This window comes from Pimephales promelas, chromosome 21 (assembly GCF_988280905.1).
Source record: "Pimephales promelas chromosome 21, fPimPro1.hap1.1, whole genome shotgun sequence".
Classification (NCBI taxonomy): domain Eukaryota; kingdom Metazoa; phylum Chordata; class Actinopteri; order Cypriniformes; family Leuciscidae; genus Pimephales; species Pimephales promelas.
Genome location: NC_142789.1, coordinates 4,965,885 through 5,037,973, shown reverse-complemented (window position 1 = coordinate 5,037,973; position 72,089 = coordinate 4,965,885). Strand labels below are relative to the sequence as shown.

Below are 72,089 nucleotides of genomic sequence, written 5' to 3'. Positions count from 1 at the left end.
CCTCAGTATATCTTGTCTTCAAGGACAAATATTTAAACATTCTTAAATAAATATACATATACTTGAAAAGCAAAATTACATAGGAAATTAAGTCTTGTTTTCTGAAAAAAAAAAAAATCATCCAAATGAAGTGTGTAATGTCCCAAATGCAGTTTATTGAAATGCTGAAAAAATTCAGAGTAAACAAAATCAAACAATGACTTGCCTTGCCTTAACTTAACTTGACTTGACTTGAGTATAACTGTGACAAAATCAAATAATGACTTGCCTTACCTTGCCTTGCCTTGTTTTGACTTGACTTGACCTTGCCTTGACTGTGGCCTTGCCTTGACCTTGACTATGGCCTTGCCTTGCCTTGCCCATGACTGTGACTGTGACTATGACCGTGCCTTGCCTTGTCTTGACTTGACATGACCTTGCCTTGACTGCGGCCTTTCCTTTCCTTTACCTTGACTTGACTATGGCCTTGCCTTGACTTGACCTTGCCTTGCCCATGACTGTGACTGTGTCTATGACCTTGACTTGATTTAATTTGATTTGATTTGACTTGACTTGACCTTGCCTTGACTGTGGCCATGCCTTGTCTTGTCTTGACTTGACAATGGTCTTGCTTTGCCTTGAATTGAATATGGCCCTGCCTTGTCTTGACTTGACTATGGCCTTGCCTTGGATTGTCTTGACTTGACTTGACTATGGTCTTGCTTTGCTTTGACTTAACTTGACTTGACTATGACCTTGCCTTGCCTTGCCTTGCCTTTGGCCTTGCTTTGCCTTGCCTTGACCATGGCCATGACTTGACTTGACTTGACCTTGGCCTTGTCTTGACTTGGCTATGGCCTTGTTTTGCCTTGACTTGACTTAACTATGACCTTGACTTGCCTTGACTTAACTATGGCCTTGACTTGACGTGACTTGACCTTGCCTTGCCTTGTCTGTGCCCTTGCCTTAACTGTGGCCTTGCCTTGTATTGTATTGTCTTAACTTAGATTGCTGAAGTGAGTTGAGATAGCATCCCAATTCACTTCGGCAATGGCTCATAGTGATGACTGGCTCACTAAGTCATGTCTCCATCTAAACACACACAAAAAAAACAGTCTGTATGACATTCACCAAACAAAATATGAAGGTGTCACATTCTAATGTATTCTTCAGAGGACAGGAGCTTGACCATTGCGTCTTCAAGTATGTCTGTCTCATATATAAAGTGTTAAACAATCTTGCCCTGCCTCCGCTACATGTCTTCTTTCAAAAACTTGCAAGTGGAGGTAGTCACCGGGCTTCTGCAAAAGGGGACTGTATGATACCATTTAGACATACCAACTTTGGTCAAAATACATTATCAATAATAGGTGGTAAACTTTGGAATAACTTGCCCCTTTCGATCCGAGAGTGTTCCACTTTCGACACCTTCAAAACTCACTTGAAAAAGTGTCTTTTAGAGAACCAGCGATGCACTCATATTTAACTGTCATTTAACTTTTATCAGTCATAAACTTTTATTGTTAAATTAAATGTAGTATAGTGGTGATTGTATAATGCTTGTTTTATGTCTTGTTTTTCTTCTTATTTATGCGTTGTCTGTAATATCAATGCATATTTTTACCTATGTGTATTGTTGATATGTTGAATGAATGCTGTATGACTGTTTGAAACTTTATTTTATTTGTTTGTTTTTGTTACCGGCCTGGGGACTGCAGATGAAAAGTAGTATTTGTTTACTAATTCTGCCATATTTACATGGTGTAGTATCCTACAACAATGTTCATTAATATGCATGGTCCCTATCAAATAAACTACTAAATAAAAAACTCGACTATGGCGTGACCTTGCCTTGCCTTGACTGTGGCCTTGCCTTGACTTGACTAGAACGGTGACTGTAACTATGACCTTGCTTTTCCATGTCTTTACTTGACTATGGCCTTGCTTTGCCTTGCCTTGACCATGGCCCTGACTTGACTTGACCTTGGCCTTGAGTTGACTTGACTATCGCCTTGCCTTGACTTGACTTGACCATGCCTTGCCTTGACTGTGACCTTAATTTGACTTGACTGTGACCTTGCCTTCCCTTGCCTTGTCTTGACCTGACAATGGCCTTGCTTTGCCTTGTCTTGACTTGAAGTGACTTGGCTATGGCCTTGTTTTGCCTTGACTTGAATTGACTTGACTATGGCCTTGCCTTGGTTTGTCTTGACTTGACTATGGCCTTGCTTTGCTTTGACTTGACTTGCCTTGACTATGGCCTTGCTTTGCCTTGTCTTGACTATGGACTTGCTTTGACTTGACTTGACTATGGCCTTGCCTTGCCTTGACCATTACCTTGCTTTGCCTTTGGCCTTGCTTTGCCTTGCCTTGACCATGGGCCTGACTTGACTTGACTTGACTTGACCTTGACCTTGTCTTGACTTGGCTATGGCCTTGCTTTGCCTTGACTTGACATGACTTGACCTTGCCTTGACTGTGGCCTTGCCTTAACTGTGGCCTTTCCTTGACTTGGCAATGCCTCTGACTATAACCTTGCCTTGCCTTGTCTTGACTTGACCATGGCCTTGCCTTGACTTGACAATGCCTGTGACTGTGACCTTGCCTTGTCTTGACTTGAATTGACTTAACTATGGCCTTGCCTTGTATTGTATTGTCTTAACTCGACTATGGCGTGACCTTGCCTTGCCTTGACTCTGGCCTTGTTTTGACCTGACTATGATGGTGACTGGGTGACTGTGACCATGACCTTACTTTTCCTTGTCTTTACTTGACAATGACCTTTCTTTGCCTTGACTTGACTTAACTTAACTATGGCCTTGCCTTGCCTTGACTGGGACTATGACCTTACCTTGCTTTGCCTTAACCCTCTGGGGACCAAAAACGCAGCCCTGTGTTTTGACGTGTTTTTTTAGCACATAGCTGCAACATAGCTACAACTTGACTTGCCTTGACTATGGCCTTGCTTTGCCTTGACTATGACCTTGCCTTGCCTTGCCTTTGGCCTTGCCTTGACCATGGCCCTGACTTGATTTGACTTGACCTTGACTTGACTTTGCTATGGCCTTGCTTTGCCTTGACTTAACTTAACTATGGCCTTGCCTTGCCTTGCCTTCACTTGACTGTGACTATGACCTTACCTTGCCTTGTCTTGACTATTGCCTTGCTTTGCCTTAACCCTCTGGGAACCAAAAACGCACCCCCGCATTTTGATAGTTTTTTTTTTCTCACATAGCTGCAACATGGACTTCAAATACTCCGTCATTAATGGTCATATAAATAAAATAAATACATGATTATAAACTATAGAGGGTCTTCTTTTTGTGTACACTCTTATTAACATCAAAACCTTGTGTTTTTGTAAAATAAATAAAATAAACAGGGTGTGCTTTCAACTCACCCTGTCTCCACAAAAATCTTTCTGAAATGCGTCTGAAAAATGAACTTGTAGCTCAGTAAATACTTGTCACAGAGACACTAAAGATTTCTCTTTATAAAGCTGAAATTCTCTTTTTAAACAAAGTAATTTATATAAAAAAGCAAATATTCTCAGTTGATGTAATCTGTATGAAAATAGAGAGATGTCAGTCTTTTTCCTTTCACCTAATCATAGCATATGACGTGTTAATGTAACCCCGCCCACTGAGAGCACGCGCAATTCAAACGCCAATGTTGAGGCATGCCATGAAAACGCCCACATCAGCTGGATAAAACATCCAGTTTATCACAAATCTAACCTTTACCTCGTCTTGCTGTGCTGTGCATGTGAGGAATAATACTGTCATAATAATCCTGGAAAAGTTACCTCAGTTACCAGTTTCATTTTGAGGAGCGCACGGATTCAGCTGATGTAGGTCATTTATTTCTTAATTTGTTCTAATCGCTTTATTGAATAGTGTCTGTAAACTGCACAAAGACTGTTTAAATATTAAATGTGCGTTCATTCACTCTCGCTCCTACATTAGTAAGATTATATAGACTACTGAAACTTGTTCTATACTGATCTGTAAAACCAAAAAGAGCTGTTTAAATATGAATCGGGTGTGTGAACGAACTGACGCACAGTTACATAGCCTACTGTTACAGACAACATAGATTATAAAGCTTTTACTATAAAATAGACATCAAATGAGCTTTAGTTAGACAGTTTCTGCTCATATGTTAAATATATAGTTTTTTGTAAATAAAATAGTGTTTTGTAAAAAATAAACTAATCATCTCTTATTCAATGCAAGCTAATGCAATGCACATATCAAAATAATGAATCCTTAACTTTAAAATATGTATGATAAACCTACTTTAAAAATAATAGTTCATGGAAAAATAATTTTCTTTTCAAGATGTTTCCAACTCTAACTTTGAACCAATTCTACACAACGGCCCATATTAACATATTTGACCAGGATTTGTTTCCAGGTTGTTTCCAGGTATAAATGTGTTTTTCACTTTCATATATATATACAAATATGTATGTATTTGTCCTTTAAACTTTTTCTTGTCTGACTCACCTGAATGAAAGGCTCATTATTATGCGTGTCTTTGTCTCTCTCAGGAGGCCTGTTCATGTCCATTCGCATATTGCCTTGGCAAACAAAACATGTTTTTTCACAATATAAACCAATTCACAGTTTTATGTGAATGATTAGGCAGGATGATTTTCAGATTTTCAGATCACCTGTGTGCAGAGGTGGAAAGTAACAAAGTACATTTAAAAACGTATTTTTTAAGAAGGTGTTTGTGTCTTAATTAAATGTACACTGGATGCATATTGTATAATAACTCTTTTTTATATTAATGTATTTACTGTTGTTGTACTGTAATTGTAGCGCTTTGGGTACAAGAAAAGCGCAATATAAATAAAATGTATTATTTTTTTTTCATTATTATCAACTTTGTTACATTTACTTGAGTATTTTTTTAGGAAAATTTCAACTTTTACGTTCAAATGTGGGTACTTTAACTTAAGTACATTTCTAAAGAAAAAAACGGTCCCACTTTACATTAAGTGGCTTTAAGTACTATGTACTTACATTGAAATTAATAATTTGATACATCTATCTTTCACTTGAGTACAGTTTTTAGATATAAAATTTTAAGCCCCATTTTTTTTAATTAATTTTTCAGTAAACAAGACTTAACATCTAAAGTCATTTTGCTTCTCCAGTAAATGTATCTTGACATAAGAAAGCTTAGATATTTGTACTGGACAAGACAACAATAACGAGGAAGAAAAATAGTGTAGACATCAAGGCAGCTCAGTAGGTTTTGAAACTGGGCTTTATTCTATACAGTCAGTGAAACGATTTGTATTGTGAAGAGCACTGTAGAAAAACATTGTAGACTTCAATTCCTGAAGGCTTAGTCTTTGAACTGTCCTGTCGAGTACACCTCACCCCACACACACACACCCAGTGCTCCCAGCCACAGTCTGTCTCCTACATTATCTGCCCTCCCCCAGTCCTGTTTGTTACACAAGGCTGAACGACCAAGATGATTCATGAGAAGCAGACTTTTTTGATTAAATCATCTGCCAAGATGCATTTGAACAAAACCATTGTCTTCGCTTCAAGTGTATTCAGCTGGCCTCCTATGTTCACATTGTTTGGGTTCTATTCTTTTGAAGAGTTGCGATTTCAGATCAAGACCAGGCATGTGTTGATGCAGAAATGCAATCTTTTTTGCATTTTAAGTCTATAATATTGTCACCAGATTGACAACAGATAGAGAAAGCAAAATGACATTACACATTGTCTTGTTAACTGAAAAAAGTGAGTTTATGCTTAAAGCAAAGAATCTGAAATTCCTAAATAAGCTTAAATCAGAATTAATATTTTTCTGACCCCACAGGCATATATTTGTTCTGGCTTTTAGTGTAAACTCACTACATTTTGACACATTTATCAGAAAACAAGACTTAATATCTTAAGTCATGTTGACTCTCCAATAAATGTATCTTGATTTAAGAATGGTTAGCTATTTGTATTAAAAACAGTGAGGAGAAAAAAAAAAACACATATGCCTACACTGGTAGTACAATTGGGATATGACCGACAGATGTTTAATGGACTTTCTATTAAACCATAGTCTTCAAATGTTTATGAATAAGCCACTGAATGTCAAATTGGGGTTCGTTAATACAAAAGCCAGCTCACACCTTCAAATAATCCAAAGTTAATCAAACAGCCCTCTTGCCAAACTTAATAACATGCCACAGGCTTTTCTGAGATGCTTTCAGAGCGCTTTTAACTGCGATGGGGTTGCGTTTGTTACATTATCCTCTTAGTCTAGTGGGATGGAATCTGCAAGAGATTAATAACATTTCACACTTGAGTAGGAGAGGGTGTCAGCCGAGGAAAGAGGCACTTAAAGATTAAAACACACACACAACATATACCATGAGGATTTGGGTAAACAAATACAGGCTACTTTAATACTAGACTTGCCTTAAGGGATGAAACGAGGGGACCAGTCAGCCATCTTTGAACAAACTTTCACTTTATAACAAACACTGCATATTATAATAATTTAAGCTTTTTTGTCTAAGGAGAGTTAGATGCCAAGTCATTGAGTATCATTATATAATACAGTAACAAACTAAGTGACAATGTAAAATAGTGTTGGGTTCGAGTCCGAGTCGAGTTCAAGTCCTTAACAATCGATTCCGATTCCAAAGAGGGCCGAGTCGGACTTGAGTCTGAGTCCTTAACATCCGGCCGAATCCACAAAGATTTAAATGATTTGAAATTGACCTTTCACAAAGACCCGCCCCTCTTAGTTACTGTTGCTACATCCGACAAGCCATTCCGCTCTCACTCCACATGTTCTCGCACAGTGAAAAATATATTGAGGAGCAAAGAGAAAAAGGTGTTTGCAAGGTAATGCCGGAGACAATTTATATAGTAATGCTCAAGAATGCAACACGATGCATTAAGAGCTAGGGGTATACACTTTTGAGCAAGATGATGGTGATGTTTAAATTTGTATTATTTTGTTTTACACGCTAATATCTTTTGTTAGCCTCAGAAAGGCAGGACTAAATTAATTAATAATTTTTGAACAATTTACACCAATTTACATCCAGTTCCATCCTTAACGGATGCTTCCTTCCTGAACATCACTAAATATTTGCAGGGTTTGTGATGATTATGTATGAGTCCCTCACTTGTCGTGCTGATTCTGAACATAAATTTTGAGCGAATTCTCTGCATGTTGACTCTAAAATGCGTCTGATTTGCCACTGATCCCGATCTCACGGGAATTCGTACGAATTTTACGAGGTGGCTAATTCGTACGACCTCACTCGTACGAATTAGTACGATTTTGCTAAATCGTACATATTTTACGAATTAGCCAATTCGTATGAATTCGTACGAATGACCTACCCCTGACATAACCGTCCCGTGAGTTTAGACAAAACGTACGAATTCGTACAAGTGAGGTCGTATGAATTAGTACGAATTAGCCACTTTTGAATCACTCGTACGAATTGGTCATGAGATAGCGTAGACATGTCTGTGATTGGCTACAATGCTCAACGAGGACAAAACACAAGCAGGTTCATTTCGTTTTTGAGTAATGTGTCCTCCAGTGCCCGGACTCGACTGGACTTTTAAAATGTCCGAGTCACTGTCACGTGTCACAACACAATGATGACTGTATGCGTTTTTGTGAATCTACATTTGTGAATGGAACATATTAGAGAATGGTAATACATATGAAACGACTTTCATCCCTGGAGTCATAAGGCAGCTGCTCATATCATCTACACTGTTAACACGACCAGAGTAAACCAAACATTTTTTCATTCTACAGCTTTTCGAAAATTCAGATTAGCAGTCAACAAACATGTGCTTTCTTATCGTAATTGTGGTTTGTATTATGCAATAGTGATTAATAATTTCACATTGTTTAAAATGCAATATTACTTCAACCCCATCACAGTATGTTTGGAATTTATAATTTGAACAAAGAGCCAAAAAACTTTATAAACACAACGACGGTGCACTCATATTACATGAATGATGTCGGAATCAGTCCAGCCTTCCAAATAAAAGAGCCAATCGCTAATTAATAAAATCATCGCATCACTGGCAGGTCTAGCGTGACAAATGTGCTTTTTTAACGAGCATTTATGGGACAGTTCATGTCAGATTTTATTGCTGGTTATATATTATTACTGTATGTCATGTAATTCGGTGTACCTTATGCATTTTATTTAAAATGCCCTTTTCCCATTCATAAACTGCTACAAACAAACTCAACACAATAAATGCTAATCATCACTGTGATCTAAGCGATTTGAAGTGATCTGACCTCACTCGTACGAATTAATACGATTTTGCTAAATCGTACATATTTTACGAATTGGCCAATTCGTATGAATTCGTACGAATGACCTACCCCTTACCCCGCCCCTAAACCGAACCATCACGTGGGTTTAGACAAATCGTACGAATTAGTACGAGTGAGGTCGTGCGAATTAGTACGAATTAGCCACTTTTTAATCATGCGTCGAATTCGTACGAATTGGTCGTGAGATAGTGTTGGTAAGAACATGTGCTTCTGACTTCTGGATAAACTGCAGCCGTTGGATTGATTTAGCAGGAAAAACCAACAAAGAGTGCATTACAATCATCAATCCTGGATGTTACGAATGCATGAATAAGCCTTTCAGCATCCTCCAGAGGTAATGCCTAATTCTAGCAATGTTTCTGAGATGATGGGATGCAGATATTGTGATTCTAATTTCAGATGGGCGTCACAAATCACACCAAGGTTACAGGCTTGAGTAGACGGAAATATAACATAATCATCCATAATCAAATTAAAATTGCTCCCTTTGTGAATAGCTGCTGCAACGATTCAGTTTTAATCAATTACTTTTTTTATTTCCGACACACACTGCGAGAGGTTTGTAGAGGTTACAGTAATATGAGATTTGCAGCTATTTGAGTATCATAACCATAAAACTGATAGCCCAAGCTATATTTCCATTATTTTGTGCCCCAAATTAAGCATATAAACGCGAAACAATATAGGACCCAAGACAGATCCCTGAGGAACACCATGGCAGACCTGTCCAATTTCAGATGACAAAAAACCAGGGGCAATCAGTAAGGTAAGATTTAAACCATTTTACCAGTGAAGTCAATTCAATTCTATATATATATATATATATATATATATATATATATATAGAGAGAGAGAGAGAGAGAGAGAGAGAGAGAGAGAGAGAGAGAGAGAGAGAGAGAGTTTTTATATACATTGTATTTTAAAAAAATATATATAATAACACTCCCTTCCTATTATATATTGTCAGAAAAAAATGAAAGCATTATTTATATATATAATACTTATTTAAACACACTCGGTATCCAGTTAATTACCTCAGTAGCAAATCATGAGGTTGTGGACACTTGCCGCACTATATCTGCAGGACAAATGACTGTGATTTGAGCATGAGTGGAGGAAGAACATATCTTCAACATTCAAAGAAAATCACAATCCACATCAGAGAATGAACTTGCTCATTCCGTCCATTTTATTAGAGATGTTATGCAGCAAATCCCGCTAATCATTAGTGCATAATTCCCTGTTTTTTGTCTGAAGGCACGTGTCTGGTGCGTGTTTCTCCCCGCGGCCCTTATCTCTGATGACAGCACGGCCCACAGAGACACAGAGGACGGTATTATCATAAGGGCCAGCCCTGATGTGTCTATCCGACGGGAAATGTGACACTGTAGACGGAGGTCCACATTCATTTTTTTGAGATTGGATGTGCAGCAGAACTCGTCATAGGTCAAGAGTAAATCAAAAAGAATTACACAGCTGCCAAAGCCCATTACTTCAGCAGAGCGGAGGTAAATATACTCCACATTAAGCGCACAAACACACACAAATACACTAAAAAAATGCGATAAGGACTGACATTTATCATTTGTGTGTGTGTTTTTCAACAGATCTGAATGTCTCTTGTTGAGGATTAAAGGTACTGTCACCGTGTTTGACCTGTGCACTGTTATTATTAGCATGATCAGATCCCAAGAGCAGGTACAAAGAGGATTCGCATTGGCCAACACAAGAAGCCTTCGTTCCCCACAACAAAAGACTCGAAATTGGATTCTTTTGTTCTTTGTTTTCAAGTGTCTGTCCATCCACAACCACTGATAAACTGTTCATTACCTCAAGGTGAATCAATTTGAACAGAAGAAAAATCAATATGCCCCCCCATACAATCTAAGAAAAATCATTAAATGGGCTATTCATGGATAAAGGCCTAAATCAATGACGTGGTGCAATATCCATATCTTCATTCAATAATAAATCTTGCCATCAGGTCATGCATTATTTATGAGCATGAACATAAGTGAAAAAGTGATGATGAAAAATGATGTTATAGATGTATACATCTATGAGAATCATCATCAGAGGCTTAAAGTATATCATTATATGGAAATATCACAGGGTGTTTACTACACGAAGGAGTGACTAACATTAAAATCTCTGTAAACATTTTCACTGTTCCAACATTAACCATGAAAATACTTTTGAAGAATTTCAGAATCTCAGTTAATGTTCATTTTAAAATGTAGTGTTATTAAAATCAAAAGTTGAATTATTTCAATGAACTTTTTCTATTTACCAATGTTAACAAAATATTGTAACGAAATATTGTGTTGGGTAATTAGACCTTCTCTAAGGAACCGCATTATATAATATGATAAAATTGCATAAATTATTCTTGAAATGACCAAAGTATGTTGGGAAAAGGTAACATTAAAAACAAACATTTTAACATAACATTTTGATGTTCAATCCACTATTGTTTAATATAGAATTGTTCTATAGTCCATACAGTATTTTTAATGCAATTACACCAGAAGTAACTGTAATTAAATGGCTAAATGATCCCTTACTTTACTTCTTGAAGGGAAAAATAATTAAATTACAGTATTTAATAACTTATTAATGCATTACACCCAACACTGGTTAACACATCATCTAATGTTAACTAATAGGACCTTACCGTGAACTTTAAAGCCAAAGTTAGAGATAATAAAGCACTCATCACACTTTAGTTTGGGAAACATATTATCTATGAATTTTGTCTCAAAAAAGTCCTAATTTACTGCTTATTAATAGTTAATTAATATATGTAACAATATATTGGGTCACAATACATCGCAATATAAAAAATGCAACAATATGTCTTGTGGATAGTGACAATATGTATTGTTCACCCCCCCAAAAAATAAATAAATAAATAAATAAATAAAGTTTACAGAGTTTTAATAATGCTGAATATAATGTATACTAATGCAGTAGAGGATATTTGTGGGTCGTGATAATGCCATATATCTGATACCAGTAAAAAGTATTATTTTATTATAATACTTTTAAATTATTATTTAAATATTATTTTAAATATTACTTTACATTACTCTAAATATATCTAGTCAGTGAAAGAGTGAAAGCATCTTTTTTGTTATCCTTTTAATCATGTCTTGGAGTATTGCATATCATATCGTGAGTTCAGTATCGTCACACCTATATTAAAGGGACCGTTCACTTTGAAATTAATTTTTGGTATGTTTTAGCTTACCTCAATGCATCCAAGATGTACGTAGGTGTCTTTGTTTCCGCAGTATTTTCAATTTTGATATTTTTAGGTTCCGTTCTTGTCTGTCAGTCATATACTGCAGGTCTATGGTCACCACCTCAAAGAGCATGCACAGAGAAGTCCAAATTAAACATTATTTAATGACTCATAAATGCAAGTACACATTGATGGCCTAAGACACGAAACGAGTGGTTTGTGTGAGAAAACGAACAGTATTTATGTCGTTTTTAGGTAAATACGATATAAATATGTTCGTTTTCTCACACAAAGTGAACTATCCCTTTAAAGGCAGTTGTGTTCATAGTTATGTTTATATGGTCATGCAGAATAAGGCATTAATATATGCTTGAATAAACAGCCCAATCTCATGAAAGTGAGTATCTATACAACCAATGTTTTTTTCTCGCGGCATTTATACACCAAAAATTGTTTTTGCGTCTATATGATATGCAGTTTTCTCGTGCATATGATACGCACTTTATAGAGTATAACGCGCACACACTCTCTGTTATACCCCATTTGGGTATAATATGCCACAGTTCACTTTATTTTGCTCTCCTCACTTACAAAAATGAACTAGTTTCCTGCACACACTGGTAAAACAATATCAAAAATAATATCTGGTGTCTGAATCATTTATGGTACTTTTTTACTGAACACAACAGATCAATCCTCCATTATAAAGCATTTGTACTGAATGTACACTGGCACTATAACATGCTGTTTCACTGATCTTTCATACTGTACTTCAGCCTCAACGATGTCTATCCTTTTTGTGTGACCCTTTGAAGACGTTTGCGTTCATTCGCTTAAAAATAGCTCTTGAGAAAGCATGGCAGAGCTGCAGATTTGTATAGAGAGCTAGTGTCCCCGGGGCCGCTGTGCCTTTGACCCGCGACACCACACTTCGGGAGGCTTCGGGGCCGGGGGACATTTCACCCTGATCTTCACATACACTGGACGACCTCGGACGTCTCCATCGTGACCCATAGTTCACCTGAGCCGTTATGGACTGGATGTGCATTGACAGTTCGCGAGTAAATAATTGCATGTGCTCATTCTGACTGTAGTAAATGCGTTCATTCTTCTGCCAGCCAATCTCTGAGAACATGTGCCTTCAGGAGCACATTTGAAATCTCAAGCACATGCACGACATTTCAGCATTTTTTCCATTATGTGGAAAATTGTCTTTTCCCCCATTTCCCCCCCACACATTGTTCAGTTACTATAGAAACCCGAGACGGTGAATTCACTGCAAACCGAGTGCCAGACGAACAAACTAAAGTGCCTCGAAATGGTTATTTATGTCGTCTTAATGTTGCGCATACAGCACATGGATTTTTTCTTCTTTTTTTTACAGAAATCAGCACTGTTTTTTTATTTATTTTTTATTCTGAAGTCTTTTGTCCATTCTTAACATTTACAGGACACTGCTAGGAAAGATTATAGCCTATATGGTTGGTTAAGCCCCTCTCCAAATTCAAGTTTGCTTTCCTGTTCTGCTGTTCATCAGCATTTCATTACCTGACACCATCCAGCCCTGGGTTACTATAGCAACACTGCACTGATAGTGCTGTCCTTCACATGCATGGCTTTGAAATCCAGGAATAATTTCAGAGTTCCAGATGCGTTAAGGGAAGCTTTAATGTGAAATAAAATACTTAGGATGTCACTGGAGAAAATAGCCTACTATTGCGTTCATGCCTTTGATGTTGCCACACTGCAGGCTTGAAGACACAGTCACCGAGAAATTTGAACATTTCTTGTGCTTGCTGCCCTCTGCTGGTCTCTCTCTCTCTCTCTCTCTCTCTCTCTCTACAGTCTTCCTTCTAAAATGTAGAAGAACAGAGTTACAATGAACCAAAATCTGCACGTTTACCAATCATAAGCTATTTTCTATTGGTCCATCCAGTCTTGAACATTTTGATAAATCTTTAGCTAAATCTTTTCTTTTTGAATCAACATGCACCAGTGCTACAGTTTCCAAACAAGTATTCATTACTTCAACAAGCTCAATGAACTCATTGTTTCTGCCTTAAATTATTAAATTGTAATCATTTATTATATTACATTTTAGCATTTTTAGCTAACTTTGATTTTGTATCCATTTCTGAAATACATAACTTAGACCCCTGATAACTGATCACTCTAAATTGTAATGTGTAATGCTTTTAAATGATGTGTATTGTGAAAAGCGCTGTACAAATAAATGTGACCTGATTTTTTTCTCCATGTAGCAATACATAGCCTATTTATTAAAATTACCTTTTTCAAAGATCTTTTCGTCATTAAAATATCATGCTAATTTTGGTTCCCAGAGAGGAAAATCAAATCTGGACAATCCTGGAATCTTTATCAGTAGCCGTTCAGTCATAATCAACGTGACTGTCAGCAAATGTTTTTGTAATTATCATAGTTTTTGAAAGATAATAATGATGAGTGGATGATAATCATAGGAATAATGGCAAGTCATCGTTCTGTGAGATATTGCCAGTTAACAAAAGAGACTGAATCTCATTCTCTCGGATTGCTGACGCAAGTCCACCGCCCCCCCACCCCCTCTCTCTCTCTCTTGGCCCCGTTTCTGAGGTGAGCAGAGATATTACTGTCAGACTTGCACAGTCTTCGGTTTGCCAGCAGACATTACCGTATGAATGAATCAAATGCTGTTAACTCAGGTTCCTCATGTAATTAATTCAGCTTCAGCATCCTAACAAAATACAAATCATGTCTTCGCCTCCTGAGAATTTAGGTCAAGCGGGAATCAAAGTCTGTAACAGTGGATGCTATTTACCCTTAATTCTTCAGAAAATATTCAAAATGAATATGGAATGAAAAAAGCGATAAGAAAATCGAGATCAGAGCAATGCCAGAAAGAAACATAAAAAAAAAAGCACTTGACATTTGCATTTATAATTTAGTGTTGATTATACAAAAACATTTCACTGCGCAGATTGACCAAACAGAATTGCCGAAGCCATGTGATTAATGTTAAATCACTTTAAATTGTCTGAGGGAACTCCAAAAAAAAAAAAAAAAAAATCTGTTATATTTACGGTGAAAAAATAAAATAAATTAAAATAAAAATCCAGAAAAAATGTGGAACAAAATATGGTAGAAACATTTGTTTTCACAGACTTAAACAAAACGTCTCAGGTTACGTATGTAACCCTGGTTCCCTGAGAGGGAACGAGAGCTGCGTTGTCAAACGCGATGGGAACGCTCTGCGTGATTGCGTCGTGAAGGGTCTGTACAATCAGTCCAATGAGAGAGTAGGACGTCAGGTGACGTCATCGACCAGGAAACTATAAAGCACCCTTGAGATCAGACCGCGACAGCTTCTGTGAAAGGCCTGAAGCAAGTCGATCAGGGCATGCAGGAAGTATGGCAGGCGAACGCAGCTCTCGTTCCCTCTCAGGGAACCAGGGTTACATACGTAACCTGAGACGTTCCCTTTCAAGGGAACTTCGAGCTGCGTTGTCAAACGCGATGGGAACCCCATACCCACTACGCCATGCTGAGAAATGCCCGTTCTGTGTGAAGTCCTTGCGCACACTAAGAAGCAAGCAACCTAGCCCCAGGAGTGGAGAGGCCAAGGTCATAAAATCTGAGAAATGTATGCAGAGAGGACATCCTGCCGCATTACAAAAATCGAGAAGGGAAACACTCGGAATAAAGGCCGTAGAGGCCGCCATACTTCTAGTAGAATGGGCCCGAACAGCCATGGGTGAAAGCTGTTCAACCGCTTCATAAGCTAAAGATATAGCCTCGACTATCCATTTGCTCATAACCTGTTTAGATGCAGGGGACTCTTTCTTGAGTGACCCAAAGCAGACAAATAATTGTTCAAAGTTACGCCACAGGGCAGCTCTGTGAACGTAGGCATCTAATGCCCGAACTGGACATAACAGGTTCAGTCGTTCCTGATCTGGGGTATTAAAAGGTGGAGGATAAAAGGCCTGCAGCACTATAAGGCCCCCAAAAATTAACTGGGACCTAAGGAGTATAACCCGGTCTAGGCTATAGAAATGCTTTCACCATACCCGGTGCAGATTCCAGGCATAAAGGAGCAACCGACAGGGCATGCAAATCTCCTAATCTCTGGTAAATGAAACCGCAAAGAGAAATGTTCTCAAAGTGAGAAATTTTTCTGAAACCTCTTCAATGGGCTCAAAGGGAGCCAAAGCCAGACCCAATGGCCAAATCCCAAGCCGGTGCTCTAAGTGCAGTGCAGGTTTCAACCTCATGTACCACCGAGAAAAACTAGTAATTAGAGGATCTCTCCCGATAGAAGTACCCCCCAGAGGGGTGTGGTAGGCCGATATAGCCGCCACGTAAACCTTTAAGGTAGAAGGAGATAATCCAGCAGAGAAACGGTCTTGCAAGAAATCAAGAACTGTACCAAAAGGGCAGTTAACAGGATCTTGGTGATGTTCGCCACACCAGATGGAGAATAATTTCCATGTCAATGGATATGGTTTCTCTCGTGGAAGGAGCTCTGGATTGGAGAATGGTCTCAACGACCTCAGTCGAGAGACGGGATTCTATGAGCTGGGCCCCCTCAGAGGCCAAGCCACAGTATCCAAACTCCAAATGAGGGTGAACTCCCAGGAGCAAAGATATCGGGAAATGCGTACCGGTGTAGTGTTAACCACACCTTATACATCACATCCAGTCCAAGCAGAGCTGGATGTGTGAGGGAGAACCAAATAGAGCAATGCGTTGTACCAACGATGTGAAATGTCGACTGACTTTAGTTTGACTTTAGTTCTCCCTAAGAAACTCCACCACCTCGGGGGTGAGTCTCCATTCCCTGGGCCTCAGCCCCTGCCTCAACAGGATATCTGCTCTGATATACGAGACCATCAGTGTTTTATCCGAAAGGACAAACACATAGTGACCTCTAGGGTCTGGCAGGAAGTATTGAGATTTTTGGGAATACCGCCATCACTTTTAGCCAATTATGTGCTAAAAGGTAGATGGTCCTGTCAAGTACCATCCGCCGAGCAACCACTCATGATCACCCCCATCTTGTCAGGGAAGCATCCGTCGATAGCATTATGCGTCGACAAGAAGCCCCAAAAACTGGGCTTGGGCGAGGGACCAAGGCTCTTCGACATGACGAAGCACGAAGGCAAAGCCGCGTGACCTTGATCATGCAAAAACGTTTTTCTCCTCAGAGAAAACCCCTTGGTCCTGAGCCATCACTGCATGGGTCTCATGTACAGAAGGCCAAAAGTAATTACGTTGGACGCAGCTGCCATGATATATACCCCATTTACTGCTGTAAAAGACTACACCCTCACGTCCTCAGAGCACACTCTTCTTGGCGTTGAGCAACAACCCCCAACATCTTAAAATGAGACAGAACGACATCTCAATGCCGAACTGCCACATGCTCAGATTGAGCTAGGATCAATAAATCATTGATAGTATAATACGCAAATGCCCTGGAGTCCAGAGGAGCCAGAGCTGCATCCACGCATATTGAAAACAAAGGTGTGGGGTGTGAACCATGGCTGAATAGGAGAACCCGATATTGGTATGCTTCGCCCCCGAAAGCAAACCTCAGGAACCTCCTGTGATGAGGATGGAAAGATAAGTAAGCGTCCCTTAAGTTTATTGAGAGAAACCAGTCCTCGGACTGAATGACTGAATGATTGACTGTGACACGATCATATTTAAGCATATTAAACTTAAGATTCTGAATCCTGCTGTTTAATTGACACAGGTCCAGAGTAGGACGCAACACCTCATCCTCTTTCAGAAACAATGAAGTAATGGCTGTCTGCTGGGAGGAGAAATCCCTTCTACAGCTCCTTTTACAGAAGTGTCAATACTTCCTGCTCCATAACCAAAGCCTGCTCGGGTCCACCACTACGAGGAGGACGCCTAGAAATCTGGGCGGACAAGAACCGAACTGAATTCTGAAACCCTTTTCTATAGTGTGCAGGACCCACTGAGAAATGTGTGGCAGTAGTTTTCACGCTGCCAGAAATTCTACTAGGGGAACCAGTCTCTCAAGACTGGCCTCTGGATTTGCTTGAACAATCATTTCGGTGCCCTGAAGCGGCGAACCGACAGGAAGCAACCGAACTGACCGCTCTACGACCCTCCTCTGAGGATCGTATGGGGACGCTGACACCTCGGTGTCCTGAACGGCGAACCGGCAGGAAACAACCGAACTGGCAGCGCTGCGACCCTCCTCAGAGAGTCGCACCCCAGAGGTTGCCGAGGAGAAACGATTTCTCAAAATCGTCCCTGCCCCGGAGGAGCCCTTAGAAGCCTGATAGCCTTATTTTCTTGTCTAAGCTTTATTAGAGATGATGACAGTCCTCCGATCTGCCTATCTCTTCACTAGCTTAGTTCCTACGACCCTCCTCGGAGGACCGTTGGATAAAGCAGGCACCTCGGCGCCCTGAAACGGTGAACCGGCAGGAAAACCGAACTGACTGCTCTTTTTTAAGGCTCGTTTGGAGACACTGAGGCTACGTTCACACTGCAGGGCTTAATGCTCAATTCCAATTTTTTGAAAAAAAGCGATTTTTTTGCAAGGCCGTTCACATTTCCAATTAAATGCGACCTTTTGTGATCTCCTGTGTGAACGTGAAATGACCCAGAAGTGACCCGCATGCGCAGAAGAGTAATCAACGGTCCAAGACGTCACTTGTTTGCAGAATAGTTCTTTTTTTTCATATGTTGCGAGCTTTTGTTTTTATTATTATTATTGCCACAGCCCATATACAAACACAGACAATAATTATTTTATCGACGGGCAGTTTGCACATAAATGTAAGATTTTTCCGATCCTCACCGACCTCGTCATAAAACCCGTTTAATTGATAGTGCGTGTCCGCGGCGCTCCTTGCTTTGTCACCGGCGGCCGCGGTGTTGCCAGATTGGGTGGTTATTCGCTACATTTTAAGGCATGTTCACATGTGTTTTAGCCAGGTTTTCGCTTGGAAGGCTCTATATCTGGCACCCTACTGTACAAAGTTATACTGACAGAGAGCGCACGTTCACATACACCAGAATGAACGTGTTCACAGTAATGTTCATCAGGCAGTAATACAGTATGTTTATTTCGGGCGACCGTGAATAATATGATACGCGAAAATATGAACGCGTTCAGGCACAACACTGGGGAAGAGACACGTCTGCAGTGGCCCATAACAGTGAGGAAACGCGTTGGAGTTAGCGTGTATTGGCTGGCTACAGGTGCTTGCAATGACGTGCGGGTCGGATATATGTGACCTGGCCGTTCAGATTGAAGTCGCATTTCAAAAGATCGGATACATATCGGATTTAGACCACATACCCAAGTGGCCTGGGTCGCATTTGAAAAGATCGGATCTGTGTCGTTCAGACTGTCATGAAAAAATCAGATACAGGTCGCATAGGGGCAAAAAAAATCAGAATTAGGTCGTTTCAGCCTGCAGTGTGAACGTAGCCTGAGACCTTGTTGCCCTAAAACGGCGAACCAGCAGGGAAACCGAACCGTCAGTGCTGCGACCCTCCTCAGAGAGTCGCGCCCCAAAGGGCACTGAGGAGAAACGATTTCTCAAAACCATCCCTACCCCAGAGGGGACCACCCTTAGAAGCCTGACCACCTCAGCGTCAGGGCTTCTCCTTTGTCCAAGCTTTTTTAGAGATAAAACAGTCCTCAGATCTTGCATTTCTCTAACTGGCTATAGACTGTTCTGTTTGCACCTTGTGCTGCGAGGAGCTTAATAGGCCGAGACTGCTCTCGTCCAGCAGTCTCAGGAACATTGGTGAGGAAGAAACCTCTGGAACACCGCTGAATGGATTATTTCATAGTTTTCTTGAAAGCGGAGAGAACAGAAGAAGAAGAACAGACATATTTTTATTTTCCCATTATCTTTATATCTGAAAAATATATGTACATATAATTTTGTGGCCACCAGCGGGAACAACCGAACTGGCAGCGCTGCGACCCTCCTCAGAGAGTCGCTCCTCACACACATTCCATACCCACCAGGGCTGCCTAATAAAAATTTATTCATTATGATGGCTGGTGGGTAACGTCGGGGTTAAAAACGATGACACCGACTCGGGAGAGAGAAAGCTTGCAAGCGTCTCTTAACCCGAGGCACTGAAATACCCAAACATTGCTATAATATGGGGATTATATAACCCCGACAAGGAGGCTGAGAAACAGAGTTTTCTAGTTTTTAAAATAAATTTAATCTAAAAACTCTTATTTATTTTTCAATCTCATAATGTTCAGCTAGCCAGTAAAATTTTAACTGGCAAAAGCATTTATAAAACCTCCTTTTAAAAGCTCCTCTTTATTCAGCAGATATGAGCTGACTTATTTATTCATTCATTTAAAAGTCAAACATCTGCCTTTCTCTTAACATTTTTATTTGTTTGTACTGTTTCTTTTTAAAACAAAACACTAACGATACCAATTCCTCGGAAATGGAAATCGCAGTCCAGATCTGGCATGTGAAAGCTGAGATAGAGCTGAGCTCGTCCCAACCCCCGCTGTCAGATCCGTTTGCGAACCCCGAAATGCGAGTCGTCTCTGTGCCTCGGCAACAGAGAGACCCGCGCGGGGAACGCGAACCGAACCGTCCTCCTCGGAGAACGCCCGGCGGGAGCGGAGCGTCCTCGCGGACAGCTTCTCGCAATGCCCACAATCAGCTCCCTCGAGAACTGACTGCTGGCATGCTCCACTCCCAAACAAATAGCTGATGTGTGTCCCCACCCGTGATGTAAAGAGGGCAGGGAACCACACAGCGTCTATAATCTTGCTTGCCATAAATATAGATAGTGATATATATTTCTTTTCTTGGCTTTGACAAACAACAATAAATAGACAAGGACAGAGTACAGATATCGCTTGCTGAAGGCTACAGAAGCTGTCGCGGTCTGATCTCAAGGGTGCTTTATAGTTTCCTGGTCGATGACGTCACCTGACGTCCTACTCTCTCATTGGACTGATTGTACAGACGCTTCACGACGCAATCACGCAGAGCGTTCCCATCGCGTTTGACAGCGCAGCTCGAAGTTCCCTTGAAAGGGAACAAAACGTAGTTCATTATCTGATATAAAGTTACTTAACCGACCAATTGAAATAATAATCTGTTTTGTATGCACTGATAACCACCTATCAGCACTGGTGAGAGTCACATGATGAATCAAAGCTCATCACAATCAGCATTTTCAATATAATAGTAATATAAAGAAGTTTCACAGTGTCATTCACTCAAACAAATCATGGCAACACACATGAAATAAAACAACAAAAAATGACATTCATTTAACAACATTAAATGTAACATAAAACCCTAATGTACATAACTGATTAGAAAAAAAAACTAAGAAAAACTATAAAGAAACAGTTATTTCAACAACAAAAAATACATCAAATGTGAAAACGCAGAGAATTATGGAAATGCCAATTCATGTTTTTTTCACTGACACTGAAAATTATACAATAACTTGTTCTTTTTCACTTCCAAAAACTGTAAATGTTAACTGTAAAAATGTTAACAGTATTTTACTGCAAAATTACATTAAACGAATGGTTAGTTTTCAGCATACAGAAACCTTCTGTTAACCAATGTAAAGTCTTTTACCGTTAAAACCACAATCATTTTTTTACAGCAGTACAGCTCTGGAAATATGATGCAAAAGCAGATTTTGTGACTGAAGTGATGACACTGACTCTTTGTGTCACCCTCATGGTTTTCTGAGAGCAGAACGAGTTCATTTTCACATGTTTCGCTCTTGCGTTCAAAACCAGTGCAATTGGATGGACCAGAAAGCAGATCTCACGTTTTTCAAAGTTGAATTTCCTGACACACTAAAGTATCTTAAAGAGACAGCTTTGGTCAAGTTCACATGATCGGTCAATAATAGCTTCAGATTCTGGTTCTCTCTCCATCCTTATCCTTCTCGATCTTAGCGCCACTTTTGATACCGTCATTCACAACCTCTTATCAAGCAAGTCTTTGGTGTTTCTGAGACTGTTTTAACCTGGTTTAATCTTATCTCTGATCACCACCAGGTTTCAGCTCTGAGATTGGCTCTGTCTACTGGTGTCCCTCAGGGTTCAATTTTAGGCCCCTTACTTTTTAGCATTTATATATTATATTTTGGATTGCTCTTAAAATCACTTGGGCTTAATTATCACTTTTTCAGATGATAATAATTTTATATTCACAAAGCATTGACAAAATATGGATGTTTCTTTTCTTTCATATTGCATTTCTGTGATATATATGGTTGCATAGAAGTTTTTTGCACACATGTAAGCTAAAAGGATCATCAAACATTCAACATTTTTTTCATTGTTTGGTTGTGTACATTTTATAGACAGATGAACATTTATAGTTAAAAGTTGATGATGATATCTAGTAACAATGCACAAACTTCAAACGAATAAAGAAGGCATACTTATTCCAACTACTTTTTCACAGTCAGTTATTCATACTGTAAAATTTCTTTTTGTTCGTTATGTCAGTTTGCTGTTTGTTTGAAATAACAAACCCGTTCACCCAAAGGAACACTCAAAGAAGTCCTATTAGAAGACATCCTGTCATAGCCTTTTGGTACATAATGGCTAGCGTAGATGCAACGCACATTTGAAAAAGCTAGGCGCTGGAGAGCACAATTCATTTGAATGCAAAATGAATGCAATAATGCAAGATGGGAGAAATTCCTACACATTGTCCCTGTAACAAATTCTACTGACTATAAGTAATGCTGCACCTGCATGTCTACTAACCTTCATTAGAGTATTAGCAGACTGGTAGTGTTACAGTACACATAGTTGCAATGTTACTTATATTCATTTTTGTTGAGTAGCATCACAATAAAGTGTTAGTGTTCCACTTCCATAAAGTGTTATTAAGAAGGCACTCTAGTTGTCATGTAGTTGCAAAGTTATTTATAGTCAACAGAATGTTTAATGGGGACAATCCAAATAAAGTGTTACCGACTAAAATGTGTAAAAGCAGAGTTATTTCTTTTGAAAAACTGCATGGTCAGATATTCATTCAACAAAACATTCTTCATAATGAAATTATATTCAATTGAGGACCTTTTTATATACACTCACCTACAGGATTATTAGGAACACCTGTTCAATTTCTCATTAATGCAATTATCTAATCAACCAATCACATGGCAATTGCTTCAATGCATTTAGGGGTGTGGTCCTGGTCCAGATAATCTCCTGAACTCCAAGCTGAAGCAATTTTTTAAGCAATTTTGAGCGTGGCATGGGTGTTGGTGCCAGACGGGCCGGTCTGAGTATTTCACAATCTGCTCAGTTACTGGGATTTTCACACAAAATCATTTCTAGGGTTTACAAAGAATGGTGTGAAAAGGGAAAAACATCCAGTATGCGGCAGTCCTGTGGGCGAAAATGTCTTGTTGATGCTAGAGGTCAGAGGAGAATGGGCCGACTGATTCAAGCTGATAGAAGAGCAACTTTGACTGAAATAACCACTCGTTACAACCGAGGTATGCAGCAAAGCATTTGTGAAGCCACAACACGCACAACCTTGAGGCAGATGGGCTACAACAGCAGAAGACCCCACCGGGTACCACTCATCTTCATTATAAATAGGAAAAAGAGGCTACCATTTGCAAGAGCTCACCAAAATTGGACAGTTGAAGACTGGAAAAAATGTTGAATGGTCTGATGAGTATCGATTTCTGTCACAAATCTTGAATCATTTCAAATTAGTTTCTTGAACATGACAATGAGTCCACTGTACTAAAATGGCCCCCACAGTGACCAGATCTCAACCCAACCCTTTGGGTTGTGGTGGAATGGGAGCTTCGTGCCCTGGATGTGCATCCCACAAATCTCCATCAACTGCAAGATGCTGTCCTATCAACTTGGGCCAACATTTCCAAAGAATGCTTTCAGCACCTTGTTGAATCAATGCCACGTAGAATTAAGGCAGTTCTGAAGGTAAAAGGGGGTCAAACACAGTATATGGTGTTCCTAATAATCCTTTAGGTGAGTGTATGTGATTTGTTTAATATTCATGTTTTTACTTATTGTCCTTATTTGAGTTTTAAGAAAACCCTTACTCCATTACATTTTCTTTTCTGCATGTTTCTGCCTGTCCGTCTACACAATTCCTGTTCTGCATGAACTTTGCTGAGCTGAAGGGCAGCTTGTGTTAGACGCTGGGACAGACTCGTCCCGCTGACCCTCTGCCTGCTTATCATCTCTGCTGGATGTCATTTGCATTCCATTAAAGCTCACTCATTCTCGCTTTCCCTCGCTCTTTCTGCCGCCAAAGCCTCATCACTCGCATTATGCAGCAGAATCATTTCATACGCCTCTGCAAACGCCAGCCGCTCCGAATACGCAGTGCCAAATCAAGCACATGTTTCCGGAGGAAAAAAGGGAGGAAATGCTCTGATTAGCGATTATGTATGATTAGAGCCTGGATTGTGATGCTTTTCAGTAAAATGTAGAGGGAGCGTTCTTCCTGAACATAAGTGACAGACATTTAAACAAAGAAACACATTGGCCTGCTGAATATATCGAATGTAGATATGCAAATGAATTATTTGTTGAAAAATTCAAGCCTTGTTATAATATCAGATGTTAAAGACATAGTTCACAAAAACTATTGTTATTGCCATTCCTGACCCTTTTTTCTTTTCTTTTTTGAAAATAGAAATCAAAGGGAAAATTTTAAGAATTCATCATATTGATCGCACAGGTGACTCTTTCTCCAAAAAGAAAAAAACAAGAATGCAAAGGCACAATAGGAATTAAAATTGTATTCCTTGTCTTTTAAAGCCATATGATAGCATCGGGTGAGAAGCAGGCTTAAATTTCAATATTTATGAGGACGCAAATTGCCAACAACTTAGGCAATGTGTTGGGAATTGTCAGGAACCAATTGTTGAAATAATATGATAGTGTGTAAATGTGTGATAGTATGATTATCAATAGTACAATATTCTGTATCGCTCGGTAGATCGATCCGGTTTGTCATCACGAGGTAGGCCTATTTAGCTATGCGTGATTGCGTGTAATGCGAGAATCGGTGGGCGGGGGTTGAAGTAGGCGTTGGTCTTCTTTTGCGGGGGTGGTGTTATCCTCTTTGACGTCATAGTTCCCCACTTTGAAAAACGAGTCGTTTGCTGAGGCTGGTGTCAATAAAAGCTTTTATTTGGACTAACAAGGACGTTTTCAGTTCTGAAACTTGCAGGATATTGTTATAATATGATGACCTCTTAGGGTGTATTCACACCTGCCTTGTTTGGTTCGATTGAATCGAACTCTAGTTCGTTTGCCCCCTTGGTGCGGACCTTTTGGGCAGGTGTGAATACAGCAATCGAATCGAACAAATATTGCAGTATGAAATATATGGAAATATCTCCATGCTGATTTTTGCACTTCCTGATTTCCCTTGAGAATCCTTGTCCAATGAATGGACGACCTTAGCACACGTGTGGTTTGGTTTACAAATTTTGGTTCACTTGCAAAAAGAGCAGTGTGAAAGCGAACCGTACCAAAAAAAATAATAATAATAATTTATTTGGTCCGGACCAAAGCAAGTGAACTATCGGACTTTCCTGGTGTGAATACACCCTTAGATGTCAAAAGTTCAAGGAGAATTTGGTTTCTCAGAGTAAATAACTTGATGGAACACCTTTCAACCATTGAAACGCCAATTGAGTTGCAATCAATTTTGAGGAATGTGTTAATATCATGTTTCTATTTTCAGAATTAGGTGGTTTTTATTTTGTCCCATGCACCCAACCACAATTTGAGTGATTGGGACAGTTCTTAAAACCTCTGCTAATAAAGAAAATGATTAACCTGGCAACAGATACCCATTGTGTGTACTCTATATGCTCTAAACTGGTGCTTCTCAACTTCTTATTCTGTGCAACCCATGACAGTTACACATTGATGATTTAATGCATTCCTAACTAATCCTGATTAATTTAATCTATTGCAAAGTAGAATTGCACCAGTGAGACAAGAACAGAGATGTAAGAAGACACTAAAAAGAAAAGAGCAAATGAAAGGAATAAAAAAAAGTTATAAAAAAAAATAGAAGAAGTTGATTGAGGAAAGGAGGAAGGGGGCCATTGTAGAGTACAAGGAGATTGGGCAGGGACCAAGGTAAGGTTCTTGACCAGAGCCTGGAACGTGCCAAAATCCACACTGCAGGGAGTTGTAAAGGGCTATAAGCACAATGTTGGAAGTAAATCCCACATTCCCCAAGAAGATGGTCCATCTAGCAGAGCTGGTCAAAAATCTGAGCAAGAGGGGGTTTCCCATGAGAAAACCAGAGACACAAGTTCCTGCAACCCAATTTGCAGAAGCCAATGGAATAAAAGGCCTTGTCCCTAGAAAGGCAGTTCACTGTTGGTTTCAACACTTTCGAAGGAGAAACCCAGGCCTCCGTATGAGGAAACTGGATGTCCTTTCTTCTACCTGAGCACGAAAACAGTTTGCTTCTTATATGGATTATTATTACTGAGCTTGGGATCCAGGACCTTTTAGGACACATTTGGAACTGGGATGAAACAGGCCAACAGGACAACTCTGTGTCTGCAAGAGTTGTGGCTGAAGTAGAATCGCCATGCTTTGAAATGACTGCATATGATAGGGGTGAAACAATGACACAATGCAGCAAGAGAGTACGGGCCGCTACTTGTCATATTCCAAGGCAAAAGGCTTCGGGCTGAAGGGTTTTTTGGGGGCCACCAATCAATACCCTTGTCAGAATACCAGACAATGAATCAGTCAACTCTGTAGTGTTTTTGAACTGGTGAAAACAATTCATAGCTCACCTGCCCAAAGAAGATTGTCCACATATGCTTCAACTTGATGGACACAACAGTCATATGTTTTTAACATTGAGTTTCTTCATCTTAATGTCAGGGTTAAATACTTATTTTTTTGCCTCTACAAGCCGCCATTGGGTATAATGTTGGTTTTCAGTCTCTGTCATTGTCATATTGTTGTCACCTGTGACTTGTTCCCTTTTGTGTATTTAAGTCACCCTTCTCCACCTTCCTTGCCATGACTATGTATACAAACGTCTGTGGCACATTTTCTATTATGGCAACATCGCTGTCTACGCTGTCTAGAATTGTAAGACGTGAGTGGGCTGTAGCATGACCTGTTTTGTGGTCAGATTAGTCAGATGTCAGATAATTACACTGAACAAAATTATAAATGCAACATTTATAAATGTTTTGTTTTTGCCCCCATTTTTCATGAGCTGAACTCAAAGATTTAAGACTTTTTTTTATGTACACAAAATGCCTATTTCTCTCGAAGATTGTTCACAAATCTGTCTAAATATGTGTTAGTGATAAATTCTCCTTTGTCAAGATAATCCATCCACCTCACAGGTGTGGCATATTAAGATGCAGATTAGACAGCATGATTATTGCACAGGTGTGCCTTAGGCCCCGTCCACACTACTGCGTTTTCGTTTAAAAACGGAGAATTAAAACGAATACGATCTCCGTCCACACCAGCGTTTTGTCTGCGTATTAGAATTGATCTCCGTCCACATTAAAACGACTGAAAACGCGGATCACGTGACCATTCACCAACACTGGGCATGCGCGCGCCGGTGTAAACAGTGGTTGACGAATGAGGGAAGGACACGTCATGACTGATGACACCCAATCATAGAGCCGAGCGTAAGCCTCTGCGTCATCGTTTGTAAACTCCTCCGTTTTGTCTCGTCCACACTAAAACGCCCTCCGGAGTTTCAAAATGCAAAACGCAGCTGCAGCGTTTCTAAACTTCTCCGTTTTAGGTCTTAGTTTTTCCCGTTTTAGTGTGGACGGGAGGTGCACTGCAAACGTAGCAAAAGGTCTCCGTTTTTAAACGAAAACGCAGTAGTGTGGACGGGGCCTTAGGCTGGCCACAATAATTACCACCGACTATCGTAAAGCGGACTCCCCGGAAACGGGGAGGAGACCGTGCGAACTGAATCGATTAGCCGAGCCTGATAGTTCAGGCGACCCAACGGGACAGATTGGGGAGCTCTAACCAGGCCCCCAAAAACTGGTCCAGTGGATTCATCCGAGCCACAGGCGTCCCCCCCGGAGGGACAGCGAAGTGGAGTGACCGGCCCAGGTAAGGGTGGCAAAGTGGCCCCGTGCATGTGCGCGGTCATGCTCCGCGTCCTGACAGAGGAGACCAGGGAAGGTTCCGCGGGGGTCTGCTCTACCAGGGGTCTGGCGACAGAGGGGGACGAGAGTGGTGTTGTCCGGTGGCGTTACACACTGTCGACCTGCTCTATGTGCTCAGTGATGGTGTCACTGTCAATTCCTTCTTTAACCACATTAGAGTGCTGCCCACCCGTGGGTGAGCAGCAGGGAGTGGAGAAGCCACATATAGCCATACACAATCGCTTAGTACAGGCGTAGCTGGTTTTAAGTCAGACATGTATGGTTACGTTTTTATGGCTTATATCTCAAATGTCAATTGAGAAATTGTATTGAATTCTTACTTCCGGCACCAGCTGTAGGTGGTACTGTTATGCTCTATTCTGAGCTTTGCACCTTTCCCATTCAAAACAATATGAGTGACGCATTTTGTGTAATTCTATAGTCTTTTGTAATACTTTTTCAAGTATTTCTTCCGAACACTTGTCAAAGCTCTGTGCAGATACACTTTGTCGACTTTGTTGACTGTCTTGGTTTTAATTAAATTTGGACCTTGTTTTTAATAATTTTTGGACCTGAATCTTTTTTTAAGTTCATTGATATGTTTTCAATGACGTTTGGACTTCAGGTCTTATTAATCGATTATATTTTTTCAATCAAATTTGGGGGGAAGAGAATTAAATGTGTTCAGTGAAACATTGGGGAAGATAATTAAATGTGTTCAATAAAATTGAGGGAGTAAAATAATTAAATGTGTTCAATGAAATTTGGGGGGAAGAGAATTAGATCTGTTCAATGAAATTTGGGGGGAAAATAATTAAACATGCTCAAATAAATTTGGGTTAAGAAAATTCACTGGCATGTATGGACAGATTTATAATCACTGAGTAATATAGTTGAACTGAAATAAACATAATGCTGAGCAGAAAACAAAATATTGCATATGACATCATCCTCCATGTTGTCATTGTCATGTGACCAACACAGTCATTTGTATCACTTCACTACCATTCACAACTCCTCTCTGGTAGTAAAGTATCAATCGAAGGCACACTTTGGAATCTCACAGGAAATAGTCATGCTGCTTTTCACCTATTGCTTTTCGAATACAATATACTCTTTTTTTTCATTAGTAGGGAAATATTCAACATCGGACACAGTGATTGTGTGTTCATGATGCAGTTTTACGTTATTATGACGTCTTCTAAATTACATCAAAACATCATTAAGCAGCTTTGAGCAACTAACTGACCTGCTTCTATCAACTTCTATGAAAATTGGTTGGCAGCAGTGGATACGATTTTCAGTTAATAAATAATAAAGGGTTAGTTCACCCAAAAATGAAAATGTCATTAATGACTCACCCTCATGTCGTTCCAAGCCCGTCTGACCTCCGTAAAACCGGAAGAGAATACAATGCTGAATAAAGTCGTAGTTTTTATTATTTTAAAGGCACTGGCTGGTGGGTGAAAATAAGGACAATATAACTATTTCTATTTTCTAGCGTTTTAGGCTCACTGGGGTAAGCATGTTGAGAGAAAAAAATACACTCATTAATTATCTAATACACAATATAATTAATTAATACACTTACCTAATGACTAACATACATTACTACAGAAATGACTGGTGTTGATTTTTTACAGCAGCGAAAGAGAATGAGACACTCAAACAGATCTGTCCCTTTTTAACTTTTATTTTTAAAAATGAGTAAGCACAATTCATATGTTCCGTGAATACCAAAATCTGTGTAAACAGTACATATAACAATTCCATCATATACCTAGAACTTGATTGTTGAATGACATATCAAAAGTCCTCAGAGAAAGTTTTTTTTTTTCATCAAGAAATAGTAAACAAAAAACTAAAGAAGTGTAAAAATATACATTTATCTGAAAAGTTAACCGGATATTAAAACACACACAAGTTTACTTGCACAAACTGATGATGTCACGATGGAACAGACCAGACCAAAGATTGCATGCATGTGCACAGGGCTCACAGTGAGGGAACTACAGACGGACAGTGCTCTTCACTGTGATAGTACATTACAGATCCAGTGCAGTTTGATTAAAGGACTCATGGCTGTTGAATAACACATTTCCACTGCTTCCTAATGACTTAATGGATGCCAATAACCGGGCTACAATCCCTCAAATAGACATGAAAGAGCTATACTGCAAAACATTGATTTCTACTGATAAATGTATCAAAATGAGTGTGTGGTTAAAACAAGAAAAAAAATATCTCCCAATGGGATCAATACAATAATCTTGTTTTCCTTTTGGATTAAGTTGATTTTCTGACCCCCAGGCAGATATTTGTTCTGGTTTTAAGCATAAACACTTAATTTTGCTAAATTTTCCAGTAAACAATTCTTAATATTTTATGTCTTTTCCAGTAAATGTATCTTGATTTTAAGAAAGTAGATATTTATACTGGAAAACAAGACAAAAATACTGAGGAAGAAAATCATTTTTTGTAGTGTATACTACTTTGTGACTTTGCACTCTTAACTCCAGTCTACATTACAAGAATATTTGACTCTAATATTCTCTACATTGTCATCATGTGCTCACCCTTACGTCTAGCCCACATTTGTGTATATTAAATAATGGTGCATCTATACCATTTTGTCACATTTGTCATCATTTAATCTGAACGTGAACACAGACTATCAGTGAATATAGTCCGGTTAACTTTTATGGTACCTGAAAAGAACTGTATGAACTGTTTAATACGTGCACTTTTTCATTCCACGGCAAGCAGAACGACCCCTTTCACGTTGTCCTCACATGCAAACCAACAGACAAAAAAACATCACACTGTTAAGACTAAATGTTCATGATCTTTAATGAGGGGTTCATGATGATATGACTCTCTGGATCACCAGACTCGGGAAGAAAAAATCATAGTGATAAACTGTTTGGTCTGTCACCTTCAATCAAACTCAGTTTAATTGGTGTGAAATGGCCAAGAATTCGAGCCGCGTAAGACAGCGTGGAGAATGTGCTCGCTACGTCACGCTCGCCCCGCGAGTCAATGCTAGCTGAAGGACAGCGAATCACAGCGTATCCGACAACACTGAGCCTCATCTACAAACATACAGCAAACGTTTGGAGTGGTCATCAATACATCTCCTAGCCATTAGAACAGAACTACAGTAATCTGCACTGAGCCGACAGGCAATGTGTAAAAACATTTCACAGCACATTATACCTCGGCTTCATCCTATAGAAATGACTAAAGTGACAAAGAGTTACGCAATACGACAGTTTCGTCTAGATTTAGATACACTCTTGATACAAATCATGAAGTTAAACTGTGATGTGTTACCTGTTTGTGCAAAAAAAGCAACACTACAAATGTGATAATAGTTTTCTCTCTTTAAAAATAAAGGCAAAGATATTTGTTTCTTCACATTTCTGTTTGTTGTGCCAGTGATGTCCGTGTCTTGGGTTTAGAAATGTGTCTCCTTTTCTGTGATGGTGGAGATCTTGCCATCGGCCCTCGTTTTGGCATCAGCATCATTGATAGCGCAAGGACCCCTGGAGGCGACGCGTCCCCTCATTTTCAGATCAGCGCTGGGTGTGGTCAGCTTCTTGATCCTCTGCAAAATTATAATAAGCAGTCTGAGTGCATTTGTGGAACATTCAATCACAGTTGGGTTATTGTCCTTGCTTACAATGTACTCTAATAAGGTTCATTATTGACATCAGTTCTTTCATAAAAACTCTCAGAGTGTTTGGCATGGTAATAGTAATGACAATGTTGATTAGGGATGGGACGGTATGAAAATTTCATATCACGATTACAGTGTCCAAAATAATCGTGATTATCAATATTATCACGGTTTTGTTAAAAATTTATGAAAGTGCTTAAAAAGAACTGATGCTCACACTGAAAACATTTCAACAAGTTTTATAATTGAAAATCAACAAACAACAAATAAAACAAGCCTCTCTATGCAGTTTTTTTTAAGCAAGATTCTATTTTATGGCATTTGCTTCTTTATAATGCCCGTCGTCAATAGCAACACATTATTACACAGCTCACATCTGCATCACAACGGACGCGCGCTCTTGTTTCATTCAAATACAACTTGCCGTCTTGCGTCTCCGGTTTTTGATTGTATTGCAAAAATGAAATCAGAGTTGATTTATTGCTTACAGAGTTTGATAATATTGGTGTGATATATCTTGTCTGGACGATTGTTTGACAAAATGAATTCATAAACAGGTAAGATTTAAAACATTAGCTAATCTCCTTATCAATTCAATATGGTAAAAATAAAATCGGTTTAATACGTGATGTATCTATACTTTACTATCCCTTAAAATATCACTCTTAATAATAGTCTTGTTTGAAGTTGTTAGTTCGTCTTTGGCTCAAATCCACTTGCTACGAACTTTTCTTCGCGGAAGCTTCACGTCTATTTCAAGTGAGTGACATAAAATGTTTCAACTCAAAACAACATTTCGTGCCCAATTGTTTCCCAGACGTAGTTTTGGTATTAAGGTCAAAGTTAACTTGCCTTGCGTCCGGGTGATGATCACACAAGACGACTCGGCAGATTTGAAGTGTTTCTATTGCAGTGACTTTTTGTTCGGCAGACCAGCCCAGATAGCAAACTGACATTGAATCAACGTGGAAATATGACATCGAAACAACGTTGATCTGACATTGTTTTGCTCATCGAATTAACGTTGAAGCAACGTCAGACGCGTCATTCTTTCAAAACTAACGGAAAATCAACTTGAAATCAACGCGTTGTTTCAACGTTATGAAAGCAAACCAATTTTCGATTTTCATTTAGCTTTGAAGAATGCCGCGTCTGACGTTGGTTCAACGTTAATTCGATGAGCAAAATCAACGTTGTTTCGATGTCACGAGAGACGTCGCTTCCACGTTGATTCAATGTCAGTTTGCTGTCTGGGAGGTGACCATCCTCGATCAAGTTTCCCTCAGGACTTTTGTAAAACCCAAAATATGACCACACCTCAGATTTGGTCCTTTTAAAAGGCTGAAAAATCTCCTGAGCACGGTCACTGCCTTCCACCATTCCTTCTCGAATAGTAATTTAAAAAACTATTGCATGCTGCGCGCCTGCGTCAGACTGGCCGACAGGATTCAGTGAGTTATTAAAATCGCGATAATCAAACACGGTTTTAATGATAATTAAATTTTAAACGATAATACTAACCGTCAGTACATTTTATCATGGTTTATCGTGAAACCGGTTATCGTCCCATCCCTAATGTTGATATGTTTGGTCTTGGCGGAATAGATCTGCTACGCTTTCTGCTGCAGAGCTAGAACGGATTTGAAAACCTTCAAACTACAAACTTTTAAAATGACTAACTAATAACTTAAACTAATTAAAACTAAAAACCTTTCAGCTTCAAACTTTTAAAAACTTCAACTAATTAAAACTGAAAACCTTTAAACTTTCTGGGTAGGATTTTTCAAGCCAACTTAAATTTGTCTACAAACTTTTTTTTTTATCTAGCTAAAACATTTCGTCGAGACAGTTGGCTAGAGAAAACCGTTCCAGAGAGTTTGAAAATGTTTGAAAAGCTTGAAGTTTGGATACTTTCCGTTTGAAGTAGTTTAAAGTTGAAATGTTTGGAAGTCTTAACACTGCTGCTGTACAATATATCAAGCAACAATAGCAGCGATACTGTATGCAGGTGGAGCTGGGGAAAGTGGAGGGTTTCTGAAAGATGCTACAGCAAACACTGACCAAGTATTTGAAGGTTGAGCAGCGAGCTCATTGGCTAATGATACAGAAAGAACCAATCAGCTGTGCCCTATAGATAACGATGTGATTGCAAGCAGAATGAATTAAGGACTTATCAGCCTGTGCCATCTAGAGTTTCACGACAGAACTTTGTATTTCCAAACATCCATAAACATCCATAAACCTTTTCCATTATGCAAAAGGTTCCTTGTTTTTATAAAATGTTCTACACACTGAGAATACAACTTATTGTTACATAATAATTGTCATACCTGACATAATAAACATAAACATTTAAGAACAGACTGAGGAAAATGTTTTTTTCTCTAGCACGTGTCAAACGTGTCGACTCCTGGAAGGCCACTGGTAAAACCAGCTCCAATACACCTACCTGCAAGTTTCTAATGATCCTGAAGACATTGATTAGCTGGTTCAGGTGTGTTTAATTAGGGCTGGAGCTGATTATAGGGTATGGCATTGCTGTGAAAACTGAGTGTTGTAACTGTAATCTGTGAGCACAATGACAACATAAAATGACGTCATGCACATGCGTATTACATGTTCAGTCTAAAGTGTTTCATCGCTATCTAATGGCCTGGCAGCAGAATACAGCGTTTTTTGTCGTTTTCATGGAACCGTGTCAATGGGGATAGTTGTGACAATGTCGTCTGTACGTGGAAAACGTCGCGAGGTACGACCGTAACCCTTGTTCCCTGAGAAGGGAACGAGACACTGCGTCGATACGACACTTTGGGGAATGTCCCCAGTATAGCGGGTATGAAGCATAAATTAAACATTTAAATCCTAATTTGCATTGCGTCATGACGTAAATTGGCTTAACATAACATTAAGTTAAGCTATGAAGCAAGCAATTACGCTTACATTAACATTAAGCTTAAGCAATAAAGCAAGTCGCTCCCAGGCAGGGTAAGGCATGGCGAAGGGAGGCAGTGTCTCGTTCCCTTCTCAGCAACCTGAGATGTTCCCTTTCGAGGGAACTTGCACTGCATCGATATGACACTTTGAGGAACAAGTACCCACTATGCCTAGCCTGACTTCGTCATACTCATATTCTTGTCGGAATATGAGTCAGAAACTGCTCCGTAGGGCTTTGATTATGAGGCGTGTGTTAACCGAACCAGGAAAAAACAACAACTCTGCACTCAATTGGATAGTCGGTAAACCTACAACCAATCAGAGCAACGCAGTAAGTCAAATACTTTGCATACAGTTGTCAACTACAGAACTTACTTATTTTAGAAGTAAAATAACGAGTGTGGCGACTTGCTTCTTTCACTTACTCCTCAAACGAGTGCGACCAAATGAGAAACCATAACGACCACAGGCTTTTCATTACGTCCCATCTTCTTAGCGACCGTTAGAGCCACCTGATAAGTTACACTTTTGCCGGATCATGTAGGAAGTACAGCAAAAAATATCTTTCCGATCGACAAATGCCTTGATTGCAGTTTTCTGTTTGTCTATTAAAATTAATGCGCTGTCAATTTATTTCACAACAGACGCGACAGCGGAATCTATACATCTCAATTCTCCAGCAGCATCTTTGAGGGAAACCAGTTAAGCGTTCTTTGATAACGTGATGATTACATCATTTGTCCATCATCGTATAAAGCCCGCCCGAGAATTTTGATTGGCCCGATCATTTTTTCCCTGATCATAATTTCTCCTCAATGGATCGAGTCCAGACCGAACTTCCCGACCAAAAAATGTTGTGGGCTGAGTTCGGGCTGGCATCCAGGCTACATATGCCACAACAAACCCTGTTTTTCCCAGTGTGAAGCAGCACAAAGGCACACTTAGGACGAGAGCACTAGAGTACCTGATGTATAAGGAATGTCCAGGCCATTAAATCTGATAAAAGTATGAGGGGTGGACCATCCTACTGCATCGCATACTTCTTGGATCAGGGCCTCTAAAAGGAGGGCTCTAGAGGCCTCCAGTCATGCCTCTAGTTGAATGAGCCATTATGGCTGAAGGTGATTGCAAGCTGCACACCTTCAGGGCAAAGAGATAGCCTGAATGATCCAGTTACTGATGGTCTGTTTTTGATGTTGAAAGCCCCTTCTTGGGCAACCCGAAGCACACCAGCAACTGCTCTGACCTCCGCCATGATGAAGACCTCTGGACGTATATCTTGAGAGCTCTGACAGGGCAAAGCAAATTAAGACTTTCTTCATACGTGGTCACATGAGGTGGGGGGTGAAAAGCCTTCAGAACCGTAGGCCGAGCCACATTAGACGGCACTTTAGGCACATAGACTTCCCTGGGATGCAAGATAGCCTTAATATCGCCTGGAGCAAACATCAGGCTCCTGTAAGAAATAGAAAGGGTCTGAAGCTCTCCTACTTTCCTCAGAGGAGTAATGGCTCATAAAAAGGTACCTTGAGGGAAAGGTTCTTGACCTCAGCCAGCCCTCCGAGAACCATTGCCAGGTCCTATGTGGGAACTCTTTAACGAGTCACAGGTCTCATCCTCCATTCCCCATGGAGAAAACCTACGACCAGCTGATGTCTTCCCAAAGGACAATCACCCAGAGGAGAATGGAAAGTCGTGAACAGATCCACTTCCACTGGACCGAACCTCTTGCATATCGACTCCACCGCCTCATAGAGGGCGTGGTTTCAGACCCCCCTGACGATTTAGATAGGACACCACTGACATATTGTCTGTTCAGGAAGAATGATGGTCCTGCCATAGACCTCTGGTAAAGTGTCCATCCATGACCGCCCCAGCTCGTGAGGGAGGCATCTGTCATAACAGCTTCCTGGACGAAATGACACTCCCAGCACAGGACCTTGGGACAGGAACCAAGGTTTCTTCCACATAGACGGGGAATGACGGCATCTGTGCTTAACCCTGATCATGCGGAAAGGGTTCCCCCTCAGGGAAAACCCCTTCGTTGTCCTCCACCACTGCAGGGTCCTTATGTGCAGAAGGCTGTATGGAATCACATTGGATGCTGCAATGATCCCTGACACATTCTTTTTTGAAAATGTTTGACAGGGATGGCCTGGCCTAGCTTTACCCTAGTCACCGTGGATGGGGTCAATTCACCCAGTGCAGGCACAACATCGTAACCGAGTCCCCCACCACTCCCAGGAACGTAGTTCTCTGGGCACAGCCAACACACTTTCCTTCGTGTTGAGTCTCAACCCCAAGCTCTGGATGTGGGCAAGGACTACATCTGGATGCCGAACTGCCAGCCAGTCGTCGATGTGATTTAGCACCCTGATACCCTTTAGCCTCAGCGAAGCTAGAGCTGGATCCATGCTTGTGGAGTGAGGGGAGCAATCTAGGCCGAATGGAAGAATCCGATATTGGAACGCTTTGCCCCCAAAATAACCCCAGAAACTTCCTGTGAGGTGGAAGGCTGGATATGTGGAGGTACGCACATGTCCTACAGATATATCGTGACAAACCAATCCATTGGATTGGATATGGCTCACAAAGGTGGAAATAGTGAGCATCTTGAACCTGAATACCCTCAGAGACCGATTCAAGTGCCTTAGATCTAGAATTGGAAGCCTTCTTGGGAACTATGAAATAGTGGCTGTAAAAGGCGGACTCCCTGTCCAGCGGAGGAACACGTTCTATAGCCTCCTTTGCCAACAGGGAGTTTACTTCTTGTTCCAATACCCAACCTGCTGTGGGTTGACTGCAGACCGAACCACCCCATTGAAATTTGGTGGGCAGGAATGGAACAGTCTGGGCATAGCGACATGACCTTACCCGAAGTTGTCTTCAAGAAAATAACAGTCCTCAGATCTGTTTAGTCTTTGGAAAGCATCAGGCAAGAGTGTTGCTTCTGAGTGGTAGGCTGAATTAAAATATTTAGCTCAGATAATATTAGTAATATGTATATATATATATATATATATATACAGAATTAAATGCACCCATAAACACCACTGAAACACAGTCTGAATATGAAAATAATATCTAACTCCTCAAAGCCATATAACATTTATACATGCATACCGGTCTCGTAACCTATACGTTGCGTCAACAACGCGAGATAGGAGCCGTTCATAATACGTAACGGCTTTCTTCCCTCGAGAAGAAAGTCAATAGGTGCGTGGCTGAAACACCTCAAAGCATACTTCTTTTTATTTTGCTGTACGCTTCAAGATAATCATCAATGAACACAGCCAGCACCCTCAAGAGCCGACTGCATGCCTCACATCCAAACAGTATCACAGACACCGATCACGTGTGTCACCTCTCGAAGTTTAACGTGGGCTGGAAGACATGCTTTCAGCTGTGCTTGTAACAAAGCAAGTTCCCACAGGACAAACAACACCAAGTAGGATGTCTGTCTAGCAGCTGGAGGGGCTATCGCTATACAGAGAGGATAGAATAACCTTCCTTTCCGGTAAGCTAAAGCAGAGGCGGTCTACAAATTGTGGCGTCAAGATGCCATGGTGTCCAGTTTTTGCTCTCTGAAAGTAGAGCTAATGACTATAAAATGCAGACCCTTCTACATGATAACATTAGTCATCATAACGGCTCCCATACATTGTGTCGGCCCTTTTTCTGGGCGGTTTATGACATGGAGGCAATGTCAGAGCTCTACTATAACATCAGTGAGCAGCAGATGAAACATCCTGACACTTTCTTCATTGCAGCTGGAGATTTCAACCAGGCTAGCCTATTCTACCTAAATTCTATCAGCATGTGAATAGGAACGCACTAGGTCTAGTGTATACAAACATTAAGGACTCACATAAAGCCCATACAGCTCATAAATAAAGAGGAATTTGGAGGTGGCCTCAGGAAGCCAATTCAGCAATACAAGACTGTTTTGAAACCACATAGTGGGACATTATTAGAGACACAACGTGGCATTACTGACCGACGGGAAAATGCAGAATCCGTCATTGGTTATGTCAATAAATGCATAGATGATGTGACAGGGGTCAAGCCCATCAAGAGGTGTGCCAATCAAAAACCATGGCTAACTGGAGAGGTCTGTTCACTTTTGAGGGCATTTAAATCTGGGGAAGACTGGCAAGGAATAATCCGTCTCGGGGATCAGAAAGGCTAAGAGTTAAGCACAAAAACTTAACCACCACTTCATGAATGACAGAGACTTATGGCGGTTGTGGAAGGGTTTTCAAAACATCACTGACAAAAGCTTTGTCATAATGACGCCTCCTTTCCAGACAAACTAAATGTAACGTAAGCGATGTGTTTTCCGAATGCAGTGTCGCGTGCGAGACACTGCAAAACATGCAGGACATGAGCGATGTTTAAAGACGTGTTTGACGTTACATGTTTGTTTACATGTTTATAGACTGTAAAAAAAAAAATATGGTTGTAGTGTCCGTGACGTCACCCGTAGTGTTTCTGAAGAGCATTTTTGAAGCCTAAAGTGGGTGGAGCCTGTCGTCGCTATCTTGCCCGCGCATCACTCCCAGATAAACAAAAATGTGCAGTGAGGCGGATTAGCTGAGGTGACGTGACGCTAACAGATAGCAGACAAATGGCTAGTAGTGACATCAGCGGCAATCCACCTGTCAATCAACTGGCCACTTCCTTAATTATGCACAACTTTAAGGCAACTTAACTTTTAAGGCTTTAAGGCTACACACAGTTTTCATGAAGGGCAAAATTAGCTACAGTATATAAACCAAACCCACTTTTTGCGCCAGGCTGTAAATATGTTTTTTTTTTTTTTTTCTTCTGTAAAGTTGGGCGTTTTAACATGGGGGTCTATGGGATTGAGTCTCTTCTGCACCCGGTCTCTAGTGGCCAGTCGATGAACTGCAGTTTAAGTCAATTCAAGAGAAGAGACCATAAGGTTGCTGCTTGGTGAACAAAAGTAGTGGTAGTGCAGTCGAATGGAAAAACGAGTGCTGTGTGACCAGCCCATCACTCAGTGTTTTGCTTGTTTCTTGTTTAAAAGCTGTTAAAAATATTTCTGCAGTGTTGTACACTAACTTCATCACACAGCTCTGTGTGTTTTTTTTAAGCAGACACAATCAATACGATTTGGCACAATGGGGTCACGTCAGGGCAACCGCCCACAATGTGCCATCAAGTCTGAGCTTCGCTCACGATATCTCTACACCACAGTGCCAGAACAACTTTCATCTTCGGCAAGTCACGGCACCTCAAGAGATGTGACGTTTGTTTCTCAAGTACAGGCTGAAAAATACTTTCAACCTCCTATCTAAAATCATTGGCAGAAAAATGAGAGGTTGTTTATCAGCAATGTTGAATATATTCTAAACTGAAGAAACCATACTCATAACATGACAGTAAAGCTTGACAGTAACATAAAGACAACTAATTTTATTTAAACCTGGAAATTGCATTTTGAAAACTAAAAACAAAGAAATGTTGCAAAGTGTCTATTTACATAAAGTGTGAATAGGCCGCCTTGTTGGCAGAGGCTATTTATACTAACTCCGCCCACTTTTGTCTGATTGAACCAGATAAAATGACGAAAGAAACCTGTCTGATAACAGAGAGTAATGGGAGATGTTAGCTTTTGACGTCAACAACCCAAGTTCAAATTCACCATTTACTTAACTCATTCTTCTCCCCTTACTCATTGAATATTAGCCCATTTTTTTGTTTTTGTTTTTTCGAAAAGTGGTAATAAAATACTTGTCGGGTGTTTAATAGTGGAAATAAAGTGTTTATTGGATGTCGCAAAAAAATAGCATCCATTTATGATTTTAAGAAATATAATCATATACACTGAATATGTAGTTATCACTGCATACTGTTTTATAATATACTACAATAGACTGAGGTGCAACTTGTATGCATACATATTGCATAAATAGCATCTAACAACTATTTACACTGAGTCTTTCTTAGTGCAAAGAAATGACTTTTTGATGCTATACTTACACTTTGTGTAAATTGCATCTATCGCTATTAGGACTTTTCACTTTGTGTAAATAGCCGTTGCTAAAACGTTATGTAAAATGAAGAAAAATATGTTCAGATCGTGCTCTATGTCTAGGTGTCATTAAAGGAATAGACAAATCAAATGTCGAGACATTTTCACATTCATGTTAACTTTTCAATGCAACTTAATTTGGTATTCTGATGTTGTGCGAACTTAACAAACTATAACACACACAAAAACACAATCCACAAAAAAGCTAGAATTTAAAAAAGGCTTTTACCTCACGGAAAGTTCCTTTCGTTTTCCAGATCTGGACTACGATTCCCACAGGAATGCAAACCATAGAGGACATGGCCATCATCCAGCCGATCCCATAACCCCAGTCTGGATACGTGTACACATTATTATACATCAGAGGTTTGTACTTGATCAAGAAGAACAGAAAGATGCCCTAAAAAAAATCATATAAGCAAGAACTTAGCATTTATCCCTCAAAGACAGTAAATATCTCGACTCTTGGTACATCGACTTCAACTCACAGCACAGATGCCGGGTGTGAAGTACTTCCAGCACCATTTGATGAAGAAGATTGGCTTGTATCCAATCATGTCCTCAATGTTCGAATAAAACCTGTCGGCACCTGAGGAGGAAGATCAATGGTTCTGATATTGACTTAAAATGTCTCTCAGCAAAATACGCTGTGTGTATTTATATGCTACACATATAAAACTAGTATTTAAAGGACACTGAGATGGCTGTTTCTCTCTACTTGAAAACATGTTTCAATGATTCATTACATGCACTGTCTGACTCCTGCCAGCAGGTGGCATTACGGTTACAGAAATCTGATAATATTGTAAACATTGACATTAATAATTCAGACAGAAAAGCATCTGCTGGCACATCATGCATGTCTAATAATGACAGATTCTGATGGATTAGAGTGGGTCTTGCTGTGTTGTGTAACAAAATGTGACATTGTTTGATAAAAATGTAATGGATTTGTTATCTCCATAGACCTTGTTTCCATGGGAGATTATTCATAAAGATATGCTACACATCACTGCAAAAAAAAAAAAAAAAAAAAAAAATATTATATATATATATATATATATATATATATATATATATATATATATATATATATTCAACAGTATTTTTGCCTTTTTTACTGAAGAATTGATCAAAATTAAGTGTTATCACTTAATTAACTGATGAAAATTAAGTGCTAACGGCCAATTATGTCAGTTGGGTCTGAAAAAAAGTTATTTAAAAGATCTTTTTTTTTTTTTTCCCTAGACCTTGTTTCCATGGGAGATTATTCATAAAGATATGCTACACATCACTGCAAAAAAAAAAAAAAAAAAAAATATTCAACAGTATTTTTGCTTTGTTTACTGAAGAATTGATCAAAATTAAGTGCTATCACTTAATTAATTGATCAAAATTAAGTGCTAACGGCCAATTATGTCAGTTGGGTCTGAAAAAAAGTTATTCTAAAGATCTTTTTTTTTCTCCCTAGACCTTGTTTCCATGGGAGATTATTCATAAAGATATGCTACACATCACTGCAAAAAAAAATAAATAAATAAATAAAATAAAAAATAAAATATTCAACAGTATTTTTGCCCTGTTTACTGAAGAATTGATCAAAATTAAGTGCTATCACTTAATTAACTGATCAAAATTAAGTGCTAACGGCCAATTATGTCAGTTGGTTCTTAAAAAAGTTATTTAAAAGATCTTTTTTTTTCTCCCTAGACCTTGTTTCCATGGGAGATTATTCATAAAGATATGCTACACATCATTGCAAAAAAAAAAAGAAAAGTTATTTAAAAGATATTTTTTCTGATCCCACTGACAGATATTTTTTCTCACTTCATTTTAATGCTTTTTTTTATCGATCTCCTCCTCAAAGAAAATGTATCTTGATTCCAGAATTTAGATATTTGTACTGGAAAACAAGTCAAAATACTGAGGAAGATCATTGTTTTTGCAGTGTAACTACGAGGACATTAAATACAAGATAATATTGTGAAGTTAAGGAGAAAAACTGCATTAGAGAGAGATTTTTAAGTTTTTGTAGTCTAATACTTTGTGACTATGCACTCTTAACGAAAGCGCTAGTATCTGATTAGTGGCGTTTTTATATGTTGGATGATGTCAATCTTTGTTTTTGCTCCGTAACACTTACCAGGAAATTAAATACCAGATAACATTTGGAAGTTAGGAGTAAAAACTGCATTAGAGAGATATTACTCGTCAGCGGATGGCAACTATAGATGCTTAGTACAGAAGATGTGAATATTAATTGATGAATATTGTTATAGTCAGAATGTCTTACCATAAATCCAGCCAATGCAGATTGACTCAAAGATGGCAACGAACAGCAGACACATGCCACTGGCTGCATACGCGTCAAAGAGCTGGAACACGTACATGCCACCCTGACAAACATGAAACACAACAGAGACTACTGGGTGTGTAGCATGATATGTGTAGCACACAACCAAATAACGTGATGTTTCAACAAAAACGCTGGATGGTAATGCCAAGATGCGCTTAAATTATCCAAGTGTGGATAAAAAAACGTACGGCTCAATTGAGGTGGAGGAACATTGATGCACTTAAACTGCGATGCCAAACGTTTGTGACTCATCATTAAAACGAACAAATCTTTTTTCGAGTCATTTTGTTCATTTCGTTCATTGAATGAACCAAATAACTCGAAAAAAAGATTTGTTCATTTTGATGAACGAGTTTGAACAGGAGAGTCACGAATGCGCATCACAAAACAGAGCAAGACGAGCATTTGTGCTTATAAAACTTAAACTTTGTTATTTATTTTTGAAATGAGCGATTGTGTCGCTAGATAAGACACTTATTCATGGTCTGGTGTCGTTTAAAGCCCTTTGAAGCAGCACTGAAACTCTCATTTGGGCATGGCTTAGCCATAGGTCAGTTATATTAGAGCAGCACAAAACAAAAAACAATCACATTCCATACACATCTACATATTACAATATTCCAATGCACCGCTTCATCTGACGCTCGACACACACTCGTTTATGATGAAGGGAAAAAGAGGAGAAGGTCCTCACTGCAGAACATGAAATCCAGGGATCCAGATCAAGATCCAACTCCTCCCACCTTACATATACCTAAACCTACTTATCTCCACCCCCTGGTCCCTAACCCTAATCCTACCCATCTCCAACCCTTAGATCTGGATCCAACTCCGCCCCCTGGATCTCATGTACTGCAATGAGGTCCTACTTAAAAAGAGCCCGATTGCAGAAACCTTTTCACCAGTTTCTTATTTTGTCCTCTTGAACACATGGGTTGGAAACACTGCTTTATATACAATGTTGTATGCAATATTCCAATTAGAGCCAGACCGATATCTCGGCCGGCCAATATTATCGGCCGATATTAGGCATTTTCCATAATATCGTTATCGGCAGTTAAAATGGCCGATAAATGAATATTTAAAAAACAAAATAAAAACGGACGAAACACGATTCAATCGTCTCTCCTTGGCCTGTTATATTGAAAATGTATGTTTTACAATTTGCAGTATGATGTTATCTATTGCTAAATTATGGCTCATCATAGACTAGCTAACCACAATGCCACTATCATCAGCGGAAAACCGCTAATGTTAACATTAATGAGCTTGGAAACCACAATGAACTTTTTCTGCCTAAATAAAGTAATGATTACCGTATTTATAACTAGCATATCTCTACTTACAGTCCCTGCATTGTAAAATGTAACTCACTTGCGAGGAGTGAACATTTAGACATAGAGAAAATGTATTGAACGTATCTTGTGCAGAAAAGTTAGCTTTGTGTAAAATCCAACAATATTTAATAAAAAAAAAAAAAAACGGCAGATATATCGGAATATCGGATTTTAAAACCCAAAAATATTTGTATCGGTATCGGCCTTCAAAATCCTTTATCGGTCGACTGCCCATCTTCGCAAACACAACTAGTGACAATATCACAAAACCATGGTTATACGCTCACATGCTCACTGTATTTTGAGCATTGAGAGCACTATACTGCCACATAGAAAATGTCTTTTTTAAAGCATCTTCATCTCCCTCACATCCTAGTAACAGAGAATGTGACACCAGAGAGGCTTCGTTCCACAGTCGGATGGCTTTATTCATGAAACACCGAGTGAAAGCGTTCACCTGACTGCACATTACTGGTGGAGAGCGTCCTCCTGTCTATTTTTACACTCACTCCAGCCATAAACGCCAGCAGAAACATGCCAGGTGCCAACCGCAATATGCGACGACTCAGTCTCTGTCGTTCCAGGGAAAATCCACTACAAATCTCGCTTTTTTACACATTAAAAATGGTTTACCAGCATCAGGGGGTATAGGTTAACAATTAACTGAATGAACCCAAGCATGTCAAACCAACATGATCGTGTAAACAGCAAATCTGCTTGTCCTTGATGAACAAGACACCTGGATTTGTCATTATCATGTGTTATGCTTATTTTACGAGATTAATTATTGTGTCGAAGCGTGCTTACAACAAATCTATGCTCATCCATCAGTGATGGAAGATTCACAGCAAGCAATTTTGGGTTTAAAAGACGTCTAATCCAAACACAGCCTGACGTCTGGCTAAAACAAGGGAAAATGGGCAATCAGTGAAAGTTTAATAGACGTCTAAACTCTCGCCCATATGAAATGAGTGAATCACTGTTGACTCTACTTACATCTCGCAAGTTATTCAGGCAAAAACGACATGTATCCGAATTCAAGGTTATTTTGGCTGGAAGTGTTTTTACTCACGGCCGGACTATATCGGGTCTATAGTTAACCTAGACATAGAAATGATGGATATTGCTTGCCGAGTTGTGTTGTACTAAATATCAGCACAAATCAAAGGAAGTACAGATACCACTGGAAACAACATAAAGTTATGATTTACCTCTGTCAACATTATTAGCCCCAGGAAGAAGGAGACCACAGACATTCCCAGAATGAGAAGCTCTCTCCGATATCCCACGCGGAAGGTTTTGGGATACATGTCGATGATCGCGGTCACAAGACTCTCCACACACACAAACTAGACAGAGAGGAATTATGACCATTAACTAAAACTAGAACATTTCCCCTCCGTCACTTTTTGAAAAGTGTGTTTTTACATTTTCTGCCTTAAATTATTACATTGTTTAAATTAGTACATTTTTAGCTAGCTGTGATTTGTATATTTACATTTCGGAAATAACAGATCACTCTAAATTGTAATGTGGACATTTTGTGTAAAGCTGAAATGATGTGTGTTTTGAAAAGTGCTATACAAATAAATGTGAATTGAATTGAAATATGTAATTGTTTTGATATTTACTATGAACCTATTCATGAAGTTGGTTTGACAGAGTCCAAAATGCTGGGCTCTCTGTAAACAACCACCACCACAGTGAATTATTAAAGGTTACAAATGTGTGTATTTGAGACCTGACTGTCGAGTCCAAGGAAGATGAGCATCATGAAGAAGAGGCAGGCCCACAGTGGAGACCACGGCATCATGGTCACAGCCTTAGGGTACGCTATAAACGCCAAACCAGGACCTGCAATCCACATCACCAGACACATAACTAACACTCTCTGAGTTTAATTATCCTGAAGAGATGGAAAGTTATTACAAAGTTAGTCCTATTGAGGGGTTAAAACACTGACCTTAAAGGATAATTCCGGTATTTAACACCTTGAGTCTATTTTGTAGTTTGTTTTGAATGAAATAGAGTGGTGAAATTTTGACAATGGGTCCTGTCTCGACTTTTTGACTTTTTTAGAATCGCCTGTGACAGCTTTAGTCTGGCTGTCTATGGGCATACACAAACCTATCCTTAAAACAACCCTTAACGTTCATTTTCTGTGCAACTCACCGAGTGGTTGGTGGTGTTCGTTGATGATTAAAAACTTTTGTTGATGATTAAAAACGATGATTAAACGATGATTAAAATCGTTGATGATTAAAAACTTTTTGCTATTGTGGAACAATATTTGTTCCGCTCGATATTTGAGTCTGAAGCGTTAGCACACTCCCGACCACTTGATGGCGACAACCAGGACGCTGTATGGAACACGGAGTCTAGCCCACCGTAAAAAAAGTCCGGGAGGCGGGAGCACAGTTGCTCTGCTCACGCGGAGAACCGAGCGAAAAGACTACAACCAAATGTAAACAGACCCCTTTCCTTTTCCGGTAGCTAGCGCAGTAATATCAACAAGCACTGAGTCCTCCAGCAGACATCAATGCGATTTTAAAAAACGACAGAAACGGTATTTCGCTACGCTACTTGTTTCATCAACGAACACCACCAACCACTCGGTGAGTTGCACAGTTTTGAAAATGAACGTTAAGGGTTCAAAGTGCTCGACCAATCACAACACACTGCTCCAGCCAACCAATCAGAGCCAAGCGTGCTTTTCAAGAGGAGGGGCTTCATAGAGAGAAGAAGTAAACAGGGGTGAGAATCCCAAAAGCATCGTTAACCAACTATAGAAGCAAGTTCTGTCGTTTTAATGATAGTTCAACGAGTCGGTGTTTCCCGAAACCATCGTTCCAACAAACATTCGCAAACAGCATCACAGAGTTGTGTGTTTGAGCAACAGATCTCGACCTGTGGTTAGAAGCAAAGTTTATAGTTTGCATGACATGTGGACTCAATAAATCCTGATCGTGAGCAAAATATGCAAGCTGACATTCAGTGCAATCTATATCTTTTATTTAGGCCCCGTCCACACTACTGCGTTTTCGTTTAAAAACAGAGACCTTTTGCTACGTTTGCACCTCCCGTCCACACTAAAACGGGAAAAACGAAGACCTAAAACGGAGAAGTTTAGAAACGCTGCAGCTGCGTTTTGCGTTTTGAAACTCCGGAGGGCGTTGTAGTGTGGACGAGACAAAACGGAGGAGTTTACAAACGATGACGCAGAGGCTCACGCTCGGCTCTATGATTGGGTGTCATCAGTCATGACGTGTCCTTCCCTGATTCGCCAACCACTGTTTACACCGGCGCGCGCATGCCCAGTGTTGGTGAATGGTCACGTGATCTGCGTTTTCAGTCGTTTTAATGTGGACGGAGATCAATTCTAATACGCAGACAAAACGCTGGTGTGGACGGAGATCGTATTCGTTTTAATTCTCCGTTTTTAAACGAAAACGCAGTAGTGTGGACGGGGCCTTAGAATACATACAAATGTCCTTTACATCTTTGCGTTTGTCAAGAAATTTAAAGTGTCGTGTTTAAAGAGTGATCATGTGTGAACGAACCTATCATTGAATCTGGAAATAAAGCAAAAATAAAATGAGAAAAATGAGAAATATTCCTCAGATGCCATGATCTTGATTTATCTCAAACCATTTCATTAAAATAAGTTATTACTCCAACACCTGCGTGACATCATTAACGAACGTGGTTGAAAGACCAAATTGCGACAATATGGTTTCGAGAAACAGTCGTGACTAGCAAGATGATTTCTTCAACGATGCATCGTACTATAGTAGTGAAGCAGCGAGTCACTGCGTTATACGGGAAACACATGCCAGAGCGTTCGTGACAGACTGGGAAGAGAGGAGATGCAACAATGAAGAATATGAGGAAACAATCAACATTAAAGCAGGAAAACCTGTTCAAGTAGAGCCCAAAAAACAACTTTGTTAAAGGGCATAATAGCTCATCTTTAATTATCTCAATGACGGTCCTGGTGAAATAGCAATGCCATGTGGCTTGGCTCTGGTTTACAGTACAGAGACACTGTCCAAAAACAGCAGGCCAAGAGCAAAGATTACTGTGCCATAACAACAGAGTAATATGCTATAATATGAACTCACAGCTACTGTTCGTTATATAATGCCATGAGTGGAGCTCGAAAAGCTCAACAAACAAGGTTTATGGATTATTTTTTTTAAATGATAGCGGCTTGTTTTTCTATATTGTACAGGAACCGGTTTTAGAACCAATGCTATAATGTTGTGGCTCATCAGCTGAATAAATGTTTTTGAAAAAATAGCAAATAACATCTTTTTCTTAATAATAATGTCAGATGATTTCTAAACCCCTTCCAAGTGTGTTTCAGTCACTTCCGTAGTCAGTCTGGCTCTATTGTAGTAAATAAGTAATGCTGAATTGTTGAATAAGTCATACAATAAAAAGCTTTTCTGAGAAGTGTTTTAAAGTCCGAACACACGAGCCTTAGACATGCAACTGTAGGGCACTGTATATCAAACATACACTCAAACCCAGATGGCAAACTGACATTAAATCAACGTAGAAACATGACATCGAAACAACGTTGATCTGACATTGTTTTGCTCATCGAATTAACGTTGAACCAACGTCAGACACGTCATTCTTTCAAAACTAATGGAAAATCAACTTGAAATCAACGCGTTGTTTCAACGTTATGAAAGCAAACCAATTTTCGATTTTCATTTAGCTTTGAAGAATGCCGCGTCTGACGTTGGTTCAACGTTAATTCGATGAGCAAAATCAACGTTGTTTCAATGTCATGAGAGACGTCGTTTCCACGTTGATTCAATGTCAGTTTGCTATCTGGGAACTAACTCTACACATATTCATTTTCTATATAAATGAGGTAAGGCTAATTAGAATAAAGTCCAAACGAGAATTTCTGCTCACCTGACTCTGCCACTGCCTCTATTGGCACATTCTGTTCATACGCCATGAAGCCCAAGACGGAGAAGATGGCAAATCCTGCCACAAAACTCGTGCCACTGTTCAGACAGCACAGCATGAGGCAATCCCTGCAAACACACACACAGCAGATGCAAAAGTGTTCACCCTCTTTTCACTCTGAGCATTGAACCACAGTGACCCAAGGAAAAAAAAATATCTTAAAAAATAAAAACAAATTTAATTTCATAAGCATTCAGCCTCATTAATATGACACATGTCTGGTACAGTTATTTAGTTTTTGGAAGTCACATAAATATTGAAATGGAGTTCAATTAATTCTCGCATAAATACACCTCAGGAATATGGAATACTGTTATTTCTCACTATTTTGGTTTTTATTTTTCCAATACAAATATCTAAAAATTCTTAAATAGATGCATTCACTGAAGAAAAACTCAAACTATTTTTTTCAGAAATCAAGATTTAATATGGTAAGTAATTTTACTTCTCAAGAAAATGTATCTTGATTTAAGAATGTTGAGTTCCCCATCAGACAGTCGTGTTCTATTTTACATCAGATCTGAACTGACCAATTGAGATCCCAATAGTATAATAACCTACACCATATTTGGACGTTTTTTTTTTTGTTTTTTTGTTTTTTGTTTTGCAGTGGATGTCAGTTTTTTCTGAAGAAAAGTTGAAGAAAACAGAACATATCAGACAAGGCAAGGGATTTATGGGTGCAAGACAATTTCCAAATTTCCAAATGTGAATGACTGAAGAAGGTGTGGAAAGCAGTCAGAAAACCAATGAAGGAGAGACAGAACAGACAGTTGATTGCGTGCTTTACAAGTCACAGCATTATGGGAAAGTTTATGAGAAGGGATCCCAGGCAAGGAATAAGTCTTATCTAGACAAATCATTGGCCATTTTCTTAAAAAAAAAGGTTGAAAGGTCAAGCGTGACATAGGCGGAAATACCGACCTAGTGTTTACTAAGCGAACGTGCCAAACGCCATTTACAAATAAAATGTATAAATAAAAGTTAAAACAATGATGGTGGTTGATTTTTCACACTACTCTACATTTCTGAACCGGAACACGTGTGACCTTTCTACGTGATTACGTAATGTGTGAAGTCGTGGATGTGCAAGATGAGCATTTGTGATTAAAAAGTGTAAATGTTTTTTTTTTTTTAGAAAATGGGTTTGCTAGATTAGTCTGTAGAAGCTGCGCTGAAACTGACAGTTGGACCTTCAACCCAAGGCACCCTATCCTGGATGCCAAACCGATCCCCGCCCACAACATTTTTTGGTCGGGAAGTTCGGTCTGGACTCGATACATTGAGGAGTAATTGTGATCAGAAAAAAATGTCGAGCCAATCAAATTGCCAGGGCGGGCTTTATACGGTGATGGACAGATGATCTGCAGTTTAGAAGAAATTGACAGCGCATTAATTTTAAAAGACGAACAGGGAACTGCAATAAAGGTATTTGTCGATCGTCAAGATGTGTTTGCCGTCCTTCCTGCTGGATTCGGCAAAAGTTTAATTTATCAGCTGGCTCCGATGGTCACTAAGAAAATGGGATGCAATGAAAACCCTGTTGTTATGGTGGTTTCTCCTTTGGTCGCACTCATGGAAGACCAAGTAAAAGAAGCAACCGTAATGGGCATCACGGCTATCAACCAGTGTTGTAGTCGAGACCACCTCACTCGAGTCCGAGTCGACACCGAGACCAGAGAGAGTCGAGTCCGAGTCAAGACCGAGTCCATAGAGAGTCGAGTCCGAGTCGAGTCCGAGACCAGAGACGGTCGAGCCCGAGTCGAGACCGAGACCAGTGAGGGTTGATTACCTACTTTACTTTTATTTACTTAGAGAAATCCTTTTTTTTTTTTTTACTGAATTTAATTAGAGTTTAAAAAATATGATCAGTTTAGGGTAAAAAGGCCACATAGTAGGTGGTGTTAAAAGTAATTTTATTACAATTTGTCATGCGCAGTTGCGCACTAGAAAATCACCAATCACTGGGCGTGTCAATCAATTTAAAGAAATATTTTATTAACATGCATTAATAATCATGAAAAATATTTTTAATTGAACTCGAGTGGACTCGGGAATAATTCCGAGTCCTAAAAAAAGAAAAATGTTCGAGTACGAGTTAATTCCGAGTCCAAATGGACACGAGTCCATGACAAGACCAAGACCATTAAAATATGGTCTCGAGACCGAGTCCGAGACGAGTCCGAGTCTCGAGTACTACAACACTGCGATCAACTCATGTCAAAGCCATCGCTGCATCAAACAATGGTGACGCTTTGTTATACTACTCGCACACCATACCCATACTGGTAGTCACTGTACCTATTATGAGCGGGGTATTTTTTTTATTTTTTTTATAAATTATTATATGCTACTCATCATTTAGTATTTAAATCATCATTAAATACATCATTAAAACATCATTTTGGCTCCCGGTCTCTTTTCTCTGAAGACTCAAATGAACACGCTTCTTCAACCTGGTCTCTTCTCTCGTCATTTCTCTGTTAATTAAAATCAGTCAAGTCGCGCTCCAACTGTGTTATTTACTCCAATGTTGGGTTTATTGTTGAGATCTAATCCTAAACAGAGAACTTGTTCGTTTATACAGTACATTCACATTTTCTATTTCGTTCAAAAATGTTTTTCGAGTTTGCAAGTACTCCGCGAATCCTTACTTTTTTTTTTTTTTTTTTTTTTTGCAACACCGGCAAAGGTCATTAACACTTATTTTTTCTTTTAAATACTTTTTCCAGAGTGTGTGCAGTTCAGTTCTGTTGACAACTATGAGTCGCTCAACATACGTCACTTACTGCGTAGCTCTGATTGGTTGTATGTCTATCCAATTGAGTTTTTTTTTTCCTGGTTCGGTTAAGACACGTATTCACATTCGGAATAGAATATGAGTATGACGAAGTCAGGCTAGTGGGACCCCATTGAAAAGAACAATCCTGGAATGTTTTCCTCAAAAATCGTATTTCTTTTCAACTGAAGAAAGAAAGACATCTTGGATGATGTGGGGGAGAGTAAATTATGATGAAATTTGAATTCTGAGGTGAACAACTGATGTGTCATATCTCAGCAACCGGGATGTGTGGGATGAAGGTTTCTATTATCTGTTGAGAGCCAAGTTGATCAAGTCCAGATCTCAGTGCAATTATGAGAGTACAAGTAAAAGATCTCCATTAAACTTGAGTAAGCTTGAGAAGTTTTGCAGAGAGAATGTAGGATGACAGTAACCAGAGCAAGGCTGAGCGATACATGATTGACAGCAGAGGAGACAGTCTAAACAGAGAGCATGTTCAGACGAAACACACGACTTGACGGACTCTCACCTGTAGCAGTTGTTGTTGTAGCTGTTGTAGCTGCCGAGAGCCGTTAAACAACCCAGACATATAGCATACGAGAAGAAGATCTGAGTGCCTGCATCCACCCACACCTGTGTAAATTACAGATTAATTACACGACCATAACTCCTCTTATCCATCATTATACTGGCACTGAAACAAGATCTTAAGACACATGCTCTAGAGTCATGTATTCTGAATGAGATGTGTTCAGTTACTGACTTTGAGTTCTTTAAGTAAGGGATAATGTACATCCAGCCAATTGACCTATGGCTAAGCCACGCCCTCAAACGCGATGAGTCAATCACAGTGCGGGAAATTAGAAAATTAGAAATTACTAATGAAATCTCATTTGATGTAGAGATTTATTTGGATGAAAATGTGCTAGGCTCTGGAATACGCCTTTCCCGCTAGCAACGCGTCATATGACGTAGGCCGAGGCAAACAAATGAGCTCGCGGTCCACTTTCTCATTGTTGGGTGTTGATGTAGTGAGAGACAGAAAGTTTTAGATCGAGTTTTAGAGAAGCCATAATTGTAAATTATTGTGTTTGTGCTGGTTGCACGAATTTCAGCCTGTCAGGACATCGTGTCCATCATTTTTCTTCTGGGAAAAACGAGGGTTTTCGGTCTTGGGTGCGTTTTGTGCAGGTGAAGAGAGCAGACTTCACTGCCATCCCAGATAGCAAACTGACATTGAATCAACGTGAAAACAACGTCTCTCATGACATTGAAACAACGTTGATTTTGCTCATCGAATTAACGTTGAACCAACGTCAGACGCGGCATTCTTCAAAGCTAAATGAAAATCGAAAATTGGTTTGCTTTCATAACATTGAAACAACGCGTTGATTTCAAGTTGATTTTCCGTTAGTTTTGAAAGAATGACGCGTCTGACGTTGGTTCAACGTTAATTCGAAGAGCAAAACAATGTCAGATCAACGTTGTTTCAATGTCATATTTCCACGTTGATTCAATGTCAGTTTGCTATCTGGGATGTCTGTTACCACACACTCGGCCGTTTGTGGCGCACATGTCACTCGCTTTATATGGTATCATTTGGTATCGAATGGTAGCGCCATTAGACTGTTGTTATTGTAGCTTTGATATTGTCATTATTTATTTGTTGTTATGGCATGGTCATTAGTCAATGTAGATAGTGCTAACCAGCTTGGATGGACTGACTAATCATTGTCAGCGTAGAAAATGAGAAGACAAAACGTTGCTGGCTTAAATTAAGACAATCTAAATGGATGTTTAATCAAGAACCAAGTCGAACTTATGTTTTCTAAAGCAGATTTATTGCAAAATAGCCATACAGTAGACGAACTTGGTTTCTTCATTCGCATCCATTATAACCCGAGCTTGAATTTGACCAGACTCCCTCGCCGATCGTCACTTCCGGTTAGTGTTTTATATACGCGGGAGTTATTTGATCACAATTTTTCTCAAAATATCGTTAATGGCTAAATAAATATTATTCCAGTTCAGAAAATCTAATTGTTTAATCATCAATATACACTATGCTATATAGGGGTGTCTAACCTGCATGTTGCTCTTTTGGAGACATATTTCGCATGCGTTTTGTGGCTTTATTTCAGAAACTTTCATTTTTTGTTTTTTCAACAACCACACATACAATATTCTCTGAAAAATACAAACATGTACATACATGTTGCTCAAATATTATGGATGCCCTGTTTGTGCTAAATATATAATGTGATTTCACCTGTGCTATTAATATGTTTATAAGCAGCTGAAAAAAGCACAAATGTCTGGGAATGTCAAGGACTCCAAATACACCTTGGTCCCCAGGGGGTTAACAATGTTGTGCTGAATGATTCATGTAAATACTGTAGCACCAAACGGTTATGGCAACGATTTGCGGTTTATCACGTTTACACTGTGATCTGTACATTTTTGCCTGAAGCTGAAGCTTATCATCGACCTACTCAACAATAAAATTATTAATATAACCGTCAAATGAATAGTTAAGGCCCTTTAGTTGACTTCGAGGTGATATAAAATCTTTCTGTCTCCAAAAATCACCAATTGCCTCAAGTGAAATGTCTCCTACTGCAACAGCTGCCATAGCACCTGTCCCCGAATGTTGACTGTTTGACTGAGTGTGTGGAGGGGGCATGGCTTAACCATAGGTCACTTGTTATCTCAGAATAAAAAATAAAAAAAAAACAGTTCCCAGCGAGTGACTTCAGTGATCCGAATGAGTCTGTGTTTCTGTTTTCTGAGGTTGTTATGTATCTGGGAACAATGACCCAATTGACCAATCAGAATCAAGTATTCCACAGAGCCATTTTTTTTTTTTTTTTTGCATGAAATCAAAATTGACAATTCTTGTTTATTTTTTTATGGAATATTGTAGCCTGGATGCCAGAGGAACTTAGCCCCGCCCATAACATTTGAAGATGGGAAGTTCGATCTGGACTTGATCCGTTGAGAAACAAGTATTCTCGAACCAAAGCTTTGCGGACCATTCAAATTATCAGTATAACTGCTTTATAAGAGGAACTTAGCCCCGCCCATAACATTTGAAGATGGTAAGTTCGGTCTGGACTTGATCCGTTGAGAAACAAGTATTCCCGAACCAAAGCTTTGCGGACCATTCAAATTATCAGTATAACTGCTTTATACGATGATGGACAGATGATCAACCGTCACGTAATCATCCACGTCACCAAAGAGTGCTTGGGTTGAATTCATTTACAACAAAGGATGGCTGTCGCTGAAGAACTGAGATGTGTAGATTCATCGCCATCACGTCTCTTATATAGAAGATGTATTCATTTGTAAAGAGGAACAGAGAACCACAATCAAGGCATTTGCCGAACGGAAAGATGTTTTTGCCGTCCTTCCTTCAGGATTCGGTCAATTCAATTAAACGCAGAGGCATTTTTTTTCCTGGTTCTGTTGAAACACCCCATAATCACAGCCCAATGTGGAGCTATATCAGACTCACATGCTGACCAGAATCTGAGTATGATATAGGAATATTGCATTGTTTATTCTAAACGATTAATCAGTGAACATCATCATTATTGCTCAAAATTCATGTTCCTGGTAATCTCGTATCAGAATAAGTTCCAAACCACAACCATCCAATCATCAAATCAATTCCTCACAGACAAAACCAAGCCCCGCCCACATTTGTTCTAGTTCCTGAAGCGTTCCACTGAGATATACGGCACAATAGAGAAAAAAAGACTAGTGAAATGTCCCTTTTATTCCAACTTGAACCCTTTCAAACGCAGTAGAAAGCTAATTCGCTTATTAATAGGATAGTTCACCCAACAATGAAAGTTAAGTCATTATTCATTCACCCTGGTCTTATTCTAAAGCCATGTGATTTTCTTTGTGTTCCGCTTGTGTCTATATAATGGCAATGAATCGGTCAAGTTTTTTCAACTTTTTACCGTAGATCTCGATCTCATGCTTCGGCTTCTGATGTACGATTCTCTCACCTGTTAAAATGTTCTCGTAGCGCTCGAATTCTCTGAATAGAGTTATTCTGCCCCATAGAGGGAGAGAAGTGTAAAAATGTGGCCATAGGGGATCCATGTGAGTCGGTGGAAAATGAGCCAGCACCTCTTTAAAACGCTCTCACATAACCATTGAGCCACTAATCTCCTTTACTGGGAAAACAATTGACAACTGGCAGTATTTGCTTCCTCCAGCGAGTAACCGGGGAAACCCTTCTGACCTCACAAACACAGAGCAACTTCCCTCCAAGAACATCCAGTCATTTACGTCTCTTCTGTTTAGCATTGGGCCGGTGCGAATGCTCTGGTTTGGCATTACTCGGACACGCCGCTACATTCTTTAAAAGCTGCTCATTGATGTTGTGGCTAATTTGGAGGTTTGTTTTGTCTTGTTTTAGCCAGGAAGTGCATCCTAAAGAAACATTTTGATTGTAAACTCGTCTCTGGTAATTTGTTCCAAATCTTTAAAGAAAAAAAAAATCCCGCAAATTATCAATCCCGCAACTTTTAACCTTTCTGGCTTTTAACCCAATGCATTGGGTTGAAATAACCTACAGTTAGGGTAGGTGCAGAGGAAGTTAGGGTAACCCCATAGTTGTGTTATTTTAAACCCAACATTATTCTAAAAAATGCTGGGTTGTTTTACCCTAACTTTGGGTGAAATATGGACAAAACCAGTCGTTTAATGAAATTTATAACCTAACATTTGTCAGTATTTTACCCAAAATTGGGTTAAAACAACAAAGCATTTTTTAGAGTTCAGGTGTACAATTCTAATACCAGACAGTCATCAAATGAAGGGGAAAAACAATACTAAAGGCATTTAATAAAATGCAACTAGTTAGGACAGTAAAAAATAAAATAAAAATACTTTTACTGTTAAAAAAGAAGGATAAATGTCTCCCTTTTTTGTCAAAGGCTTTGCGTCCAACACTACGGTACTTTGGCGCAAATTCATCTCTCACTTAGAATCAAGCCAAATCACAAAGATGCCAACATGGACAGGTTGTTTGTTTGTTTTTTGGGTTTTTTTTGCATATCTGAGTCTATGTGATAAAATATGACAATATTAGTCAATTTCAGTGATGATATTTGTCATCCACAACACAAGTACCATAGAAATCACAAAACTCCAAAAAGATGATTTTTGTTCTCTAAACATGCAGTTAAATGGAAACTCTCTGGCACAGAAATCTGAATTGCGTGGTGGTATTGTGAAGGAAGATGGAGAATAAAACAAGGAAGCATAGAGAATGTGAACAGACCTCTTATTGTGTGGCATGAAAGCTAATTAAACACTGGTGTCGATGGAGCCCCATCGCCAAACAGCAGCCCTTTATCACCCTCTCTCTTTCACTGCGTTGCTTTATGTCTCTCGCTCTCTCAGGCTATCGAAGCTACTTCACATACATTCCTTCAGTCTTGCTTTCTGTTCACCGGGATGATGAAACGGTGGAGCGTGACACATGTCTGATGTTTAGCCATCCTGTAATCCCACCAAATGTCCTGAGAGATCCCTGCTTCCGGAAAAACTTGCCACTGATTCCTTCATGTTCATCTATTCAGTTTGACTTGGAAAACAAACTCTCTGTTAGACTAGGAAAAATGTTCAATAAAAATAGCAGTATTTTTCTTTGCACAGTATGAATAATTGTTAGATGTTATTTAAGAACTTTAGCCAGGGATTAAATTCAATTTGGATTCTGGAAAGGGCCCAAAATCTTGTGGTGATATTTTTAAACTGTACTTTAACCTAAAGAGAACATCCTTAGCCATGGCTTAAGCTAACCATCAACTGGAACAAAAACATCTCAATTCACCTTCAGCCAAACTACAAGGCAGTTTTTACACTAATTTCGGAGGATCAGCAAATAGAGTCACAGTTGAGACAACAGTCTAAAGAAATTTGCAGGAGATAGTTGGCTAAATCTGGACCTCTCAGATATCTGCTCAGGAGATCAAATATATTTTTATTTTTTAATGAATTTATTACTGAATTTAGAATGATAAATCTTCACCTGAAAAGTTCCCTTTTCTTGTTTTTGGTAAACAATTCATTGTATCTCATAATAAGAGTCATCAGTGTCTTCACTTGCTGCCTGGTGTGAGCGGCGGCAAAATGAACAACGAGTCTGGCATTATCAAATTCGCCTATTAGATCCTTTGGTGACCATACACCTGCATTTGACTGACAGACAAGAACGGTTTGACCTAAAAATATCACAATTGAAACTACTGCAGAAACAAAGACACCTACTTCTTGGATGGTAAGCTAAAACATATCAAAAATTAATTTCAAAGTGAACTATCCCTTTAAGACGTTAAGACGGCTGCTCTAAACAATTCCCAATCTAACTTAGTCTGTAGGCCTAATTGTTAATTATAACTGGGGTGATATAGGCTCTATGCACAACTTACTTCGGCATTCTGTAAAACAGATCGCATCGCTTCCGGTCCTGGTCTTTTGTATGTGCTTCATGATATTTTTTTTTCCGGTTTTACTCAAAATAACTTAAAAGGATCGAGCAAAGATTAGCATAACCAATGTCCCTCACGTGTGCAGATTGATATTTAAACGTTTTATATTTTTTCTCCTTCACAGTAATGTTTAGATATTTAAATGGAATAAAACGCCAATAACAAAGTGAACTAGATAGGTTAGCTGATTACCTTAAAAATCCATGGATATTGTTGTCAGTTCTTACAGCCGTTGACACTTTCTCTGACGAGCGGATGCGATGAGACCTGTTTTCCGGTTTGGTCACGTGATGCTCGGCATAAAGCCTATTAAATCATGAATATCAAAACTGATATGTTGGGACAAAATCTCGACTCGGACTTGCTTCCTCAAAGACTCGGTCTTGACTCGGACTCGACTGTATTTGAAAACCAACAGGCTTGGTCTCGACTTGGTCTCGACCCTTCAAAGACGTGGTCTTGACTCGGACTAGACTGTATTTGAAAACCAACAGACTCGGTCTCGACTTGGACTCGACTGTATGTGAAAACCAATAGACTCGGTCTCGACTCGGACTTGACCCTTCAAAGACTCGGTCTTGACTCGGACTCGACTGTATTTGAAAACCAACTTACTCGGTCTCGATCCTTCAAAGACTCTGTCTTGATCCGGACTCGACTGTATTTGAAAACCAACGGACTCTGTCTCGACTTGACCCTTCAAAGACTCAGTCTTGACTCGGACTCGACTGTATTTGAAACCCAACGGACTCGGTCTCGACTCGACCCTTCAAAGACTCGGTCTTGACTCGGACTCGACTGTATTTGAAAACCAACGGGCTGGGGCTCGACTTGGACTCGACCCTTCAAAGACTCGGTCTTGCCTCGGACTCGACTGTATTTGAAAACCGGCAGACTCGGTCTCGACTCGGACTCGACTGTATTTGAAAACCAATGGACTCTGTCTCGACTCAGACTAGCTTCCTCAAAGACTCGGTCTTGACTCGGACTCGACTGTATTTGAAAACCAACTAACTCGGTCTCGACTCGGAATCAACCCTTCAAAGAGTCGATCTTGACACGGACTCTGTCTCGACTCTGACTCGACCCTTCAAAGACACGGTCTTGACTCGGACTCGACTGTGTTTGAAAACCAATGGACTCGGCCTCGACTCGGACTCGACCCTCAAAGTGTCAGTCTTGACTTGGACTCGACTGTATTTGAAAACCAACGGACTCGGTCTCGACTCGACTCGACCCTTCAAAGACTCGGTCTTGACTCGGACTCGACTGTATTTGAAAACCAATGGACTCGGTCTCGACTCGGACTCGACCCTTCAAAGTGTCGGTCTTGACTCGGACTTGACTGTATTTGAAAACCAACGGACTCGGTCTTGACTCGGACTCAACTGTATTCGAAAACCAACGGACTCTGTCTCAACTCGGACTGACCCTTTAAAGACTCGGTCTTGACTCGGACTCGACTGTATTTGAAAACCAACAGACTCGGTCTCGACTCGGACTCGACCCTTCAAAGACTCGGTCTTGACTCGGACTCAACTGTATTCGAAAACCAACGGACTCGGTCTCAACTCGGACTGACCCTTTAAAGACTCGGTCTTGACTCGGACTCGACTGTATTTGAAAACCAACAGACTCGGTCTCGACTCGGACTCGAATGCATGTGAAAATCAACGGACTCGGTCTCGACTTGACCCTTCAAAGACTCGGTCTTGACTCGGACTCGACTGTATTTGAAAACCAACAGACTCGGTCTCGACTCGGACTCGAATGCATGTGAAAATCAACGGACTCGGTCTCGACTTGACCCTTCAAAGACTCGGTCTTGACTCGGACTCGACTGTATTTGAAAACCAATGGACTCGGTCTCGACTCGGACTAGCTTCCTCAAAGACTCGGTCTTGACTCGGACTCGGCATAGGCGGTCTCGTCCCCATCACTAATAAGTATTTTAGCTTACAGTAGTAGTAAACTACAATACTGATATCTTAATACTTGCCAAAAGCTTTTACTTTGGTGTAAACTGTGACAACAGGTTTACAAACACTTCTCTTTACAAATCCAAAGAAATTCTGTAATAATCCATAAAAATGTTGGAAGTGATCTGAAAGTGAAAATAAAAGTGTAACTGGCGCATGTTGTGTTCCCAAATCCATGCACATACAAAGATGGAGTTTTGTCAGAAGCTGAGAACCGAGTCGCTTCTGATATGCAGAAAACACTGTCAAATCATGATCTGCAAGAGTGTGAGACACAGTGCCACGCTTTGCTATCAAACACCCAGCGCAACAGACTACTCTTATTCAGTTAAATCACAGCATTTTACGAAATTTTAGTTCGATTGACAGATGCTTTGCTAAAGCAATGATAGAAGGATAATGAACGATGAGAAGTATAAAAACTGAAATTATTAAATGTTTCTGCCGTGTGATTTCATTCCGATCTAAACACACAATAAGGATTTCAAGGATTTGATTTGGAAACTGGTGAAATTTCCATTCACTATTCTCGTCCAGGAGTGTGTTTCCCGTACAAGCATAACTCACTGCTTAACTACTATAGTACGATGCATCATTGAAGAAATCATCTAGCTAGTCAATCATCTGGTCGTTCAACCACGTTGGTTTATTACGTCAAGCAGGTATTGGAGTAATAATACTTTTAATGAATCTGGGGTGCGTTTCCCATACAACGACGTAGTTCGCTGATTCACTACCATAGTACGATTCATCGTTGGAAAAATCAACTAGCTAGTCACGGCTGTTTCCCGAAACCCACTGTCGCAAAGTATCGTTCAACCACGTTGGTTTCGCACGTGATGGAGTAATAACTACCTTTAATGAAACTGTTTGAGATCCAATTAACGCTAGATTTGTTTTATATAAATTACAGACATGTCATCTGAGGACTATTTCTAATTGTTCTCAGTTGTTTTGCTTTATTACCAGACTTAATATTGGGCTCGTTCAGTATGCATGTTCGCACATTCGCACTCTTCAAACACATTACTTCAAATCTTTTGACAAACTAAAATACGTAAATTCCATTTGTATGTATTCTAAATAAAAGACACCGGTTGTACTGAATGTCAGCTTGCTTATTTTGCTCAATATAAGGATTTATTACCTCCAAATGTCATGCAATATAGAAACGATGCCTCTAACCATAGGTCGAGAGCAGTCGTTCAAACCACACAACTTTGCGATGCTGTTTGCAAATGTTCGTTGGAGCGATGGTTTCGGGAAACACCGACTCGTTGAGCTATGCTGATAACGACGGAACTTGCGACCATAGTTGGCTAACGATGCTTTCGGGAAACGCACCCCTGTTTGAGAACTAGTAAAAGTTATTTTGCTATTAATTACGGACATGGCATCTAACAAATATTTCTCATTTTTATCAGTTATTTTGCTTTATTTCCAGCTTGAATCATAGGCTCGTTCTTATGTAGTAGAGCACATTTGCACATGCACATTCATCAAAAATGACACTTTAAATCTTTTGAGAAACTAAATGAAATTAGTATGCATTCTAAATAAAAGACATATGCCCCTTTCACACAGTGATTCCGGAAAATACACGGATAATGTGACCTGGCATTTGTCCCAGGATTGTTTGATTTCGGGTTCATTCAACGCGTTCTCATCCTTTAACGTCATATAGAACGCTATATGACAAAACGGCGCTATACTACACACATGGCACACGTTATCGTTAATATAACACGCGCTGTGAGGGCTAAGTTTAGGTGTGGGGTAGGGTGTGCGTGTCATATTCACGCTAAAGGATTTATAACGTCTTGGGTTCGCGTGTTATATTAACGATAAAGGGTGCCATGTGCGTAGTATAGCGCCGTTTTGTCATATAGCGTTCTATGTGACGCTAAAGGATGAGAACGGGCTGGTTCGTTCACACTGCCAGTGATTTGCCGGGGTCTGTGAGTGCGTTCACACACAACCCGGAACGATCCCGGAAAGACACATGACGTTAGGATGAGACGTATAACGTATGCATCAAAAACATGTACACGCGCATACCGTTCCACAAAGCTGGTGAATGATCTCAACTTCAGGGCAGATAGTGAGGAGCTCCTGGTCTCTGCTTTGTTCCAGTTTGCAGACATTTCTTCGTCCTTTCTTTGTTGATGACGAACACAAACTTTCTTCTAAGAGCAACAAAGTTGCGCGATGGCAGGAGCGTCATCACTATGACACACCCCTTACGGCATTGGTCCGGGCTTTTGTTCACACAGCGAGCGTTCCGGGACTGATTCCGGCAATGTTACTAGGTCCCCAACCCGGCATCGATGCCGGTATCAATCCCGGGTCGTGTTTGCGTTCACACAGAAGGCGTTCTGGCAATTTCTCGGCAATTTCACGGGATCAACACGCTGTGTGAAAGGGGCTTTAGATTGCACTGAATGTCAGCTTGCTTATTTGGCTCAAGATCAGGATTTATTGAGTCCACATGTCATGCAAACAAGAAACTCTGCTTCTAACCATAGCTCGAGATCTGTGAAAGTGCCTGAACATTTTTATGTAGCTATAAACTATAAAGACTATTTAACTATAAAGAAAGACAGCTGTCTAGTAAATCCATTTAAAGTGCAGTTACACTGAATAAAATGTTTCATACCTGAGGATCTGACAGACGAGACATATCAGGGTACAGGTAGAATTTAATTCCATTTGCAGCTCCTGGCAGTGTGATTCCTCGAATAAGAAGGATCAACAGCATGAAATAAGGAAAGGTTGCAGTGACATACACCACCTGGAGAGGGAAAACATGGGCATGAAGAAAGGTTGTCAAGCTGCACCACATGTTCACATCTTTGGAGACACTGAATATATTCTAAATCTATTCTAGTCATCATTTATTCTTTCATGTATTTCCAAATTTGTATTACATAGTTGTTTTTTTTACATTTTGAAGAATCATCATGCAGCTCTTTCCATTCAACAACATTTTATAGTGACCACGTGTGACGTTAAAAAACAAAACAAAACACACAAAGCAAATGACAATATCTACCAAGCCCACATTGGAAAAATTGTTAGATGGGAGGAAAAAATATAGTTCAATATTTTTACGTTCTCTCGCAATAATATAGTTGGGTAATTATATTCTATATCATTTGCGGGCATCAAGGAGCCTCAATTAATATGCTGGGTATTGAAATCACTTTCAATGCATGCTTGCTTTTTACTTTCGCTTTCCAATTCACAATCATGCATACTCTGTTAAATCAAGTCACATTTATTTTCATAGTGCTTTATACAATACAGATTGTTTTAAAGCAGCGTTAAAGTGATCATTTGGAAAATAATCATTTAATGGAGCAAACATGGTTCAATTGTAGCTCTGTAAAGCAGCTCTAAAAAAAATAAGTTTAATTGTTTTCCTCTGGCCAAACTTGGTGTGGGAACTACACTATCGGAATCTGTGCAGGGGATTGGTCTGGTTCTTGTTAGTCTCGTGTAGCAAGACCTTCAGACCAATAGATTCCATAGCAGTTTTAAAGGCCAATGACTACCCAGAGGCTGTCTGACTGACATGTAAAGCAACCAATCACACTTCGTTTTGTCCATGGTCATGTTTAGGGGCGTGAAATGTAAAGTTGATGACGCTACAATAACAGACCGACGTGTAAAACTTTCAGACTTATTTTAAAGAGTCTATGCTGTTATAAGCACTAAATGTCACAGTAATAAACATCACGGCTTTCATCTTCCATAAGGCGTTTTGGCATCACAGCAGCTTTGTTTCAAGGTTGTGTACAGGTCAACATCTGATCTACTGTAGATATGGCCCAGATCCGGCTTGGGACAAAGGGTAGCATGTACAGGGTGAAAAGCAACGGTCCTAGTACTGAGCCTTGTGGTACTCCATACTGAACTTGCGATTGATATGACACCTCTTATTTTACTGGCACAAATTGATAACGGTCAGGTAAGTATGATTTGAACCATGCCAATGCAATTCCATAACACCTTTAAACTCTGTTTATAGGGAGCGGCGGTACTGACCACACATTTTACAAGATAAGATATTTCTCAATGACGGGATATTTGTCAGGATCTGTTGCATTCCATAATCTGATTGTGAATAGATTCGCTGTAAAAGTCAGTCACTTTTTGGAAAATGGCTTAAATGGCTTTAGAAAATTGGGAAAGTTTTAGAATTGTCCCTATTTTGTGATGGGCTATCATGTGCAAATCAGATGTCTTACTAGTATACCTTTCAAAGTAAGGGATTCGAGGGAATGAATGATTGAGTGAATGAAGCAGTGCACTTAACATGAAGGGGTTACAGAATTCTCTGAGGGTCTGCCAGAAGGGGCAGGTACTCTCCCAAAGCCTTAATTGAGCGCTGATTGAAAGAGTTACTCTAAGGGGGAGGAAGGGATGCAGGTCTGAGCCAGAGGTTTTGATGGAGAAAACACTCCACAGTGCAACACAGTACATCAAAAAAGACAAAAATAGAATAGCCAGGGCACCATCATGTTGTGACTTGTCAACATGTTGTTCAGAGTCTTGAATTATTACCAAGTCTCACCCAATCAGAGTAAGAGCTTTGTCTCTCAAGACACACAGAGGCTGGAATCCTCAATCAGACCAACAGTGTCAATAAGATCACAACGTGATTCTTCTCCACTATACCTTCAAGTTTGAGAACCTAAAATGCTTTTGCAAAATGGCATTCACAACCCACAGAAATGAGTTCAACATTTTGAAGCTCTTTCAATCCCGTGAACAAAACCACCCTTGGGGGCGGCACTAGGTTCTTGTTCCTCTGGCACCCGGTCAAGACCATACGAGGACAAGACAGGGTTTGGACACAAAAGCTTCTACCCTGTTTCCCTCTAGAAGGAGCCCAACTGGGTTGTGTTGGCAGTGTGGGAAAATGTGTGGCACAGAAACGTGCAATTGCCGATGACCTGGGTGATTTACTGTACCAAAGTAAATGGCGCAAATGTGACGCATCTTCACATTAGTGAACAAATACGTTGCCCTTTGTGACAGGAATTTTTTGTCGTTTAAAATGCTTCCTCAACAAAAATACTCTTTCTCGTTTGCGCCTAAATGTGTAGAACTGCACTATGATCATCGCTGCACATTTTCGTAACTTTACTCAACCAAGTAATCCAATGGAATAAACAAACCAACTGTGTTAAGCAGAGATCTGTAGGAGTATGACAAAGGAGATCCTTTAATCCCAATGCACCTCACAGTTTGAGCGAGGCAAAGCTCGTCCAGCTCCCTAATTCACACCCTTTTCAATTAGCCTTGTAAAATGATTACATATCCAAATCCAAAAACCATGGCCACTGCAATGAGCGAATACCCCACAAGGCTTTCAGATGCATGCGTGTGGTTTTACTCGATGAATGGACCAATGTTTAAACTCGGCATGAAACTTTGACGCACGCTGACTTTCTCCCAACTCTCCCTGGTCAAACATTTAAGCCCCACATTCACAGGTCAGCCCCATGACATAAATCTACCGCTGGCTTATGGGAGAAGCGCAAACAGCCACAAAAGACCTGCACTGAACAGCTTAGCAAATGTCCTGAATGCTGCAATCTGTATAGCGGTCAAAGGAAAGGAAGAAAGCAGTTTGCTATCCGCCAGACATAATTCCTCACAGAAGAGAAGAGGCGAGTGGAGGAACTCTGCATGCTCCTCATGAACGCTCCACTTTCCCCCTGTGAATACAGAAATCAATCTTGGACAGGCTGCTAAAGCCTTGCCATGAAGGAGCATTCTTTCCCCTTGCTTCACGGCCAAACAAAAGCCACTTCAGGAGATATAGGCCTTGCTGCCGAGCTTTTCTCCTGGACCTGTACAATGTGAACCCATTTATTTTTCCCCACACATCCCTCTTCCTTTCTTTTCACTTTCTTTCTGGCTCATTGAGTCCGTTAGACTTTCTTAAAGGCTGCTGGAAGAATAGAATCCAGAGGAAGGCTAGTGACTGAGTTGCAGAGATTGGCAGAGGGACACAGGCCCTCATAATGCAATGGATTGTGGGTACAAGGCGAAGGTAGGGGAAGGCCAGAGCTGCATTTTGTGGTCAAGACACAGGAATAATGCAAACTGTTTGTTTTCCAAAGGCACTTTTTCACAGTAGTTTGGTTTGAGTTTACCAATAAACCATTTGGTTATTGTGAGGATGAACCTTTGTGCGACTACATTTCCGTTCGGCTTCTGGAAGGTTGCCGGTTTCTGTTCAGTGGCCTTTTTTTTTACGCCCGTCTGTCTGCTATGCGAGTCTGTAGATTTGACAGCTGACGTTCTCTCAATATAGGTCTAACGCCTCAACGTGTCATTGTGCCCTCAAAGATTTATCACTTTATGTGCAGATACTGTTTGGATCCAATCGCAGGATCCACATTGTTGCGAGTTACGCTGATGACATCTCAAGCTGCATGTCTCACTCACCCAATTGATTCTGTGCTGAATTGACTGGATAACATTGGGGTGCTAAGTTCTCCTATTCATCCAAGTCTCTCATTGAGACATCTCCAACTCAGCCTCTCACTCTTTGGTTAACATCTACACACATTCAACACCATTTCTGGTCACTGGACCTTTTGTTTGTACCTTTCCAGTTGACTTTGGACCTTTCCAAATACAGAAATAGCATATGATCCAAGCTAGAAGTAGACAGAAAGCGAGCTCCCAGCGAAGACCGCCAACTTCTTCAATTCCAGAGGATATCTTGAGAACACGGCGTCTAGAAGGGAAACATTCCGAATTAATCACTTTTCAAGCAGGCTTGCAACGTATGAACACAGGTCAAAAGGACAATTACATACTACAAGGTTCATTTGAGCAGGCTTCTAAGGTTGCTCCAGGGCTTGAAATTAACTTTTTTAGCTCAATGGCCACTGTGGCCAGTGGTTTTTCAAAGTTTCCAAAGTCACCGGCCATAATTGCGGCATCAGTACCATGGGGAAAAACTGCCATACAGCTATTTTTATATGATCTCATAATTTATCAGCAGGTACGTTAGCGTGCTATCACTTTAAGACCTAAGGCATGGATCCATTATACTGTCACACATGCGTTACAGAAACTCTTTACCTTCACTTGACTCTGTTTACGTCAATACTCGCCATGACCAGCGTTTTCACATCATTGTGTGTATTTGACTGTTTACATGCTTGAAAAAGAACTGAATTTGGAACTTAGAGTCAGCTTCATGAAACGAATAAATGAATAAATGTCGCTTTAAAAGACTACCACTGAAAAACTTTCTACCACTGATTGGACACTTTCTGATGCGCAATGACCCCAAAACATTGGTACAGGTACTATGATATCCATCACAATTCCAAGAGCCTCTGACTTCCAGGAGAGCCAACTGCACACGCCCAACTATTTGTGCAAAGTTTAAGGTGGCCTGAAGTTTTGTTTAAAACTGATTGGTTGTGACGCAATGAATTGCAAGTTTGCGAGGAAAAGCCACAATTCTTTCTTGCACTGCCATTTATCATCTTTGACATGTTCTTGGGTTACATCCAATGCCTAGGCCATGCTCCCTTTAACAAACCTTCACCATTCAACCTCAGAACTGACAGCTTCTGTGCCTCTCGGTACAAGAGTCCTGCATGCTCAATGTGTGAGGCTGAGGCCAACATGCTAGAACTGTTAGAGACTGCTTCCTCTGTGTTTGGCCTTGAATATGAAAATAACAAGCCAACTATGACAAGATTTGAGTACAGTATGTACCATTCCTAGCTGTGCAAGTGCCCTTTTGATGCTTGTTGACAACAGCAATGCAAAAAGAATTACAAATTAACAGTGAAAAAGATTATGGATTTCCAAGGATAACAGGCAGTAGTCGACTGCCAAAAGTGGCCTGGAAAGCCGGCGTGTCACTGTGCATATTAATTATTTTGTGAATTGCTGATGACCCCACAGATCCCCCTGATCTGATTTTTATAGGAATTTGCTCCAAACAGCTGCTGATATTTCTAGGAATATGTTCAGTATTATGTATGCAACGCTGCTAAACAGTCAGAATCATACTCACTCCCAAAACTCAATGACTGGTGATGTGGAATATGGGTTGGTGAAGTTGGCAATGCTTTCATTGTTAAAATCCACACAGTTTTCTAGAAGGCAATTGTTAAAACAATTTTGTCAGTTTCTTATTCATGCATTACAATGTTTTACTTAATTCTTTTAAATGCTCGCTTGTATCCTCAAATATACCAACCCGTATTCCAGTAGTGACCACAAGACGCCCAGGGCAGCTCTGATGTAAAGCAGTTGAACAGGTAGAAAATGGCCCAAGCCAATATTACCACATAATAAACATTCAGGTGGGCTTCGATGACTTGGGTCGCATAACCAATGCCTATAAGAGGACATATAATCATTGCTTAATGACAGTAAAACCATGCCGTTTTACATCTTCTTTTTTATAATCAAGTGTTGATGTATGAGTAGGAATGTGACAATGAGACAAATGTGAACTAGGCCTTACCTTCAAAGAGTGGGCAGACTTTTCTCCAACATGTGATGCCCCCTTCACTTGTGAACTGACCTAGTGCTGTTTCCAGGAAGAAGACTGGGATCCCACAGCAGACGAAGAAGATGACATAAGGCACAAAGAAAGCACCTAAAAAATGGACACATACAGTTACATCTCTCACATCTCTCTAAAAATAATGTTGTACTGCCTTTTCACTGTTGGCTCAGCTATATCAGCCACAATAGCTGTGTTATAGCTGCCCACTGTAGCTAAATCCAAAAAAGTACAATGGAATTACCATTTAACCTATATTCTTTTCATGTTTATTTATGATTCATTCAACACCACAAAAGTTAAACCAATCAAGGAAAACTTTGGAAATAAATATGAAATAGTTGTGGGTGGACTTTAAAAAGACCTTAGAGTTTTAAGGATTGCACTTGGGAAAGAAGAAATATCTGTTGCATAAAGAAGCATGTTCATATCTGCCATGAAGGGCAAAGAAGAAGAAAAAAAAAACTCCATCAGCCTTTGACAGGAGTTGGCGAAGTGTGTCATTGAATGAGCATGAATGAATAATCTCTTACCTCCGCCGTTCTTGTAACACAGATATGGGAACCTCCAAACGTTGCCAAGACCGATAATCTCTCCAGCCACTGACAGCACAAACTCAATCTTATTATTCCACTGTCCTCTCTCGTTCACCACCTTCTTATCATTGCTGCGCACCGCGCTCGGGCTCGGCGCTTCGGGGTCCATCGTTTCATCTGCTTTTCCATTTATTATGGGGATCGTCTTTTCGGCTGTCATGACGTTCTCCAGCCTGAAACATATGGATTATACATCAGTTGACGCGTTAGGGCCCGTTCTTGGAACGGAAAACAAGGAGCGCGTTTTTATAGCCTATCAGCAATGATTTATCAGGAAAAAGCCTGCGTTGTAATCTCGTGGCAACACCACCAAAGTTAAACCTATGTGCCATCTTTCTAATCTCGTGTCATCGTTAATGTTTGTGTTTTGCCTCGCCGTGTCAGTGTACGAAGTTAAAGTTTAAACGCGCGTCTGCGTTCTGTTCAATATCTATTCTTGCACTAAATCGTGTTTTTTATGAGTGAAACTTCGCCTTCTGCGCGAATAGCTCCTAAACTGATTTTAATTGACTCGTTAAATGTCTCTAAAATGTAATTGTAGAGCGTTCCGGGTTGTCGCGTCACGCCTTGATTAGCTTGCGTTCTAATTTGACGCGTCGCGTCTTTATTGAGTGTAACAATCGGGTGGGTTGTGTGTTTCGTGTTAATTGCTTGAATAGCAAGAAAGCTATACAGCAGAGTCACCGAAAGTAATTTAGCGAATTTAGGTCAACAAAATGTAGTTTAATCTCAGAGCAAAGCAAACTGACTCCCATCACAGTGAACGAGCTAAAGCACACTTACCGGTTTAGGTGGGACAGTGAGCCTCCTCAGATCACCCAAAAACCACCCGCTTTGAGGGATGCTTCAGTCTGAACCCGTTTGATGGAACACAACAAAAAAAGAAGAATAAAAGTGAAATCCCTGATGGATGTCACAGTGCTGTGACTGTGGCAGTGAGCTGTGCACCACTGCTGTGATCCGAGCTCAGATGATCTGATCTCCACCGCCTCTCACTGGAAAAGAGCCATGAGTCTACAGTAGCCTACAGATCACACCTCCTCAAAACACACTCACAGCCAAACTCCTTACTAAACTATTATTATATTCAGGGGTTAGTGTTTGTATAGCCTAGTGTTGTCTGTTGTATTGTCTATGGTATGAGAAGTCTACTAGAATAAAGAACCCTGAATATGAACCTGAATTGTATTTGTCAACTATTATAGATTGTTCATCAGTTGGTTGTAATATGAGTATTTGTAATATTATGTTCTGTCAGTTAAATTTTTGAACTCAAGATAATATTATTTATTGGTTGCGAATGACTTGTCTTCATAAAGAATTGTCTTTATTTTTGTCTCAGGATATAAATGAGAAGGATTTTGACATAACCTGCTTTTTAACATGACATGTAAATTAGGTTTAGTAGATTAACAGTTGGCCTATACAAGGACGCGCCCGGGTAAAAGGCACACTTGACTTTATTCTCTTTTAATCCACTAGATAGGACTAAAATTCATCTCAGCGCTTTTCTTAAAGTCCCACTGAAGTCAATCATTTTATACATTAAAGCTCATCTTTGACCACCAAAATGACATAGGCTATTTAAACATCTCTTCCTTGAAAAAAAAAAAAGTAACTCGACACCTTTGCCTCATTTAGTATACAGTTCTATGAATATGCAAATGAGAGATCCACTGGTTGACGATCACATTGGTTGATCTGATTGGTTACAAGGTAGTTTGTGACGTCAGAAACACCAGCGGTTTTAAACTGTGTTTTTGATGCACGTGGAAATTTGGCTGATCCTTTACATGATCGTGAACAGCAACGTGAAGTTGATCCTGTGCTAATTCAATTTTTATTCAAGGTAATTAAAGCAGTTTTTCAATATCGGAAGAAAATGTAAATGTATATATTTGGGATAAAAGGCGCCTTTTGCTGTGATCACTTGTGGAGGAATCAGTTTGTGGCATCTTAGCTGGACCTCTGTCATTCTGAATATGATTATCTCAGTGGTTTCATTTTCATTTATTATCATACAAAGATTGTGACACTGGTGAATTGCATTGAAACAATTAAGTTAAATTGATACATTGAAACGGTGTGTTCTTTGACAAGGCTTCTGTGTTTCTCATTCACTATTACTGCCTTGACTTATTCTGGAGAAAAGCTACTCGCCTCGAGCGTCACCCGCTGAAGGCTTTCTCCTGCAGCTTAATGAGTCTCATGGATATCTGAGCTCGCTCTCTCAACAGGAAGAGTTGCGTGTATGGCGGGAGCTCTTAGTTCCCCTAGTGTTCAGAGCAGCATGGAAAAGACTGACCCACTCACTAAACACCCCTCAATTAAGGGTCAGTTGTCATTTTAACTTGAATGAAGCAGGACGCTGCATAGAGAGAGGCCACCAAAGATGCTGGCAACCGCTCTCTTGAGCCCTATTAGCTGATATTTGCATTTTTGTAATATTTTTTTTTGTCTCAGGAACATCTGGATTGATATTGTAGTTCCTATTAATAAATAACCATTACTGACATAATCATCCAGTATCTTTCCAAAAATCCATGTGTAAATGTGGCC

General features: G+C 39.9%; 1 protein-coding gene across 1 annotated transcript; it reads right to left on the bottom strand.

Annotated features, from left to right (window-relative positions):
- Positions 1 to 30,576: 30,576 nt before the first annotated feature.
- slc6a11b (solute carrier family 6 member 11b) lies at positions 30,577 to 70,519 on the bottom strand. The gene is made up of 15 exons (XM_039648610.2): positions 70,314 to 70,519; positions 69,468 to 69,703; positions 68,893 to 69,027; positions 68,623 to 68,763; positions 68,437 to 68,518; positions 67,002 to 67,134; positions 63,034 to 63,168; positions 52,413 to 52,516; positions 49,045 to 49,169; positions 45,857 to 45,969; positions 45,327 to 45,464; positions 42,716 to 42,818; positions 40,911 to 41,011; positions 40,652 to 40,822; positions 30,577 to 31,358 (listed from the first exon to the last, which is right to left on the bottom strand). Exons 2-15 carry the CDS (start codon positions 69,688 to 69,690, stop codon positions 31,209 to 31,211), a joined length of 1,854 nt encoding a protein of 617 aa, XP_039504544.1. The 5' UTR covers positions 69,691 to 69,703; positions 70,314 to 70,519; the 3' UTR covers positions 30,577 to 31,208.
- Between the last annotated feature and the right edge of the window lie 1,570 nt (positions 70,520 to 72,089).

Excerpts from the sequence above, each read along its gene's own strand:
- slc6a11b (XM_039648610.2), bottom strand. The coding sequence starts at position 69,690 with ATGACAGCCGAAAAGACGATCCCCATAATAAATGGAAAAGCAGATGAA. Across the intron at positions 45,465-45,856 it reads TCCTTGGACTCGACAGTCAG|TTTGTGTGTGTGGAGAGTCT; the intron begins GTCTCAAATACA and ends CTCTCTGTCTAG. Across the intron at positions 31,359-40,651 it reads CGAAAGGAACTTTCCGTGAG|AGGATCAAGAAGCTGACCAC; the intron begins GTAAAAGCCTTT and ends ATAATTTTGCAG.